Source organism: Pistacia vera, unplaced genomic scaffold (assembly GCF_008641045.1).
Source record: "Pistacia vera cultivar Batoury unplaced genomic scaffold, PisVer_v2 Contig82, whole genome shotgun sequence".
In the NCBI taxonomy this organism is placed as follows: domain Eukaryota; kingdom Viridiplantae; phylum Streptophyta; class Magnoliopsida; order Sapindales; family Anacardiaceae; genus Pistacia; species Pistacia vera.
Window position 1 is genome coordinate 1 of NW_022196690.1, and position 71,468 is coordinate 71,468.

Here is a 71,468-nt window from a genome sequence, read left to right on the forward strand (position 1 = left end):
TATGTGGTTTTATTTTTTGAATTTTTCTTAATGCAATCTACTCATGTTTGTGACTTTTGTTGGAGTGCTACTTTCATAATCACATCAATTATTGGATTCCACCTTGGATCAATTTAAAGATTAACTTTGAAGAATGTTGCTAGTAGGTTCCAAGGGTTTCTTCTATTTTAACCTAAGAAACTGGTTTGTTAATAGTAAGAACTGTGATTTTGTCATGCAATACGTTCTGTGATGCTGGCATTTTTGTCCAACAAGGGCAAATTGAAAGATGAATTGAGAAATATAGTGTTACTTCTAATGTATATAGACATAGTCAAACTTATGAGAGTAGTGATTTTTGTATAGAAGACATAGTCTAATGTAGTGTTACGTTCTGTGATTGTTTAAAAGATCCAGCCGGTCATGCGCCGATATGACGACTCCGGCCACCCTCCGACGGTGGTGGCCGGTTGTCCATATTTAATGGGTGGGTTGGGGATTTTTTTGTTAACTTTTAATGTTTTATTATAGGGATGTTTAGTAAATAAACAAACATAGGGGGGTGTTTAGTAAATAAACAAACATAAGAGGTATTTTTATTTATTTCCAAATCCCACATCGTAATACCCGCCCAATTCAATTTTTTTTTTTTAACTTTTTTCCAAAATTTTTTATAAAAAGTGTGAAAAAGTGAACCAAACGGAGCCTACATTTGCCATATTTCAGAACCAATTTATGATTGTCAACTTTAATGATAAATACAACAATTGATCATTTCAAAATTTTGTCTATTTCTAATAACCAATGAGCTTACCTTTCTATAATAGATCTTTCATTGTTGTTCTGAAGCTTTGAATTTAAATTTCATGGTAGGATGTTCCAGTGCTGAATTTATAATCAGTGATTTGATATTTTCAATTTAGATAACCTTTAACAATTAGAAGTGAGTGCTTTGCACTCTCTGTTATGCCTTCTCCTTTAGATGAAGGGTTAGAGGATGCGGTTGATCAATTATGATTAACTTTCACAAACGTGAGCTGATTGGAATCTACTTGTTATACACACATTGCTTTTTGGATGCAAGAAGTTTTACCTTCTTCCATTGAGGCCTAAGCCAGGTGATGCCAATTCTGCACAATTCTCTAATAAGATGATAATCACTTATAATGAGAGATGAATAACTGACTGTTAGGATCGACAATTTTTGGCTTTGATATTATTTGCTCCAAGAGATGTTTATGGCTTTTAAAATTAGCTGAACTGTTGCTATTTTTGTTTAAAGTATATATATGTTCGTTTGTGCATAATGGGAAATTTTATTTTGTGATAGGTCTGTTGATCATGTTTATAGTCATTCATTGCGGTTGGTTTGCAATTAAATAGACGCATCTCATTAGATTTTGTTATCGTTTAAATGCTAAGTTTTTTTTCCCCTCTCTATATTGGAGTTTAAGTTGTAGAGTGAACCTATAATTTTGAGATACTAAGCTGTGACCATTTCAATTGCTTAATTCTTGTTTGTGCTACCTTTACACTCTTAATTTATTGTGAGCTGTCTTTGGAATAAATCAAACTCTAGCTTGTAAATGAATCTTAAAACATTTTCACATTGGATTGGCATTTAAGTAATGTATTATTGAAATGGCAGGTCACAATTTTCCACTTCTCCCAATAACAGCAAACAAGTAAGAGAGACCATTGAGTGAGTAAGCTCTTACCACTCAAAAGAAACTCTCACTGGTCAGCGACGGAGACAAATGCGACGACAACGATGGATGTTGTAGCCGGCGGTTCAAACTCTCAAATTCGGGATGGGTAATTTGGGTTTTGGGTATGAATTAATTTGGCAGAGAAGATTTAGGTTATTAAGATTGAGATTTGGGAGAGAAGATTTAAGTTATTAAAATTGGGATTAGGGAAAATTACCCACGATTGCAAAATGATCATTAACTTCTAATATATATTATTCTTTAATTGAATATTTAACCAAAAATTATCAAGAAGCCAAACAATCTTTATCTTCCTTAAGTTCATTAATTTGAGCCCAGCACACAAATTAATTCTTATCAATAAACCACTTGGTATTACACAATCCTTATGAATTTACTAATAGCATTACAAATTAGGAAGTAGTTAAAGATGAATAACAATCGAACAAGCGTTAGATTATTTAATTCATTCCATGTTTCTTTTAAACAATCAACAAAAGCTTGGATCACAATTGTTTTTCTTAATTACTACTCTAACTTAATATTATAACAATTACGGATTACAAATTCAGTTTAGGAATTAATCACACAATGAATCAATTAATAGGCCACTTTAATCAATTAAATCATGCAACTATAATAAATAAAACAAAGAAACAGAGATATATGAATAGAAGTATAACTAAGATTAAGAACAAAGTCTCACAATTATGCTAATTGGATTGGAGTTTCCTTGAATCGATCAAACTGAACAAAGTTCGACATGAAGAGATGAAAGGAAAAATAAAATTGCATTTTGTCCTCTGTTTTTAAACCTGGATCGGACAGGCCGGTCCGACCGGGACCTGGCCTTAACTCCGATTTGAGTTAACATAAAAACCGAAAATAACATAAACCTGCTTTGGACTGGTAATAGACCGATAGAATAGTAAAAACCGCCGGTCTAACCAGTTTGGAGTTTTAAATGGTTCACTGTTTTGGAGTTAATTTGATCCCTAATTCCTAAACCAGATTTGCAGTATTGTTTTATTCTCTATTTCATTGAGCCAGCAAGTATTCTTCATTTCATTTCATTTCAATACTATTTTCATCTTTTATTCTTCTTCACTTACTCTAAAATCTATCATGTAAAGAAGAAGAAGTAAGGGGAGGGGAAGGAAGAAGAAAGAGAAGAGGAGACGAAGAAGAATAGAGGAAGGAAGAAGATTAGAGGAAAGAAAAGAGGAGACAAAGAGAAAGAGGAAGGAAGAAAAAAGTTACTGGAAAAAGGGCAAATGGATAGAAGAAAGAAGAAAGTGACGGGGAGAAAGAGACAAACATGAGAAAGATGAAAGTGATGGGGAGAGAGGAAATAAAAGAAAGATGAAAATGATGGGGAGAGAGGAAAAATAATTAATAATAAAAGTTACAAGGTATTTCAAATATACAGGGACTCGTGTAAATTTTAAGAGTAAATTTGTGGGTTTTTAAACTTATAAAGACTGAAAAAATTATTTAGAGATCTATATGTTGAATACTGGTCAGAACGATCGGTCTAACTGATTGAACCGATCAACCTAGAAACTGACCTCTTGATCGGATCAAAGAATGGTTCGGTTTTTAAAACAATGATTCTGTCTCCAACCCCCAAAACCCTAGCAGCCTAAAAATTCTATTTGTATATGTCTAAGAAACATATAAAAGCTTCCCTTTAAAAGCCAACTCTTAAAATTAAGGCAAATAACTAAATTCTTTTAGAAAAACACTTCTTTCTCTCTCTTCAAACCTGCCCTTAATTTGTGCAAGTGAAATTCCAGCTCATACACACGAATTTCCAGCCCTCCAGACTTGTATTGAACTCTCTCTTGAAGTTGGACCAAGTCTTTATACAAATCATACAAAAATAATCAAAATCAGCTAAGGATTAAAGCTTTTGTGCTGAAGCCGTAACTTCCAGGCCAGTTTTGTATAGGACAACGAGCTTTCTAAACTTCAGCCCCTTCATAAGAATTGTAGTTCAGGATGTGTACTTGAATTTGGGCTTTTGAATCATCTCATTTGAGTTTCGAAAACTCCAGTGGTCGGACAAATATCCTACTCCAATTAGGATTCGATTTCAGTTTTCAGCTCTGACTTTACACCAACAATTGGAGGCCCAAAAGAAGTCATCTTTGGACGTGCCATCCCAACTTGGAAAGCTTCAGATGTCTACTTTAACTTCATAGATGGTCCAAAAATGAAACTATAACTCCAAGTCCATCAAAAATCTGCAAACAGCCCAAAACATCCAAAAGTAAAAATGCTAGAAACTTCTAATTTTAAGTATGTTTTACTAACTCTTAACCACAAATGTCTTATACATAAAAATCATCACAAATAGGCACCATAAGATATTAAACACTCCAAATAAACTAAATGCAAGGATAATAAAAAGATAAAATTATAAATCTATCAAACAGTCCAGCTAATTTTAAAAGCCATAAACATCGCTTGGAGCAAATAATATCAAAGCCAAAAATTGTCGATCCTAGCAGCCAGTTATTCATCTCTCATTATAAGTGATTATCATCTTATTAGAGAATTGTGCAGAATTGGCGACACCTAGCTTAGGCCTCAATGGAAGAAGATAAAACTTCTTGCATCCAAAAAGCATTGTGGTGTATGACAGGTAGATTGAGAATAACCAATGATGTTCCAATCAGCTCACGTTTGTGAAAGTTAATCATAATTGATCAGCCGCATCCTCTAACCTTCATCTAAAGGAGAAGGCATAACAGAGTAGATTGCATTAAGAAAAATTAAAAAAACCCTTTAAAGTTAATCTTTAAATTGATCCAAGGTGGAATCCAATAATTGATGTGATTATGAAAGTAGCACTCCAACAAAAGTCACAAACATGAGTAGATTGCATTAAGAAAAATTCAAAAAATAAAACCACATACTGTTTTTTTTAACAAAAAGGACTATCTTTAAAATTTTTCTCACCTAATCTTAGGAGAGAATACATGATTAAAGATATAGATAAGAGAAATGAGCTATTAGGCAACAAAACGATAATAAATATAGGCAATCATTGGTACTGCAGTTATACATAACCATCCACCAAAATCCTGCATAAAAAGACAAAGATAGATATAAGCGAAAGCATCCATGGCAGAAAGTTTTACCTGGGATTTTGATGAAGCTTGTTGCACGACCTTCTTAGAACCCTTTGCACCAGCATGATGGGCATCCAGGCCGAAAAGAATGCTATCCAAAGACCATAGTACAAAGGATGAAAGTGCTTAAGGGGATCTAGATGAGTGATGGTCGGCGATTGGTGGGTGATCTTCAATGGGGATGATAGGGGTTTTAGTCAGGGGAGGCCAGTGAAGTGAAAGATACCGTCGGGGTAGATTTTCGATGCTGTAATTGACCAGAATTTGGTTTGAATCTCGCGAACCCTAGATGAGCAGTGATCGATAAGGGTGTTAAAAAAATGCAAAAACCGAACCGAAAAACCGGTGCAGTTACGGTTCGAAAAATTCAAAAAACCAAGTTTTCGGTTCGGGAAAAAATAAAAAACGGTTAACTGAAACCGGTTTTACAAAACAATATATATATATATTATTATATACTATATATATATATATATTATTTATATATTAAAATAAAAAAATAATTTCATTCGGATTTTATTATATCAATTTTTAATGATTGTAGATGTGATCAATGGATATGTATGATGTTTAATTTTTATTTGGATATGATTGTTTATATTTACAATTTAATTTAAGAAAAAATTAAAAAAAAAAAAAGTTATATATAAAAAAAAAAGAAAAACCAGTTTTCCCTTCAAACCGGTTTGAACACCCCTAGCGACCAGCGATTGGTGGGTAATCTTCGGTGGGGATGGCAGGGGTTTTTCTTAGAGGAGGTCGGTGAAGTGAAAGGTGGTGCTGGGGTTGATTTTCGGTGTTAGAGAGGACTGTAATTGGCTTGAATCGCGTGAACTCTAGATGAGTGGTGACTGGTGATTTAGGGGAGAAGAGGATTAGGGAAGCAAAGTTTTGGAAGCCAAAATTTCAGGTGATTGAATTTCTTTTTTTTTTTTTGTTGGAACTATCTAACGTGACAAGTGAGTTGACATCATCACATCGGATGCTAGATCATGTTGTATACTGGTTAGTAAAAACCAATAGTAAGCATATCATTTTTGCTGGGCTAGGAGTGAATTTCGAATCTTTGACGGCAAGTTCAAAACTATTACATTGGATTTTATCCTTATGAAATAATTATTCATGATGACTATATATATAAATTAGGGCTGTAAACGAGCCGAGCTTTTGGCTTATCGAGCCCGGCTCATTTGCAACAGTGTCGAGCTCGAGCCTGACGAGCCTCAAAATTGAGACTCGAACTCGAGCTCGGTCAAGCTCGAGCCGGCTGGCGAGCTCGAGCTCGATAAAGCTCGATCAAATCACCATTTCTAGAAAAATTGCCACAGTTGGGAACAAGAATTCACTCATGCGTTCCTAAAAATCAATTACCACTGAGATTTAGCAATGATTTTAACCATCATCTCAAAGTCGAAGAAGTAAAGTTAAACATGAAAATAAGAATTTAAATGATGATGAAATCTTGAGTTTTCGAGTGCTTACCATGATAAGATTTTACCATATGAATGCTAGTAACACGTATGATGGATATGCATCATATTTTGATGCAAGAGTTTGGACAGAAGATAAATCTGCAACTTCTCCAAAACCGTTGAGTCCGAGTTCATTTGCACGGATCCCTCCAGTGGTAAATACTGACTGGATTCTAGCTGCATTGGCTCCCTTAATATCATGGTGAAGAGAACACCCACGACAACAGAATCAGAAGCATCCACACCAACCATGTTCATTGCTAATTTATATATTATCTGATGAAATATTAGTAAAGCGTAAAAGGAAAGTCAACTGCACGCATAGGATGATATACATCCACAAATATAAAGAACTAGACAATTTTACTAATAAGAACAACAAGAACTAAGAGATCAAGTGACCTTATCAGGCTTAACCATCCATCTCACTTCACCTCCAAGCTTTTCATATTTGGATGCTAAAGTACCTAGGAGGATCGACAAAGTTCACATCTCAAATGGTAAAATGAGGAAAATCAAAACTTTCAATGTGTGTATATAGAGAAACTTCAGATTCTGTGCAACGGGCTAGAAGATGAACAGAATCACCGGCAACAGGTATGAAAATGTCACAATAGAGTCAAAGCTGCCATCACAGGGCCTCCTTTTCCAGTTGCCAAGATCGGAGATGGCAACGGAGATTACCTATTTCAGAGTGTTTGGTTCACGATTTGGGATTTGGGGGTCTTTGTTTGCGATTTTGGATTTAGGGCAACTGGGATTGGGAACTGAAATTGACTTGACATTTTGGTGTATCGTGTTATAAGAATTTGCACTTTGGGGGGGGGGAAACTGTAATTTTTTTAAACTTTTTTCACTGAAAAATATTAGTTTAATACCTAATAGTTTAAAAAAAAATCACCAAAGCACCCTATGTAAGTGTACAGTGCTTACGCGAGCCGGACCAAGCTCACGAGACCACGAGTCGAGCTTCACTGTGTTCGAACTCGACTCGGTTAATAAACCGAGTTCGAGTGGAGTCGACTTGAGCCTTATCGAGCCAAGCTCTAAACGAACTTTTACCGAGTCGCGAGCCAGCTCAGCTCATTTACAGTCCTAAATTATAAATGGCGCATGCCTTCTCCGCATAACTGAACTTCATAAATGTCTGAAGTTGGGGCACAAGCAAACCCAATAATTCTGGCCCAACAGCAATATTGGGCCGACAGGGCTTAAGGGTTTAACATAGTGATAATAATTGGAAATTCTTTTGGTTGGAAATGATAGTTTAATACATGTGTATCATATAACACGAAAGAGGCTAAAGTAAAAACTAAAAATTAAGTGGATAAAACGACGTCACCCTATGTTTTACAAGCAGAATTAGGCAACCGTTTTCATAGGTCTCACACGCAGCGACGTCGTTTACTGAATTCCGTCGGGTGATGTTTATAATCAAAATTATCACCAAAGCGGAACAGGAAATATAGTTGACAAGCATGTCGACCGAATCCCTCATCAACGCCACCTCAACGACAACTACCACTCCACAAGACAAACGACACCGTTCAATTTTCGACCTCTCACCGGACTTCTTCGAATCTTGTCGTTTACTATCTCCCTCTACAACTTTATCATCAGAGTACGAAACCAGCTTCGAGGATTCCTCTTACAAAACCCTTGACGACACCGATGGTTATGTTGAAGAAGACAAAAACTCCAAACAAGGTGTCGGTTTAAACAGATGGACATGTAATACTTGTAAGACGGAGTTCGAGTCTCTTCAGGACCAGCGTCAGCACTTCAAATCCGATGTTCATCGTTTCAATGTAAGAACATTTTCTTGTTTTTATCTCTGTTTTTTATTTCAAATTTCAAGCTAGCTTATTATGAACTCATACGACATTGACGTAGAGATTTGGTTTGATTATATGAATTAATGTGGCCTATCTCTGGCTTTTAAATTTTTTTTCATTGGAGATGATGGATTTACTACAAAGTGTATTTGTGAAACAATTTTGTGCAACTCCATCTATGCATTCCCTATTTGCCAGGAATTATTCTATGTCATGATGGAATTGATTGGATTAGTTGAGTCATAGAATTGTACATTTAAGAACTGAATTATTTTTCTCTCACCTTTAGAGATGATTAGTGGACACATAAGTAAAAAATCTTTGTTATGTACAAAAAAAATATTTTCTTATTTATTTCAGTCTTTGTTTTTCTAATTAATTAGAAGTTTCAATGGGAAAAAAGTTAGAAAATTTGTGATACTAATTCTTTTGCATTATTATAAACTCCAATTATTTCATGTGCCACATGGATATCTCTGTATCTTTCTGTTATATATATATAATTTTACTAAAATATTCATAAAGAAAATAAATGGTTATCTTTGTTGTCTGCTGCAATATGTTCTGCACCTTAATTGATTTTATGCCAATTATAGGTAAAGCTAACCCTTGCTGGTAAGGATATTGTGAAAGAGGAAGATTTTGACGAATTGACATCTGATTCTCTTAAAGACTATGATGTTTCTAGTATATCAGGATCTGAAGATGAAACTGATAAGGTACCCCACCGCAACAATGATGGACATGGGGAATTGGTTGAAAGTGTTTGGAAGAAGTTGTTTATCTATCTTAAGAGCGGAGAGCGAGTTTCCATTTGGAAATGTTTGCTATTGAATGAGTCTGAAAGTGTTTCATATGAGAATGATAAAGCAATTTCTGTCAATAACAATGGGTTCTTGGGAGAGAGTGAAGTGATTGAGAGATTGAAGATTTTGAGTCATGAGCCTAGAGATAATACTCAGTTTAGGGTTGTGTTACTTGCAAGAGGTGGTCATTTTGCTGGCAGCATTTTTGATGGTAACTTGGTTGTGACTCACAAAACATTCCACAGGTTGGTACATATAAGTCTACAGCTTGAGCATTCTATTTCTGCAAGGAAATGACACCCTAGAACATTGATTTAATCATTTTATCTCATTTTTTCTGCTTTAAATTTTATGAGATATGAGGTGTGTTTTTTTTTGGTGCTGTTTTCAGTATGCTTGAATGATTTTTATTGCCATTTAGATACGTTGTGAGGGCCAAGGCTGGTAAGAAACAGTCATCAAAGGATGCAACTGGAAGGGCTGCACATTCAGCTGGAGCTTCTCTTCGACGACATAACGAACTTGCTTTAAAGAAGGTATCAAATTCTATGTAATAGTCATATAACTCTGGTTTTAAGTTTTGCTTATGAAACCACTGATTTTACACCTTCAATGACTCAAATTATGATACACTTTAATTGATTTGCTTTAAGGAAAAATATAGTGTAAGACTTGTGCGATGTATTTTCTCTTGTGCCAAAAAAAGAAAAAAGATGGACCCATATGTCCTGTTAAAATTGATTCTTAAAAGTTACTGAATATATTCTTATTAATATTCTAGGACATTCAAGAACTTCTTACATCTTGGAAGCGTTATTTTGATGCATCCATTTGTGTGTTCGTTTATGCTCCTTCAACAAATCGTCAACTACTTTTTAATGGAGATAAACCATATTTTAGTCATCAGAGGTGTGCTATTCAAAATGTTCCATTGACTGTTCGGAGGCCTACTTTCAAGGAAACACAGCGTATATATAAGCAATTGACACAAGTTGCCTATGAAGTGGATGAAAAGGATATTTCACCATGCACTAATGAGGAATTAAATTTAAGTGCCGACTCCATTAGCAATAGTGTCCCAATCTCCAGCAAAGAGGACTTGGGGGACAACTTAGATTTTAAGAAAACTTCTGAAGCTTTGAGCTGCAAAAAAATTGATGAACAGTGTATGTCAAGTGAGAGTGAAAATGAAGTTATTGGCACATCAACAGCTTTACATGAAGCAGCACAGGCTGGCAACATTCAGAAGGTTTTGGAGCTCCTAGAACAGGGTTTGGATCCTTGCATCAAAGATGAAAGGGGACGCACTCCATATATGCTGGCTGGTGATAAGGAAGTTAGGAATGCTTTTAGACGGTTCATGTCCTCAAACCTTAATAAATGGGATTGGCATGCTGCTAAAGTACCTAGTGCATTGACAAAAGAAATGGAGGAATCTCAAGCTGCTAAACAGGTAATTTTTTATTTCTTCCTCATTATCAAAAGTTTTTCTCACCTGCCTGTGTTCTCGATGCATCTATATGTGTGAGTGGCTGATAGTTTGATTTGGTTGATCTTTCATCAGTTATTCTAAAATGAATAATTGAGATTATTATGTGAAGCAAGGAAATATAAGGCATATTGTTGACTAATCTGAGTTTGCATTTGAGAAGAATCTCTGATGGTTTACCATTTTGTGTGGTTGTTTAGGCAGAGAAAGATGCCAAGCGCAAAGCAAGAGCTAAAGAATTAAAGAAATTACGTAGAGCAAGAGAAAAGAAGGCCCAGGTAAACATTCTACAATCCTAGTTCTGATATTTTGTAATGTCCCTCAACATATGTGCTTTTTTTCTATGCAATGAATTTCTAATTAATTAATTAAGTTTTATATTGTCCATTGTGCATATCTTGCTTTTTGTTTCCTTTACCACTGTTCTGATTTCAACTTTGTACGGGAATACATAGGCTGAGGCTGCCCTGTCGCAAAATGCTCCAGCAGTTGTAGATAACCGCTCAACACCATCTGCAGTTATAAAAGGACAATCTGGTGGATCACGCATCTCTGAAGAGGTTAGATTAATTTTTTTCCCGCGGTGCTGTGATGGCTACAATTTCACATAGTTTGTTGGCTTAATTTTTTATTTTGTTGTATTATTTTAAATGTTGCTGGTTTTTTCTCTCATGTTCTCTCTTTCTATTACACTTGGTCACTATTTTATGTATTTTACATTTATTTATAAAATCCAGGAGGAACTGAAGAGACGACAGGCTGCTGAGAGAGAAAAAAGAGCGGCTGCTGCTGAGAGGAGAATGGCAGCAGCTGCTGCCCTCAGTACTCAAGGCAATAGTCCAACCACCACTGGAGCAAGCCCTTCACAAACCAAAACAGGGTTAGCAACTGACTTTAACTGCTCATGTTGTGGTGCATCATTAGCCGGTAAAGTTCCTTTTCACAGGTATAATTACAAATACTGCAGCTCATCGTGCATGCATGTACACAGAGAGATCCTTGAGGATGGATAATGAAAACAATTTCAGAATTTATTTTGTAATTTTAATATTATTTTTCACTCACGTATCATTGCGTCGCTCATTTATATGACATTTTAGAGCATTTGCTTGCCTTGGCATGATATTCTTGCCACATAATCTTTACATATAAGGATGATGCTTGAGTTTGCCAGGGAACTAAACTTGTTATTCGTCTAGTAAGGTTTTGAAATAGGTTTTGAAATTCCGGTTAATTCTTGTGGAAATCATAAATTGGACTTCCGAAAAATTGTTGCGATTTCGAGAATATGGCGAAGTTGGATTTGTACTAATCTCAAGGTCAGCAGGCATCAGCTCATTAACAAATCACAACGGGCAATGGATTGAGTTTCAAGAGTATATAGGATTCCCCCTTGCCCAGTGAAGAATGTCACTGAGTAAAAATAATGTGTTTCAATCTCATTGGACAATCAAATCGGTTGAAGAATTTTTATGGAAAGTGACTTGTAGTAAAATCCAACTGAAATTCCATTAGCATTTCATTTAACCATGAAAACAAAGTGTCAAAAGGTTTCTTTTTTCCTCTATCGATTACATCACTTGTAGTCATTGAAAGATTAGCGCCATGCCCATTTCCTTTTCTATTTCTATTTCCCTCCGCTGCACACAAAGCAAAATAGTAATTTTGGAACGTACACAGTCCCTATACAAAAATGATATGGCTCCCTTTAGCTCCCTTTTGAAGATTGTACAGAGTCCCTCTACAACCATGAGTCAGATGTGTGGTTAAACTATGAAGTTCTCACTTTAGCGTCCGATTGCAGGTGATCCAATTCCGATACAATAACAAACTCCCCCATCATAAGCGCCCCTTACTGAAGTTGATCCAATTCCAATACAATAACAAAACTACTCCATCATCAGGCCCCTTCCTTTAGTTGATCAAGTCGCCTTTTAGTGTAAAGGCCAATAACAAAAGTGGCAGCCACAGCCAGAGAGAATCCAACAACTTTGAAGATTATATGCCATATTGAATGGGATTCTGGATCTTGTGTTGCGTCTGCAATGGAGCCTATCAAAATCCCACTGCAAAACAAATATGACCAAGCTATATAAAAATCAGGTGCATCATGTTTGAGCCCTGTAAATTGCTTTATTTCATGATATTACTTCCCTATAAACAACAGACTCTCACCAATTAAGAAAAATAAGGCAATATTGAGTTTAGAATGTCCATATAAAAGAGCATATAAAGTATAGCTATACTGAAACTTTAATTCACAAGTGCTATAGAAATTTTGAGAGGAAAAGTCTAACCTGTACAAAGCAATAATTACATCAGGTACTACTACGCCCACCAATGATCCCAAGAAATAAGCACTATAAACAATATCCGTGGCAACAACAGTATAATTAAATATAGGATATGGAAACGGAGAAACTCTGATCAAAGTAACAGCTCGAAATTGATGAATCCAATTTCCTTCCGCAGCCCCTCTTAATATAGACGCTTCCTTTGGATACTTCTTCAGATATTCCTGTTTCAGAAACATAAATTACCAGGAGAGGAAATGAAATAGATACTCAAAATTGTAAACAGCAACTTAGCTTGTACCTACATTAATTCTACTCTGAAAGAGAGACCCAATGAAATAAGGTAACGATACGCCCACTGTAATTCCGGCTATAACCAGAAGAAATCCAATCCCATAACCAAAAGTCATCCCAGCCATCCACATAGACGGTGTAGATGGCAAAAGAACAACCGGGAATATGGCCAATGATGCAACGATCACCGTTGCCAAACTTGGAGGGCTAAATGTTGCCATTTCCCATGTTATGATAGGAACAATCACCTGCAAAATAAACTGAAAATGAGGAAATTATCAACCATAATTCACAAACTGAGATTAATATGAGTACCTTTTTGGTGAATAATGGTACAACCCATATGATTAAAATTATAATCAAAATCATCAACAACACGCACAATGCTATCCACTTCACAAATCGTTTCCATGATTTAGGCACAGATTCTCCCGGTTCTCCTTGTCTCGAATTTTCCCCTAATCTCTCGTAATCTCCATTACTTCCCTCCATCGAAGAAATTACAATCTCCTCGTGATTCATATCCTACGTCATCTTTTCACGATATTCTTTTCTATTTTTGAAATGATTTGTGTTTTTTTTTTCAAATTGAAAGAGGTCTCAACCTCGCCTATACTTTTAATGGATGGGAATAAGCGTTATCTTTCTCCCAGGACAACCAATGTAATTCTATGTTTAACCAAATGTGACAGTTCACTCCCCTTCCTTGCGATTCCACGGCAACCAAACAGGTTGAAAAAAAAAAAAAAAACAATTGAAAAATAGCTCTGTCACGAAAGACGTATCAGTCAGCCTGACAGATCTAGGATATCACCGTTAGGATTTTTTTTTTTTCCCTTTGTTCTTTTGAGTTCTATGCCGTTCTGCAGGCGGTGAATACGAGTTCGAATTGCCCGAGTTCCTTATATATTTCAAAGGGTGATGCAAAACGTCATCGTTTAGCAGTTAACTTTTTCAGGTAGATAAAAATTTAGATTCAGAACGCTGTCGTTCCCATGAACCGACTCTAGAAGTAGAAACCCCTTCGTTAATAAATAAAAATTGTATATCAACACGCTTGTCTCTCCTGATTCTGGAGTCTACCAAAATTTTGAGCATCCAGTGGAGTCGCGCAGATGGTGAGTTTTCTTTGCGCAATCTCATCAAATATCTTAAGTTGGTTCTTGCACGCAAACTAATTGGTGTTCTTCTCTTGTAGTCAGTAACCCTACACACAAATCTTGGTGACATCAAGTGCGAGATTGCTTGTGACGAGGTCCCCAAAACGGCAGAGGTCAGTTTCTCTTTGTTTCAATTTCAATAACACAAGGAATTAAGTTTTGCGAGATGACTTGTAATTGTTTCTCATTACGGTTTTAACTTACGTAGTAGCAACTTCTTCTAGTCGCATAGCTTAGGTTTTATTACCAAAAAGACTCGTTTAGAAAGATTGATTGAGAAAATTTTTGAGAGCCGTGTTTTATAATATCATTTGGGAATTGGAATGCTTAAGCGATACAGTAATAAATAACTATTTCTGATCTGTTGTCATTGTAATTTTTCTTTGCCAGATAATATTATTAGTGTCTATTAGGGTTTACTGTTATGGAGCTACTTTAGTGTGCCACAATGAGCATGGCAATGCTATCTGAGTCCTTGTTTTAGCAATTAGCTAATAATATGCTTATTATTATTCTTACTGAGTGTATCTGGTTACAGAATTTTTTGGCACTATGTGCAAGCGGTTACTATGATGGAACAATATTTCACCGGAACATCAAAGGTTTTATGATTCAAGGTGGAGACCCAACAGGAACAGGCAAAGGTGGGACCAGCATATGGGGCAAGAAGTTTAATGATGAGATAAGAGAGTCCCTCAAGGTATATTGTTTCATTTTAGACCCAATTTTTTTTTGCTAATGTTTCACCTCTTTGGCTAATTTGGACCTATAAACATTGTTGAATATGTTATGTTTTTTTATTGTCATTGCACTTCCTGTTTTTCTATTTGTAGTTATTCTCTATTTGTAAATGACTATAATAGCTATGCAGTGCTTTATTGATTGGACCTTATGTTTTGTTCTGTTTTCTCCTCCGTTCTTTTGCTTCTGGTAGATAGCATCTCAAATAGGTCTATCAAGGTCTAACCATATGTGCATAATCATGATTGATTCTTTTGGCTGTAAAAGGTCTCTAATGTCTGTGAATTGTGAGCATGTTTATTGTACCTCATCAATTGCTGTACTGATGCATAAAATTCGTTATATCTGGAATACCACATTGTTGCTAATATTACACATAGTTTACTCATTTTACTTCTTTTTTCCAGCACAATGCAAGGGGGATATTGGGAATGGCCAATAGTGGGCCTAATACTAATGGAAGCCAATTCTTTATAACTTTCGCAAAGCAACCACATCTTAATGGATTATACACTGTGTTTGGCAAAGTGATCCATGGCTTCGAAGTCCTTGATCTCATGGAAAAGGTATGTTGTACTTGAAGGATATAAACTATTTTATAATTCTTTTTTGGGGAAAAAATTGTCTTATTAAGCTACACAGTGATATTTTATAAGCATTGATGGTTTCTGAGTCTGAGGCATCTGATTTTTTCATTATTGTTAACCTTGTCCACTCAATTGTCAAACACATGCCCTTGCTTGAAGTTCATTGTTGAATCCATGTTATTATGATTTATTAATATTCCTCAATCCAACTTTATTGACTGATTTTTGGTCTGCAGACACAAACAGGACCAGGGGATCGACCACTTGCCGAGATAAGACTTAATCGTGTAACTATACATGCTAATCCGCTTGCTGGCTAGACTTGGCACGAGTGCTATTGGTTGTGTTGTATTCGAATGAGGACCCTTTAGTAATGATTTTTTGACTAAAATCGTGCTTATTTACATGGAATTAACATGTAAATTTTGGCATTATAAAATGGTAGGATTGCATCATCTACACGATTAATGATGGGAAATGCTATCAGAATTTTGGTCATGTAAGTCACATGAAAATATGGGTAGTAAGATTTGTGTGCAAAGAGGGTTGTCTCAAGATGTTATTGGTATCAGTCTCTGCTAGATTTTCATTTTTACAGATGACTCTTGTTAAATAAAAAAAAAAAAAAAAAAGGATTTGGAGAGTTGAAGGGTATTTCGATCTTCTTATTTGTTATATCGTTCTTACTTTTTCCTTTTCCTTTTCCTTGTGAATGGTAAACCGGTGGAGTGTCAATCTTGATCTTTTGTGTTGAATTACTAATGAGTGTATTTACAGTGTTTACAGTTCCATCCTTTTAGGGGCAGATATTAGAGTTTGTTCACTGGAAAGAAGGTATCTAAAAGTAATATGGCTTCGTTTGGTTCAAGATTGGGAATACTACTCTTAGTATTCCCAAAAAAGTTAAACAGTAAAATATCCAAAAACTTTCGGCTCCGTTTGGTTCAAAATTTGGGGGTTTTGGGAAAAGTTTTTTGAAAAAAGTTAAAAAAAAGTTGAATTGGGCAGGTATTACGATGTAGGATTTATAAATTAATAAAATACTCTATATGTTTGTTTTTTTACAAAATACCTCCTATAATAAAACATTAAAAGTTAACAAAAATACCCTTAATCCATCCTCAAACACCCCCAGTCGGCCACCACCACCGGAGGTGGCTGGAGTCGCCTTATGGGCGCATGACTGGTTGGATCTTGCCGGTCATGCGCCGATATGGTCTTTTCCGGCCAGATTCACGGTGGATCTGGCCGACAAAGGCCAGATCTACGGCCAGATCTGGCCGTCAATCGCCAGATCTGGTCGTATTTGCTCTCAACGACGGCCAACAAACGGTCGTCGTTGATGGTCAACGACGACCGTTTGTTGGCCGTCGTGACTGACTATTACGGCCAAAGATCTGGCCGCCAACGGCCAGATCTTTGGCCTTAGATCTGGCCTTTTCCGGCCAGATCCATCGTGGATCTGGCCGGAAAAGGCTAGATCGGCTTACTATCGGTCAGATTCAGCTGGTAGTGCGCCATCCTACCAGATTCCGGCCATTTTTCGCGGTGGTGGCCGGAATCTGGTAAATGTGGATTGTTGGGGTGTTTTTGTAATTTTAAAAAAAATATTTAGGGGTATTTAATTAAATTAACAAATTTAAAGGGTTTAAAAAAAATTGAATAATATTGAAAATAGTATTCTCAAAAATGAGAGTTTTTGGGTATTTTACTGTTTAACTTTTTTGGGAATACTAAGAGTAGTATTCTCAATCTTGAACCAAACGAAGCCCTCATTTTTGGGAATACTATTTTCAATATTATTCAATTTTTTTAAACCCTCTAAATTTGTTAATTTAATTAAATACCCCTAAATATTTTTTTTAAAATTACAAAAACACCCCAACAATCCACATTTACCAGATTCCGGCCACCACCGTCGAAAAATGGCTGGAATCTGGTAGGATGGCGCACTACCGGCTGAATCTGGCCGGTAGTGCGCCGATCTAGCTTTTTCTGGCCAGATCCACAGTGGATTTGGCCGGAAAAGGCCAGATCTAAGGCCAAAGATCTGGCCGTTGACGGCCAGATCTTTGGTCGTAACAGTCGGTCACGACGGCCAACAAACGGCCGTCGTTGACCATCAACGACGACCGTTTGTTGGCCGTCGTTGAGAGCAAATACAGCCAGATCTGGCCGGAAAAGGCCATATCGGCGCATGAGTGGCAAGATCCAGCCGGTCATGCTCCCATAAGGCGACTCCGGCCACCTCTGGTGGTGGTGGCCGACTGGGGGTGTTTGAGGGTGGGTTAGGGGTATTTTTGTTAACTTTTAATGTTTTATTATAGGGGGTATTTTGTAAAAAAATAAACATATGGGGTATTTTAATAATTTATAAATCCTACATCGTAATACCCGTCCAATTCAACTTTTTTTTAACTTTTTTCAAAAAACTTTTCTCAAAACCCCCAAATTTTGAACCAATCGGAGCCAATATCTTTTTGTGGCCGAGTACCATCGTGTACAGTACTCATCATCTATTAATTTTTTCTTTTGTGCACTCCAAATTTTTCAAGATACGTATTTGCACCCATGCAGACTGGCAGTCTGTGTACTGTGTTTAAAGAGAGATGGTGATGGACTTTCTATTTTTGAATTACTAAATTAACCCTTAAAAAGGGTACGATCTTCTATAATCATTTTGTATTTTTCTTAAAATATTGAAATGATTGATCAACAGAAAATAAAAGTAAAAGAATAATGTTAGTTTTACAAAGACACATATAAAGTTAATCCTCATCCTTGATTTTCATGATTTCTCTCTTTCTCTTTTTCCGTTTTTTCTTTGTTTTTTTTCTTCTAAATGATATCACTTTGTAACCTTCTTTGTATGAGTCTTTGTAAGGATAATATTTTTCAAAAGTAAAAAGACGTTTTTTATTTGTCTGTCTAAAATGATAATTTAAAAATTTAATTTAAAATCACTTTGATAATAAAATATAATCAAATTAACTCTTAATTTCAATGTCAAATAATAAAAATAGAGAATTGGGTGCATAAATGAACATAACCTACACATTTTGAAAAACCTTTAAAAAGGATCCAAGCTTTCAAAAAAAAGGTAAAACAAAACCTTGGTATCTCCCTTATTTTATCTACCTTTCTTTTTTTATTTTTCTGATTTTTATTGATTTTTGTTAAAGGGCAAATTGGTCATGAGGGTAGCCAAATCAGTCCATCTTTATGGATTAACGGCAAAAGGAACGGCAGGAAGTGTGTAATTTGAAAATAGTGAGGTCATACTTTATTTTCTGATAACGGCTACTTTTTTAATTTTTAAAATAATGGCTACTTTTTTAATTTTCAAGCACGTGCCTGAACGATGTCGTTTTAACTCAGTATTATCTCATCAAAAACGCGTCCTTCACTTTTATATAAACAGACTCGCGGCTCCTTCTGCTCCCGCCTATTTAGTTTCAAAATTTAGGAGAATTTTCTTTGGTCTTGGCAAGCACAGGTCAGTGTCTCTCTTCTATCTCTTAATGAAAACCTAATAACAAGTTTTCATGTTGGATATTTGTATCATGTCACAAGTTTCCAGATACTTTGTCTTTCCAATTAAACAAATTTCAACTTGCCCTAGATGGAGAAAAATATGATGGATACAGTTAGTTTTTTTATGGTAAAAAGTTTAGAAAACCGTTAATGCAATTAGGTTTTTAACATTATTTTTTGAAAAGAAATACTTCTTACTTGGTGCAAAATTTAGTAACAAATAAGTATTTTTAATTTCATTTTTTTGTGCCTCATCTTTCCCAAATAAGGTACCTGTCAATAGGGTTAATTCTGTTTTATTAATTAGGGTTTAGGCTTGCTTGTTGTGCTCTCTTCGTGTTCACAAAAAATAAATGAAATGTTGAAGAGGTCAAGAACCTGTTTTCTCTTATAACGATTTGTTCCTATAATTTATGTGATAATCAAGCGGTTACCTTTCTATTGATTGCCATATTGTACATGAATCTTTGTTTTTAAACTTGTTTTCTCATATTCTATCAAGGACAGAGAAAGATACATTTTACTGACAGTTTTCACACTAGCGTGAGGAGATGTTGTGGAGTGTGAGTAGTCTAATTTAAATTCTTCATCATTTCTTTTTAAATGTACCACTTCAGCATTTGATAGCATGAAAGAGAGGACCAAATCTGGCACCACCCCGTATTGAATAGTCTTCTTGGGAATCAAGAAGCCTTAAGGGGATATAGACCCAGGAGGTATAATCAGAATAGCAGACCTCTTATTTGACAGAGTTGCCAAGATCTGGGCGTGCAACAGTGCTGCTTTAGTTCACGGAAAAATACATCTTCAAGACAATGATGAAGTTGCTACACTAGGTTTACAATATTTTGATGCTCGGATGGCAGAAAGTCATTTTTGTCATTCAGGCATCAAGGGAGATGATTTCAGATGGTGTTCCTGATTGAAGAAGCAGATTGGTGGTGCTATGGGTAATGATTTTGATGAAGGGAGATGAAAGCAAGGCTTAACTTTCAACTTGAAAACTCTGTTGTGAAGTGCTAGTGACATTGCCAAGAAAAGCAATAATGTCTTTTAGTGTCATTTAATGCGACAGGGCTCAGCAGGTTTTGCTATTTCATTTTGGTTGCATCCTTGTGCATGAGATCTTAAACGGCCATTATATATTTTAGAGACGAGAGGAAAAAAAACTTAAACATTAGATTAAAAAATTGAGCAAAGAGCTTGACACCGAAGGTATTTTTTTTTACAACATGATACTTAACTATTTTTAATTTCTTAGAAAATTATAAGTCGTTCAGTGTTAATATGTTAGGTCATGTTGCCTCTGTATGATGCTCTCATCTTAAAAAACCATATTGTTAATATTGATGTGGTTGCTATAGAAGTTTCTGTATTTCAATCTTTAATTTTTGCTGGTTATGTATGCAGCGTTTGAGGGCATGAAAAAGACGACCGAATCTGGCACCACTCCGTATTGAATAGTCTTCTTGGGAATCAAGAAGCCTTGGAGGGGATATAGACCCTGGAGGCATAATCAGAATAGCAGACCTCTTATTTGAAGAGTTGCCAAGATCTAGGCTTGCAGCACAACTACTTTAGTTCACAGAAAAATACAATCTTCAAGACAATGATGAAGATGCTAACACTAGGTCTACATATTTTGATGCTCGGATGGCAGAAATTCATTTTTGTCATCTTCAAGATTTTCTCCCACGAGATGGAATCTTAAGGGCTCCGTTTGGTTCACAATTTTGTGTTTTTGGGAAAAGTTTTTTGAAAAAAGTTAAAAAAAAAGTTGAATTGGGCGGGTATTACGATGTAGGATTTACAAATGGATAAAATACCCCCTATGTTTGTTTTTTTACAAAACACCCCTTATAAGAAAATATTAAAAGTTAACAAAAATACCCCCAATCCACCCTCAAATACGGACAGCCGGCCACCACCGCCGGAGAGTGGCTGGAGTCGCCGTAACAAAAACATTAAAAATATTTAGGGGTATTTAATTGAATTAACAAATTTAGGGGGCTTAAAAAATGTTGAATAAAGTTGAATAATATTGTGAGTTTTTGGGTATTTTACTGTTTAACTTTTTTGGGAATACTAAAAGTAGTATTCCCAAAATCCAACCAAACAAAGCCAAGAATCTCGCATCAGAGGAAATGATTTGAGATGGTGTTCTTGATTGAAAAAGCAGATTGGTGGTGCTATGGGTAATGATTTTGATGAAGGGAGATGAAAGCAGGGCTTAACATTAAACTCAGACACAGAGGTTTGCATAGCGTTCATGATATCTGTAATATTTTATCATTGCTGATAAGCTGTAGGTGTGATTTTGTTCTAGCATTGTGTCAGGTTGATTATGTTAATTAATTTGTTTATTTTTCTTGTTTTTCCAACAAAATGCAAGGGTGTACTGGCAGTGGTCAATAGTGGGTCTATTTCAAATGGAAGCCAATTTTTTAACCTATGTAAAACAACTGCATCTTATTTGATGGGATTATACTTAACCCAATACAGAAGGTTTTGTGTTTTATGGCACTGACCCAACTTGGGGTTGCAGGGATGGAACCAACAGATGAGGCATGAAATTCAATGCTTGGAAAAGAGTTATGCTTCAGTAAGTACATTTAAGTCTAGGTCCTTCTATGATATGTGGTATAAGTGTATCAATGAATGTGTTGAATGCATGTATCATGGGGTGATACTGAAATTGCTTCTTTTGTCTTCAGTAAAGTGAAGCTAATAGGGTTCTTTTAATTGGGTATTTTGTCTAGAATTGTTTATCTTAATCACATGTTCCATTGGTGAATTTGACAATGTCTGATATTGTCTGTGTTATTGGCATTAATCTTGACCATTGTGAATATTTCCATTAATACTTTTATCTGTATTTTATTTATGTTATATTAACTGGAAAGTGAGGCAACAGCCATATGGTTTTAAAAAAATGATTTTTGAGACTTAAGCATCTTTATACATGCAAACATTTAGGTTACCGTCAGATTTCTCTTTTATTGTTGATGACATTAATGTTCACCTTCAAGTTTTTTCCTTCACTTGGAAGCTTTTGGGTTTACTTGATTTAGCACCCACTTTAAATCAAGTGCAGGCTTTTCTTTGTTTTCCTCTTCAAGAATTTAGGCTTTGTCCAAGATTGAAGTATGCCCCTACTTATTGCTCTGACATTATCCCATGAGTGCATTGGGTGTTCATTTACATATTTGATTGTGTAGAGATTTCAAATATTTTATTTCTGAATATGTTTGTAATTATTATATTGCAATTGCTGATGGATGAAACTGTATACTTCAATATCCCATTGAACATATGGTGCCACCCAGGGAAACACAGTTACAAGCAGTTTATGCCACAACTACAGAGATTTCAGCTTTGTTTGCAAAGCAGCAAGTAATACAACTAAAGGAAATGCATAGGACTCTGGAATTTGAGGAAAATTATGATAATGTATCTACTGATATTGACCTCAGTGTAACTAATAGTAACATTAATAGATCAACCGATCGTTTTTTGTTATTATTATTGATTTAATGTTATCTAATCCCTTTGTGTTAACATATAATGGTAATTAATCTGCAAGAAAGTGTGCTTGTGTATGGTGTGCTGTCCCTGTCGCCTGTTGAAGGCTTGTGAATAGAACCCCCATGCATGGGTGATCCTATGTTTCTCTTATGTGCAGGACCCTACAGGTTTCTTGGTATGTATCATAGTGCAAGGGACACATACGGTGATCAAGGGTGTGGTGCGATACTCGCATGGCTTTGGCAGGTTGTCCCTCGGTTTTAATGTTCTCTTTGCGTCCCGCGGTGTTGGGGCGGCCTTGCTTGATGTTTGATCCTATGTTTCTCTTGTGCACAGCGCCCTACAGGTTTCCTGGTATGTATCGTAGTGCAAGAGATGCATATCTTGGGCGTGGTGCGATGCTTGCATGGCTTAGGCAGGTTGTCCCTCAGTTTTAATGTTCTCTTTGTGTCTCGCGGTGCTAGAACGGCCTTGCCCGATGCTTCTGCATGCTTGATGGTTATAGCCATTAGGGTGTGGTTCGTTTGACATGGCTAATTCCAAGTGAACGCAACAGACATATGAGTGGTGTTTTGATGACGTGGGTTGGCAAGCTCTGTGCCGTTGCATCGAACTGTCGACTGTCCATCGTCCTCAGTCTTTCCCTGAACACAATTATTGCTTTGCGGGTGCTCTCGATATTCTGTGTTGCTTACCTACGAAAAATAATTCGATCATATCATTGCCTCTTTCTCTCGATGCCCTCTGTTTGAGAAAAAATATTCTCAAATGGTACCTTGATCAACCGATAGACTTGTGGCACATTTCAGATGTTAAGTAAAAGGCAGATGAGGAGAGTATCAACCTAACACAAACATGCAGATATGAATTGAAGCAATTAAAATAAAGAAGAGGTAAAGAACACTTTCTGATGATCGACATTAAGTTGTTACAATAATCTCTTTTATAATCGTTGTGAATAGCAAATTATGATCAACATTGAGCCACCCTTTTATATATTTTGCATGAACCTTGAGTTCCAGATTTGCTTTTTTATTTATTTATTTTTTTTTATTTTATGGAGTCAAGTGCAAAGAAGTACATTGATGATGTTTTATTATCAATTTTTCCTTATGCCAAAATATTTTGTCTAGTCTTCTATGAGTAGTTCGACTTTAAAATGTTCACTGGTGCTTCATTTGTTCATTGATTCTTCTAAAAAACTCATCATGAATCAGCAAAGCGATTACTTAGGTTCTTCAAAACAAAGAATGTTAAGCATTCTCCAAAATGATCATAGCATTTCCTTTGTCTTATCCACTGTCTAGGTGATTTTTTTTCTGAAATGATTGATGTTTTGGGAGCCTTATACAGTCTTGCTTGTTAACAGGATTTGCTAATTGTGAATTATTTTAGATTTCATAGAAGTCAAACCGGTCAAATGTTAGTTTTAACAGCAAAAGTAATAGAAAGAGAGGTAATTACATACTTCTGAAAATTGTGAGGTCCTGTTATTTTGTATTTTCAGATAGTTCTCTTTCTTTTCAAATATAAAATTGCATTTATATTTGAATAATGGGAAGTCCACATAACGGTAACTTTTCATTATTTGTCATTGACCGCTATCCTTACTAACCGACTTGAAAAAACGCGGCTTCACCTCTATTTAAACAGAGCATAGGTCCAATAGCTCCCGCTAATTTTCTTTTTCAAAATTTAGGCGAGTTTTCTTTGATCTTGCAAATCTGCCAGGTGAGTGTCTCTTGTCTTTCTTTTGTTAGACCCTAATAGCAAGTTTTCATATCCATTCTTCGTTGTATGATATAGATTTGTGTTGTTGTGTCTTTTCAACTAACCAAATTTGGTCTTGCCCAAAGTAAAGAAAATGTACATGCTGGTTCACGACAAAAAAGCGTCCAAAACTATTAATGCAACCTATTTTGTTAAAATCAAGGAGCCTTGGAGGGGATATAGACCGCGAAGTTACATGATTTTCTTATAATTAGGGTTTAGGCTTGCTTGTTATGCTCTCTTTGTATTTAGTTACATGATTTTTTGGAATTATGTACGAGTGGTTTTTGTGATGGGATTATATTTGGGGTACAAAAGCTTTTATAATTCAAAGTGGAGCACCACTACGTGCTGTATAAGGTGGGATTGGCAAGTTGCTCTCTTTGGATTTAATTACATGATTTTTTGGAATTATGTGCGAGTGGATTTTGTGATGGGATCATATTTCGAATACAAAAGCTTTTATGATTCAAAGTGAGGCACTGCTGCATGCTATAGAAGGTGGGATTGGCAAATTGCTCTCTTTGTATTTAGTTACATGATTGGGGTTATATTTCATATACAAAAGCTTTTATGATTCAAAGTGGAGAGCCACTATGTGCTATAGAAGGTGGGATTGGTAAGTTGCTCTCTCTGTATTTAGTTACATGATTTTTTGGCATTATTTGCAAATGGTTTTTCTGGTGGGATCATATTTCGGATAAAAAAGCTTTTATAATTCAAAGTGGAGCGCCACTATGTGTTATAGAAGGTATGATTGGCAAATTGCTCTTTTTGTATTTAGTTTTATGATTTTTTAGCATTATGTGCGAGTGATTTTTGTGATGGGATCATATTTCAAATACAAAAGCTTTTATGATTTAAAGTGGAGCACCACTGCGTGTTATAAAAGGTGGGATTGGTTCCTTTCAATCATTTACACAAAAAAAAAAAAAAAAAAAAAAAAAAAAAAAATTGTTGAAGAGGTTTTCTTTGTTAACGATTTGTTCCTATAATTTTTTGTGATAACCAAGCGGTTACCTTTCTATTGATTACCATTTTGTGCATGAATCTTTGGTTTTAAACTTGCTTTCTCATATTCTGTTAAGGATAGAGAAAGATCATGGATAACATTTTACTGACAATTTTCACACTAGCGTTCAATGTTAATATGTTAGGTCATGTTGCCTCTGTCTGATGCCCTCATTTTCAAAAACCATATTGTTGATATTGATGTGGTTGCTACAAAAGTTTATGTATTTCAATCTTTAATTCTTGAAGGTTATGTTTGCAGCATTTGAGGGCATGAAAGAGACAACCGAATTTGGCACCACTCTATATTGAGGGAATCAAGAAGCCTTGGAGGGGATAAAGACCCTGAAGGTATAATCAAAATAGCAAACCTCTTATTTGACAAAGTTGCCAAGATTTGGGCGTGCAACAGTGCTGCTTTAGTTCACGGAAAAATACAATCTTCAAGACAATGATGAAGTTGCTACACTAGGTCTACAATATTTTGATGCTTGGATGGCAGAAAGTCATTTTTGTCATTCAGGAATCAGGGGAGATGATTTGAGATGGTGTTCCTGATTGAAGAAGCAGATTGGTGGTGCTATGGGTAATGATTTTGATGAAGGGAGATGAAAGCAGGGCTTAACTTTCAACTTAGAGACAAAACTTTGCATAGCGTTCATGATAATAATCTGCAATATTTTATCATTGCTGATAAGTTGTAGGTGTGATTTTGTTCTAGCATTGTGTCAGGTTGATTATATTAATTACTTTGTTTATTTCTTTTGTTTTTCCGGCAGAATGCAAGGGTGTACTGGCAGTGGTCAATAGTGGGTTTATTTCAAATGGAAGCCAATTTTTAAACCTGTGCAAAGCAGTTGCATCTTATTTGATGGGATTATACTTAACCCAATACAGAAGGTTTTGTGTTTTATGGTAGTGACCCAATCTGGAGTCGCAGGGATAGAAACAACATATGAGGCATGAAATTCAATGCTTGGAAAAGAGTTATGCTTCAGTAAGTACATATAAGTCTAGATCCTTCTATGAGATGTGGTATAAGTGTATCAATGAATGTGTTAAATGCATGTATCATGGGGTGATATTGAAACTGCTTCTTTTGTCTTCAGTAAAGTGAAGCTAATATGGTTCTTTCAATTAGGTATTTTGTCTAGAATTTCAATATTAATCACATGCTCCATTGGTGAATTTGACAATGTCTGATATTGTTGTGTTATTGGCATTAATCTTGACCATTGTGAATTTTTTTCATTAATACTTTCATCTGTATTTTATTTATGTTATATTAATTGGAAAGTGAGGCCAGGGCTGTATGGTTTAAAAACTTAAGCATCTTTATACATGCAAACATTCTAGGTTACCGTCAGATTTCTCTTTGATTGTTGATGACATTAATGTTCACCTTCAAGTTTTTTCCTTTGCTTGGGAAGCTTTTGGGTTTACTTGATTTAGCACCCATTTTAAATCAAGTGCAGGTTTTTCTTTGTTTTCCTTTTCAGGAATTTAGGCTTTGTCCAAGATCGAAGTATGCCTCTACTTGTTGCTCTGACATTAGCCCATGAGTGCATTAGGTGTTCATTTACATATTTGATTGTATATAGATTTCAAATATTTTATTTCTGAGTATGTTTGTAATTATTAAATTGCAATTGCTGATGGATGAAACTGTATACTTCAATATTCCTTTAAACATATGTTTGCCACCCAGGGAAACACAATTACAAGCAGTTTATGCCACAACTACAGAGATTTCAGCTTTGTTTGCAAAGCAGCAAGTAATACAACTAAAGGAAGTGTATAGGACTTTGGAATTTGAGGAAAATTATGGTAATGTATCAGCTGATAGTGACCTCAGAGTAACTAATAGTAACATTAATAGATCAATCGATCTTTTTTGTTATTATTATTGAATTTAATGTTATCTAATCCCTTTACGTTAACATATAATGGTAATTAATCTGCAAGAAAGTGTGCTTGTGTATGGTTTGACGCCCCTGTTGCTTGTTGCCTGTTGAAGGCTTGTGGACAGAACCCTCATGCATGGGTGATCTTGAGTTTCTCTTGTGCATAGTGCCTTGCAGGTTTCCTGGTATGTATCATAGTTCACGAGATGCATACGTTGATCCCGGGCATGGTGCAATGTCCGTATGGCTTAGGTAGGTTGTCCCTCTGATTTAATGTTCTCTTCCTGTCCTGCGGTGTTGGGGCGGTCTTGCCCGATGCATCTGCATGCTTGATGGTTATTGTCGTCGGCATGTGGTTCGTTTGGCATGGTTGCTTCCAAGTGAACGTAACAAGCGTGTGAGTGGTGTTTTGATGGTATGGGTTGGCAAGCTCCATGCTGGTGCATCGAATTGTCGACTGCCCATCATCCTACCTCTTACCCCAAGCACAATTATTGCCTCGTGAGTGCTCTCGATATTCTGTGTTGCTTACCTACGGAAAAGAATTCGATTGTATCGTTGCCTTTTACACCCGATGCCCTCTTTACTATGGAGTGATGTTGAAATTGCTTCATTTATCTCAATAAAGTGAAGTCTAATATGGTTGTTTTAATTGGGTATTTTGTCTAGAATTTTGATATTAATCACATGCTCCATTGGTGAATTTGACAATGTTTGGTATTGTTTGTGTTATTGGCATTAAGTGCAAGTGGTTTTTGTGATGGTATCATATTTTGGATACAAAAAGTTTTCAAATTCAAAGTGGAGCATCACTGCGTGCTATAGAAGGTGGAATTGACAAATTACTCTTTTTGTATTTAGTTACATGATTTTTTGGCATTATGTGCAAGTGAGTTTTCTGATGGGATCATATTTCGGATACAAAAGCTTGTATGATTCAAAGTAGAGCACTATTGCATGCTATAAAAGGTGGGATTGACAAATTGCTCTCTTTGTATTTAGTTACATGATTTTTTGGCATTATGTGAGAGTGGTTTTTGTGTTGGAATCATATTTCAGATACAAAAGCTTTTATGATTCAATATGGAGCGCCACTGCGTGCTATCAAAGGTGGGATTGGCAAATTGTTTCTTTGTATTTAGTTACATGATTTTTTAGCATTATGTACGAGTGGTTTTTGTGATGGGATCATAATTTGGATAAGAAAGCTTTTATGATTCAAAATGGAGCGCCACTGCGTGCTATAGAAGGTGGGATTGGCAAATTGTTCTCTTTGTATTTAGTTACATGATTTTTTGGCATTCTGTGCGAGTGATTTTTATGATGGGATCATATTTCCGATACAAAAGCTTTTATGATTCAAAGTGGAGTGCCATTGCGTGCTATTGAAGGTGAGATTGGCAAATTGCTCTATTTATATTTAGTTACATAATTTTTTGGCATTACGTGCGAGTGGTTTTTGTGATGGGATTATATTTTGGATACAAAGCTTTTATGATTCAAAGTGGAGCACCATTGCATGCTATTAAAGGTGGGATTGGCAAATTGCTCTCTTTGTATTTAGTTACATGATTTTTTGGCATTATGTGCAAGTGATTTTTATGATGAGATCATATTTCCGATACAAAAGCTTTTATGATTCAAAGTGGAGCACCACTGCATGCTATAAAAGGTGGGATTGGCAAATTGCTCTCTTTGTATTTAGTAACATGATTTTTGGCATTATGTGCAAGCAGTTTTCATCATGGGATCATATTTCACATACAAAAGCTTTTATGATTCAAAGTGGAGCACCATTGCTTGCTATAGAAGATGGGATTGGCAAATTGCTCTCTTTGTATTTAGTTACGTGATTTTTTGGCATTATGTGAGAGTGATTTTTGTGTTGGGATCATATTTCAAATACAAAAGCTTTTATGATTCAATGTGGAGCGCCACTGTGTGTTATAGAAGGTGGGATTGGCAAATTGCTCTCTTTGTATTTAGTTACATGATTTTTTAGTATTATGTCCTAGTGGTTTTTGTGATGGGATCATAATTTGGATACGAAAGCTTTTATGATTCAAAATGGAGCGCCATTGTGTGCTATAGAAGGTAGTAGGGGTGTTCGGTTCCAGGTACCCTGCATTTTTTGAAGGAACCAGAACCGACGGTTCCTTGAAATTTGGAACTATAATCCGAACCGACGGTTTCGGTTCCTAGGTACCCAAATCCAGAACCTGTAACAACGGTTTCGGTTCTGGTTCCGGTTCTAGGTACCCTGTAAAATTTCATGATCCCCCAAAAGTTTTTAAAATGGCAAAAAAACCCTTAAAAACTTACAAATACCTCCCCACCTGGCACTTGTTAACAAAAATAAAATTGCAAATTATAAATTCAAAATTCAAAATTACAAACTCCATTACTTTGTAAAGGTAGATTCTCAAAAGTCAAACCAACTTACTTTAAATGTTATGAAATATAAATATAAATATATTCACATTACTTTTTCTACAAAAGTTTTTATTAACCCCCCTAATATTTAATTTTATTTTATATTAGTTTCGGTTTCGGTTTCGGTTCCGGTTTCTAACTATAGGAACTAGAATCGGAACCGCACAGTAACGGTTCTAAAAATTTGGAACCGGAACCTACCCATTGACGATTGGTTCTGAGTAGGAACTGGAACCAAACCTAGGGTACCCGTCGGTTCTGGTTCCAACCGGTTCTTTTGAACACCCCTAGAAGGTAGGATTGGCAAATTGCTCTCTTTGTATTTAGTTACATGATTTTTTGGCATTATGTGCAAGTGATTTTTATGATGGGATCATATTTCCAATACAAAAGCTCTTATGATTCAAAGTGGAGTGCCACTGCGTGCTATTGAAGGTGAGATTGAAAAATTACTCTCCTTGTATTTAATTACATGATTTTTTGGTATTATGTGCGAGTGACTTTTGTGATGGTATCATATTTTGGATACAAAAGCTTTTATGATTCAAAGTGGATTGTGTGCTATTAAAGGAGGGATTGGAAAATTGCTCTTTTTGTATTTAGTTACATGATTTTTTGGCATTATGTGCGAGTGATTTTTATGATGGGATCACATTTCTGATACAAAAGTGTTTATGATTCAAAGTGGAGTGCCACTGCATGCTATTGAAGGTGAGACTGGCAAATTGCTCTCTTTTTATTTAATTACATGATTTTTTGGCATTATGTGCGAGTGATTTTTGTGATGGGATCATATTTCGGATACAAAAACTTTTATGATTCAAAGCAGAGCACCACTGTGTGCTATAGAAGGTTGTATTGGCAAATGGCACGCCACATGATGGGATAAGGTTCCAATAATTCATTTACAAAAAGAAAAAAAAAAATGTTAAAGAGGTCAAGTACCTGTTTTCTCTGTTAACGATTTATTCCTATAATTTTTGTGATAATCAAACGGTTACCTTTCTATTGATTGCCATATTGTGCATGAATCTTTGGTTTTAAACTTGCTTTCTCATATTCTGTTAAGGACAGAGAAAGATTATGGACAACATTTTTACTAACTATTTTTCACACTAGCGTGAGGAGATGTTATGGAGGATGTGAGCAGTTTAGTTTTTTTTTTTTTTTTTTTTTTTCTTATACTCTCTACTGAAGAAGCAAAAACAACTATTAGAATTGATTTTATATACACATGCGGTAGAAAAGTTGTTCTAGAATAATTTATGTCGCACTCTCACTTATCTTGGGGTTTGACTAATTATTCTGGCTCCATTTGGTACATATATTGGGAAAGAGTAATACTAGCCTTACAAAGAGGCATACAAAGATTCATATAAACTAGTTAAACAAAAAAATTGTGTTTGTTTCACTTATTCTCGAAATATTATTTAATTTCTTTTAAACTCCCTAAATTTGTTAATTTAACTAAACAACCTCAATTTTTTTTTTTAAAAAATTGACAAAAACACCACAACAACCCACATTTACCAGATTCTAGCCACCATTATCTAAAGCTAGCCAGAATCTGGTGTTATGGGGGTACTGCGCCGATCTAGCCTTTTTCGGTCAGATCCACGCTGACCAGATCTACGACCAAAGATCTGGCTGTCAACGGCCAGATCTTTGGCCATTAACAGTCGTCAACGATGGCCAAGATATGGCCAATGATAGCCGCATATTTGGCTATCATTAACGACCAAATGCGACCAAATATGGCCGTCAATGGCCAGATCTACGGCTAGATCTGGCCTTTTCCAGCCAGATCCACGGTGGATCTGGCCGGAGAAGGTCATATCGGCGCACGACTGGTAAGATCCAACTGGTCATAGGCCGATATGGCGACTCCAGCTACCCTCTGGCGGTGGTGGCCAACTGTTTGTATTTAATGAGTGAGTTTGGGTGTTTTTGTTAACTTTGAATAATTTAGTAAATAAACAAACATAGGGGGTATTTTGTTAATTTTCAAATTCTACGTCATAATACCCACCAAATATAACTTTTTACAAAATATTATTCTAAAAACTATCAGAATAATGAACCAAACGGACCTTCTATATCGCCTACTAGCCATGGGGTTTTAGAATGATTAATGTTTTTGATGCCTATTACAACTTTATTTGTCAACTGGATTTTTAGCACCTCAAATTCACTGTTTATTACACCTGCTTTCTGTCTAAAATGTAAAGTTTTTAGCTTGATTCCTTGGTATGTCACAGGACAAGACGAAGGAAAACTTGATTATCTTTAATGATCAAATTTACCAACTTGAAAACTCAGTTTGTGAAGTGCTTCTGATATTGCCAAGAAAATAATGTCAGGTTTTGCTATTTCATTTTGGTTGCATCCTTGTGCACATAGATCTTAAACGGCCATCATATGCTTTAGAGCCGAGAGGGAAAAAAAAAACTTATACATTAGATTAAAAAATTGAGCAAAGAGCTTGACATTGAAAATATAAAAATAGTTATTTAATGTTTAGGCAGGCTATCCTCGGTTTTAATGTTCTCTTCGCATCCTGTGGTGCTGGGGTAGCCTTACTCAATGCTTCTGCATGTTTGATGGTTATTATTGTTTGTGTGGTTCGTTTGGCATGGTTGCTTCCAAGTGAACGCAACGAGCGTGTGAGTGGTGTTTGATGGCGTGGGTTGATAGGGTTAGTGTTGGTGCATCAAACTGTTGACTATCCATCATCCTCAGTCTTTCCCTGAGCACAATTATTGTCTCATGGGTGCTCTTAGTATCCTATGTTGCTTACCTATGGAAATGAATTCGATTGTATCATTACCCCTTTCTATCTGGTGCTCTCTTGTTAAGAAACATTATTCTCAAATCGTACTTTAATCAACTGATAGGCTTGTGGCACATTTCATATGTTAAGTAAAAGGGAGATGAGGAAAGTATCAGCCTAACACAAACATGATATAGAAGATCTTTATAAGAAACTTAGTGCTTCCATGCTGTTATGAATCGAAGCAATTAAAATAACGAAGAGGTAAAGAACACTTTCTAATGTCATAATCTCTTTTATAATAGCTGTGAAATAGCAAATTATGATCAAGATTGAGCCAACCTTTTATATATTTTGCATGAATCTTGAGTTCCAGATTTGCTTTCTTTTATAAAGTCAAATGCAAAGAAGTACATTGATGATGTTTTAGATCAATTTTTCCTTATGCCAAAGTCTTCTACGAGTAGTTGGATTTTAAAATGTTCACTAGTGCTTCATTTGTTCATTGATTCTTCTATAAAACTCATCATGAATCAACAAAGCAATTAGTTAGGTTCTTCAAAACAAAGAGCGTGATGCATTCCTCGAAATTATTATAGCATTTCCTTTTGAAATGATTGATCTTTTGGAAGCCTTATATAGTCTTGCTTGTTAACAGGATTTGCTAATTGTGAATTATTTTAGATTTCTTATGAATTCCTTGCTAGGGACAGTTTCATTTTACTGATTATGCCAATGTGCAGATCTACTTAGCTGGCATTGCTAGCTGGAATACTTGGCTTTGTCGTTTTGGTGCACTTAACATTGCTCTCATACCTTTCAGTTCAATAGTATAAAACTATAAGGGACGTTTGGTTCAAAAAATGTTGGATTATTGGAAAGTTAGATTACCTTGAAGATTATTGTAAATCTTTAGGAAAATATGTTTAGTTAATTGGTGGGTATGTTATATTAATATGTTTGGTTGGGAGGAATAAGTTGGTGGGTATGTTATTTAAATTACTGAATTGTCCTCTAACTAAATATTATTATTATATTATTTTTTAATATTGATTATTATTTGGATTATTATAACCTCCCTACATTTAAAAACTTAGCAAAAACAACCCCATAATAAAAGTTTGGAAAATCAACAAAGCACCCACACCAACCCAGCCATTGCCAACAACCACCGCAAGCCACTAATAGTGGGCAACCTAACAGCGCACAGAAGGCAGGAAATAGCATTCGTGCGCTGTATGGCCATTTCTGGCTAGAGATTTGGCCGAAAATGGCTAGATGTGACAGATTTGGCCGTTGACAACTAGATTGATGACGGATTTGGCCGGAAATGGCCATATCGAAGCACGGTGGCCATTTTCGGCCTTCTGTACACCGTTCCAACGGCGGCAGCGGCTGGCCGCAGCTGGTTGCCGGCGGCAGCAGGTGGGTGGGGGTGGTGGCTTGGGTGGGCTGCAATTTGTTTTGAATTTAAAGATACTTTTGTCCAAAAAAATTAATTAATTAGGGTGAAATAGTAAAACCCATATTCATGTAAATAAGTTTAAAAATAAGGGCATTATTGTCTTAAAATTTTATTAATAAAGGATCGAATTGTAACAAAAAAAGATAATCCTGGTAATCTTAGAATACCTAAGAAAATAGAGGTAATCAAATTATCTCAAATTTTACCAATAGTAATCACTATTAGTATTTAAATATTATTGATTTGGTTGTCAAGTAATATAAGATGACTTAACCCCAGTAATCTCACTCTCACATAACCCCCAACCAAACGCCCCCTTAAATGTATAGTGATTCTTGTTGTGTACCTCCGTTCAGTATGTCTTTTACTTTTCCTTTGCTGCGTTCAGTATGCTTATCAGAGCATCCACATAATTGACAAGGTACTGAAAAGATTCAGTATGGAAGAATCCAAGAAGGGATTTCTTCCGATGTCACATGGTCTTTATCTTTCTAAGGAATTGTGTCCTAAAGCACAAGATGAGAGAGATAGGATGAAGAGGATCCCATATGCATCAGCAATTGGACCCATCATGTATGCCATGCTATGTACTCAGATTGATGTCTCATGTGCTTTGAGTACTTGTAGTAGATATCCATCGGATCCAGGTGAGCGTCACTGGATGACTGTCAAGAATATTCTTAAGTACCTAAAGAGGACTAAGGATATGTTCTTGGTTTATGGAGGGGAAGATGAGATCACTGTAAAAGGATACAGTGATGCTAGTTTCCAAACGGACAAAGAGGATTTTCGATCGCAATCAAGGTTTGTATTTTGTCTCAATGGGGGTGCAGTGAGTTGGAAGAACTCCAAGCAAAGTACCATAGCGGACTCTACAATGGAGGCTGAGTATATTGCATTGTCAGATGCGGCCAAGGAGGCAGTCTGGATTAAGAAGTTCATTACTAAACTTGGTGTGGTTCCTACAATTGTTGATCCTATAGACATCTATTGTAACAACAATAGAGCAATTGCTCAAGCCAGGGAACCACGGTCTCATCCGAAGTCCAGACATATCAAGTGTTTCAAATCTTGATCGTGAGAACCCTATGAGCACATATGGTGGCCATTCTAAAAACGTCCGTAGCGCCAGTATTATTTTGAAGAAAGGGCACAGATAATACGGTAAGTCTATCATAGTGTTGAATGACCCTATCAAAAGGCAATGACTGATCCACTTGTCAAGGTTGTTTGGTGATAACCTGGTGCAAAACATGGGTGTTTGCTGTAGGCGGATATACCGCAGCAAGTTCACTGGACTGACCCACCAGAGGATTCCATATGGATGGTAACCCCAGTGTCTATGGAACAAATCCTCTAACGAATAGTGGTGCATGTGATCCTTAGACTTGGGATCACTGGAGTGCTTTGTGTATCGATTGGTGCAGTTTGACACTAGCCTAACGCAGTTCTATTCAGAGTTGTCAATACGGTGGTGATTGGCTACATCAAGGAGTGTATGGTGGATTGATAGAGGATTCATCACTCCCGAGTACGAGAGAAGTTATCTCACCGCACAATTCAGTATATGGCAATGACACTAAAACTGTGGCCACAGTGGGATTGAGTTGTTGCTCTATCCGGTTTATAATACAGGTCATTAGTCCAGAAACTGAATACATAATATTGAGAGTAATCGGAGGTTGACACTATTTCTATGCCTTCGTCTCGTCGAGATAACGTATGATGAAAGGATCGAATTGTACGGTAACCACATCTTTGACAGGTAGCCACTTTGCTGAATCCGAATCTATCGGGTGGCCATGATGCCTTGCTAGGGGCCAATCTTGGTCTGTGTATTAGTGAGATGATTAATTGGTGTTAATCATGATACTATACACTACCGGTATGATGAGGAGCCTATGGGTCACNAGTTGGCTAAACCATTGACAGCTCTTACCAAACAGAAGACTCCTTTTGTATGGTCAGAAGCTTGTGAGGGATGTTTTCAAGAGTTGAAGAAGAGGTTAACATCAGCTCCAGTGTTAGTGTTACCACAGGAGGGTGTAGATTATGACATTTATACGGATGCCTCTTTGCAAGGACTTGGTGTTGTGTTAATGCAGTTAGGTAGAGTGATAGCATATGCCTCTCGGCAGCTGAAAGAGTATGAGATGAGATACCCTACGCATGACTTGGAGTTGGCAGCCGTGGTCTTTGCATTAAAGATTTGGAGGCATGACCTTTATGGGGCCAAGAGTAACATTTACATTGATCATAAGAGTTTAAAGTATTTCTTTACTCAAAAGGAGCTGAATATGAGACAGAGAAGGTGGTTAGAGCTGGCTAAGGATTATGAATGTGAGATCAAATATCAATCGGGGAAAGCCAACGTAGTAGCCGATGCCTTGAGTAGAAAAGCTTATTTGTCCCGGCTCACTAGGCAGAAAGAGTTGATAGAAGAGTTTTGTAGAGAGCAGATCGAAGTGATTCCGGGAAGGATTGCCAGGTTAGAGATTCAGTCTACTTTATTGGCGGAAGTTAGAGAACAACAAGTGGCTGATGAGTGGTGTCAGAAAATAGTGCAGCAAGTGCTTAAGGGCAAGACAGTGGAATTCCACGTAGTTAATGGTGTCCTCTATTTTCGGAATTGGTTGTGCATTCCTCCGAATGATGAGGTGAAAAAGAGATTCTTTTAGAGGCTCATGACACACTGTACACTGCTCATCTTGGAGCAACCAAGATGTACCAAGATGTAAAGAAAGGCTATTGGTGGCCAGGTATGAAGAGAGAGATAGCAGAGTTTGTAGCTAAATGTTTGACATGTCAACAGGTGAAAGTAGAACACCAAAGGCCGTCAGGGTTGCTTCAGCCACTTAGTATTCCGAAATGGAAATGGGAGAGTATTTCAATGGATTTCATCACAAGTCTCGTTAAGGTACAGAGAGGTTATAATGCTATATGGGTGATTGTGGATAGATTAACTAAGTCCGCCCATTTTCTTCCAATAAAGAAAAGTACCACCTCAGATCAGTTGGCTCAAATTTATGTGAAAGAGATAGTCAAGTTGCATGGTGTACCCAAGATAATAGTGTCAGACAGGGATTCCAGATTTTTCTCAGCTTTCTGGGTGAGTTTACAGAGGAATTTGGGTACTCGTTTGGCATTCAGTACTGCCTATCATCCTCTGACGGATGGCCAAATAGAGAGAACAAATCAGGTGCTTGAGGATATGCTGAGAGCTTGCTGTATGGATTATAGAATGTCCTGGCATGAAATGTTACCATTGGTGGAGTTTGCCTACAACAATAGTTATCAGTCTACAATTAAGACAGTGCCTTACGAGGCTTTGTATGGTAGATGATGCAGGTCTCCATTACATTGGGATGAGATTGGTGAAAAAGATGAGTTGAGTACCGCTCTTGGGCCAAAGATGACTCAGAAGATGATAGAGGATGTAAGATTAATCAGGAACAGAATGAAACAAGCCCAAGATCGACAGAAAAGTTATGCCGATTTAAAGAGGAAAGAAGTGGAGTTCCAAGTGGGTGATAAGGTATTTTTGAAAGGTTCCCCGTACAAGCGAGTGATGCGCTTCGGGAACAAAGGAAAGTTAGCACCGAGATTCATAGGTCCATTTGAAATATTGCAACGAATGGGTAAAGTTGCCTACAGACTGGCACTTCCACCTAGTATGGACAAGGTGCATGATGTGTTCCATGTCTCAATGCTACGAAAGTATTTAAGTGATCCCTCCTATATCCTGAGCATAAAGGACGTTGAGTTAGTAGAGAACCTTGTGTATGAGGAACGTCCAGTGTAGATTCTAGATCGAAGGATTAAAGAACTCCGAAACAAGACTATTCTGCTGGGGAAGATCCTTTGGAGGAATCACAAGGTAGAAGAACCGACATGGGAGGTAGAACAAGACATGCAGATTCGCTTCCCGAAGTTATTCATGTGAATTTTGGGGACGAAATTCTTTTAAGGGGGGGGGGGGGGGAGAATTGTAACGCCCCGCTTGAGGTACGTACTTAAGATTTGCTGTATCACTTAAAAGTTCATTGATTCAGTTTCAATTGAGTTTGTATGCTGTATTGGTTAAGTGTTTGCCTTGGTTTTGGTTGAGATTTGGTGAATTTTGAAAATCTAATCTTCGCTGGGGCGAAGGAGAATCTTCGCCGCGGCGTGCTGCACCCACGGGTAGGTTCTGCCGTGTTTCGCCGGGGCGATGGAATGTTCTTCGCCGCAGCGAAGAGCCTAACAAAAAGTTTCTTGAGTTTTCTAGAGAATTCTTCCTTTGGGGCATAATGACCATTCTACCCCTAATTAGTAGGAATAGTGGGGAGTAAAATGTAAGGAAATTAAGTNGGTTTACACCCTTACTCAACACTTGTAAATTTTCTCCGGTATCGTCCTAGAGGTCCTCGACAATAAAAATCATGGAATTGTGAAAAACTTCTAAGTCCAAGAGAGGACAAGGGTCTTTGGCTGATTTTGCCCATCATGGGGGTGCTTGGTTGGCTGATTTTGCTGCCCATCTGCCAAGGCATGGGCAGGCAGCCCCTCGGTTGTGTGGCTGCTTATGGGAAAACTGCCCACGGCATGGGCAGTCAACCCTTGTTGCCTGCGGGAGGGAGGGAGCTTGGCTAATTTCGCCAAGGAATGGGCAGGTGTAATGCTTTCTTTCTAGCTAGTATACTCGTAAAATAATCAATAAAACTCATTAAAATATATATATGAAAATACATATATAAACGAGTAACAAAGTATGGGCCTATATTTAATTTTTCTTTATATACAAATATTTACAAAATATAGTCAAAATAACAACTTGACAGTGTAGCCCAACCCTTCCATTGCGTGACGTTCTGAGTGACCGCAACTCACCTATTACTTGCAAAAACATTGAAAACAATGGAGTGAGCACTAATTACTTAGTAAGTAAACCCGCTATGCCACACTTCTCTCTCCGTTGCTCAAATCTTGAATTTTCCTATTGTTCTTCATTCTTTTCTAGTATCACTGACGTGCAAGGAAAATTAATAAAATTGTACATCGTCAAGCACATAAGAAATTCTAAATAATGCAAGTAGCATAATACATATGCAGAATAATAAACTTTTTCTGAGAAATGAAATTTCTTTTCTTTTTTGTTTTTTGTCTCTTATTCTGTTTCTCTTTCTTTTCCTTTCTATTTTCTGTTTTCTGTTTCTTATTCTGTTTCTGTTTCTTTTCTTTATTCTATTTTGGTTTGTCGATCAGTCTAGGCTGAGGCATGGATTTGGAACTTTGGCCGTGTGAGTGTATTCTGTAATTCTTTCTGGGTATAGTCCTCATCAACATGCACTGCTGATGGACTGTACTAATTGTTAGAGTAGATGCCCTAGAGCCAATCAATTATTGTAGAATTGACTCTTTGTAATAATGTTCATTAATCAATAAAAGGCATTTTATTCTATATCACGTAAATCATTATTATTGCAATATGTATTGATATATGTCCTTAGAATGGTAGAACCGTGACGAGGGTATCGAGTGTTTCAAATCTTGATAGTGAGAACCCTATGAGCACATATGGTGGCCATTCTAGAAACGTCCGTAGCCCCAGTATTATTCTGAAGTAAGGGCACAGATAATACGGTAAGGCTATCATAGTGTTGAACGACCCTGTCGAAAGGCAGTGACTGATCTCACTTGTCAAGGTTGTTTGGTGACAACCTGGTGCAACACATGGGTGNCACCCATGTGTTGCACCAGGTTGTCACCAAACAACCTTGACAAGTGAGATCAGTCACTGCCTTTCGACAGGGTCGTTCAACACTATGATAGCCTTACCGTATTATCTGTGCCCTTACTTCAGAATAATATTGGGGCTACGGACGTTTCTAGAATGGCCACCATATGTGCTCATAGGGTTCTCACTATCAAGATTTGAAACACTTGATACCCTCGTCATGGTTCTACCATTCTAAGGACATATATCAAAACATATTGCAATAATAATGATTTACGCGATATAGAATAAAATGCCTTTTATTCATTAATGAACATTATTACAAAGAGTCAATTCTACAATAATTGATTGGCTCTAGGGCATCTACTCTAACAATTTATCTCTCCTATCGAGTTTATGAAAAAATATCTTCTCCCTACTAAAATTTAAAGAATCTATTGGATTTGAATAAAAATTTCATTCTTTATACTTAAAAATAAATGAAGATGCTCTTTAAAATAAAGAGCACCATTGGAGATGCTCTTAGGTTGATGCGGGCTTTGCCTATTGCTCTATTGATTCATGATAACTCGACGGATCGCACGGCCATCGTGCCGGCGACGCATCATTCAAATTTCTGCCCTATCAACTTTCGATGATAGGATAGAGGCCTACTGTAAGACCCTTAAGGATGCCAAGGGCATGGGCTGGCGTGTGGCTTTCATCCTTGGCCACAGCCTTCCCAAGACAATACACGGATGTATGCTAAACAAGGATGAGAGAGATCAGGTATAAAGTGCTTGAGCGTCAGGACGCCAAGTACTCACTGATGAGATGGCTAGCGGGTGTGGGCACTTGCAAGTTGGAACATGTGCGGGTAGGCATGTGTTAACATGGGTGTGGGGCGCCTATGGGCAGGCTAAGCAGAGGCACATGAGCTGGGACATGTGTAAACATGCAAGACAAACAACAAGTGGCTGAGTACATGCATGAGGCAGAGAGCAATGTGCATGGGGTGTATGTGGTTGTGCACTAGATGATGGAATGATCAGACAAGGCTACATAGTTGCTGGACAAGGGGTTGTGGGACGGTTATATTTGTCTAGATAGACTTGTATGTAAGCCAACTGCTATGTAACCGCTAGCTAGGGTTGTAACTACTATTGTAACCTTTGTAACTGCTATGCCAACATGTATATAAGGCAATCAGGTTGTAAATTCGTGAAAGAGTGAGAGAGGGCAAGAGATATATGTGTGTGTATACCTTGTTGTAACTTGGGTGCTGAATCTATGATTGGGATCAGATTGTAAACAGTGGGAAACACTGTGTGGGTGCTTAAGTTTCCTTGTATTTAGAATATATAATATAAGGTTGGGTTTTCTAGTATATTCTATGCATTATACTATCATTAGCCTCTCTTGTGTATTGTGTGTGCGATTTTGTAACAGGGATATGCACACTTGGGGAAGGCTGACAAGTGTTTGGTGCGCTTGTGCCATGCAGTGCCTAGAAGGGAGTTTAGGCCTTGTGACAGTGGCATCGGAGCCCAATTGTAACTAGGTTAGTTCTTATATCTTCCTTATTGTTGTTTCATGCCAACAAGGGTTGAGATGGATGCTTTAAGGGAAAGAGTGACTCGGTTAGAGGAGATGCTGGGTGAAATTCAAGATGGCCAGACTATGACCACCAATAAGAGACTTGATTAGATTGATAAGAGTTTTGAAATTTTCCATAAGCAATTTATGGAAATGGTAGACCTGACTAATAAGAGATTGGAGGCCCTAGAGAATGACAATGCCTTGCTGAAGCATGCCCTCCCTCGTAGTCTTGATGGGGGAAGTACTGCCAAGATAAGAGTACTCGAACCAAAGGCTTTTAAGGGTACTAGAAACGCCTAGGAGTTGGAAAATTTCTTGTGGGATATGGAGCAGTATTTTGAGGCCGCAAAAGTCCCTAATGGGGAGAAGGTCTCGATAACGAGTATGTATTTGGCTAGTGATGCTAAATTGTGGTGGCGCACAAGATGGTAGATGATGTGAGTGTGGGTAGACCCAAGGTTGATACTTGGGAGAAACTTAAGAAAGAATTGAAGGATCAATTCTTGCCAGGAAATATATCATGGAATGTTAGGGACCGGATGAAAAAGCTCCAGCAAAAGGGTAATGTGAGGGAGTATGTAAAGGAGTTTAGTTCCTTGTTGTTAGACATTCAAAATATGCCCAAAGAGGACAAGTTGTTCAACTTTATGTCAGGTTTGCAAGGCTGGGCGCAAGTTGAATTGTGAAGGCAAAAAGTTTAGGATTTGCTTAGTGCTATTGCTGCGGCGGATGGGTTGGTAGACTTCAAAAGTAGCAAGGAGAGAGAGCAAGTTGTTGCAGCAAAAGCAAAGAAGAAGGAACACTAGGAAATCAAGGGAAGCAAGAAGAAGAACTTCCACTTGTAGAAGAGAAATTCTACTGGCGAAAAGGGGAAGACAATTGTTGGCAATAATTTCTCCAAGGAAAACAAAGAGAGTAAAATGATGTCTAGTTGTTTCATTTGTGGAGGACCACATAGGGCAAGGGATTGCCCAAAGAGAGAAAAGCTTAATGCTTTGATTGGTGAAGAGGGAGAGTCTAGTGGTGAGCAAGTCACTATGAATCTGATGCAATTGATGAATGCTATAAGGGCAGAAACAGATTCAAAGAAGAACAAGGGTGATACTTACCTTGGAGTAGTGAGCAAGGGTGCCGCTCAAAATGCTCTACTGTTTGTTGATTTGAAAGTGAGGGATAGTTAAATTAAAGCCTTACTGGATACGGGAGCAACTCATAACTTTGTGGCAGATAGGGTTGTTTCAAAGTTGGGGCTAGCACTTTCCAAGAGTCCTACAACGGTAAAGGCTGTGAACTCTAGTGCACGTGGGGTGATTGGAATAGCTTACAACGTGCAAGTTTGTATGGGCTATTGGACGGGTAAGATCAACTTGACTACTGTTCCTTTAGATGATTTTGATATTATTTTGGGGATAGAGTTCTTTAAGGCAGTAAAGGTGTCAATGATACCTTACTTGAGTGGCATGATGATAAATCTTGAATCAAGTCCTTGTTTTGTATCTTACTATTCATCGGGGGTGAGTAGCAAACCAGGATAGGTTAAGCTTACTACTATCTCAACCACGACAATGAAGCGTGGGCTAAGAAAAGGGCAGGAAACGTATTTGGCAGCAATGATAGAGATAAAGCCTGATAGGAAGGTTGACGTGCCAGATGCTATGGCAGAGTTATTACATGGTTTTGTTGATGTTATGCCACGGGAGTTGCCCAAAGAATTTCCTCTAAGATGAGCAATTGATCACAAGATTGAGTTGGAACCAAGGGCATTTCCACCTGCTCGTCCACCATATAGAATATCTCCCATAGAGTTGAAAGAACTCCGAAAATAGCTTGATGAATTACTTGATGCAAGTGTAGAGAGACCTTCAAAGGCTCCCTATGGTGCTCCGTATTGTTTAAGAAAAAGCAAGATGGTTCCCTTCGGATGTGTGTAGACTATAGGGCGTTGAACAAGGTTACAGTTCGGAACAAGTATCATGTTCCCCTTGTTCAAGATCTCCTCGACAGGTTGAGTGGGGCTTCGGTTTTCACTAAATTGGACTTGCGTCGGGATATTGGCAAGTCAGAATTGCTGCGGGAGATGAGCCTAAGACCACTTGTGTGACCAGGTATGGTTTTCATGAATTTTTAGTCATGCCGTTTGGCTTGACAAATGCACCGGCTACATTTTGCAATTTGATGAATGATGTACTATATGAATTCTTAGATGAATTTGTGGTGGTATACTTGAATGATATTGTGATCTATAGTCGAAATTTGGATGAGCATTTAATTCATTTGAGAAGGGTACAAATGCGGTTGAGAGAACATCAACTATATGTAAAGATGGAAAAGTGTGAGTTTGCTAAATAGGAAATAATGTTCTTGGGGCACTTGGTGAGTAAGGGCCAAGTGAGGATGGATCCAAAGAAGGTGCAGGCAATTATGAAATGGTCAACTCCTACAAAAGTTCCTGAGCTGAGATATTTCTTGGGTTTGGCAAACTATTACCGTAAGTTTATTGCGGGGTACTCAAAGAAGGCAACACCGTTGACAGACTTGCTGAAAAAGGGGCAGCAGTGGGGGTGGATAGAATCATGTTCCAAGGCTTTCGAAAAGTTGAGGGAAGCCATTACCTCAGAATCGGTGTTGAGATTGCCAAATTTTGAGTTACCTTTCAAAGTGGATACAGATGCCTCGGAGAAAGCCATTGGTGGGGTGTTGGTACAGGAGGGACATCCCATAGCTTTTAAGAGCTGAAAGTTAAATGGGGCAGAGTAGCGGTATTCTGTACATGAGAAAGAAATGGTGGTTGTTGTGCATTGTCTGCAGGTGTGGAGAGTGTACTTGTTGGGCACGAAATTTGTAGTGTTGACAGACAATGTGACCAATACTTTCTTCAAGACACAAAAGAAGTTGTCTCCAAAACAGGCCCGATAGCAAGAACTTTTGGCTGAGTATGATTTTGCATGGCAACACAAGCCGGGAAGGCACAGTCAAGTTGTTGATGCTTTGAGCAGGAAACAGGTGGTTGCTGCTCTATATGTAATAACTCGGGTGGAATCTGACATGTTGGATAGGTTGCGAGTGGCTGCCAATCAGGATGCTGAGTATAGGGACTTGGTGACACAAGTTCATGATGGTACTATACGGCGTTATTGGTTAGAGGATGGGTTTTGGATTACTCTTTTCAATATGATGGGAATCGAACTGAAGTTTTCTACAGCCAATCACCCATAGACAGATGGTTAGACTGAACGGGTGAATGCATTGCTGGAGGAGTATCTTCGACATTATGTTACTGCTAGTGAGCAAAATTGGCTAGAGTTGTTGGATTCTGCATAGTTTTGCTACAATCTGCACAAATCATCTTCAACAGAGCTAAGTCCTTTTGAGTTGGTGTTGGGGCAACAAGCTTTGACCCCAATAGAGATTACTAGACAGCCAACAAAGGGGAAATTTCATGCTGCTGATAAGGTGACTAGGGACAGGCAAGAGATTATTGACCAAGCTCAAGATAGCTTACGAAAGGCAAGTAAAAGGATGAAAAAGTATGCTGATGCTAAGAGGAGATCGTTAGAGTTTGATGTGGGTGACTAGGTGCTACTCAAGCTCACTCCTCAGATTTGGAAGAAGATCAATAGCAAACAGGTGCATAGGGCATTGGTTCCAAAGTATGATGGACCATTTGAGGTTGTAAGCAAAGTGGGTGCTGGTGCTTATAGGTTGAAACTACCTGAACGGATTAAGGTACATCCCACATTCCATGTGAGCTTCTTGAAACCATTCCATGTGGACAAAGAGGACTCTTCAAGGACCCAAGCTAAGAGAGCTCCTCCCATGATCAGAAAACAGTTTGATGATGAGATTGAGAAGATTTTAGATCATCGGAGGATGGGACAACATAAGAAGAATCGTCGAATTGAGTATTTGGTGAAGTGGAAAAAGGGGAAAGAAAGTGAGGTTTCGTGGGAAAGAGATATAGATTTGTGGCAGTTTGAGAACATTGTACAGGAGTACATTTCCACTATTCCGACGAGGACGTCGGACTCTTCTGGTGGAGGTGATTTGTAAGACCCTTAAGGATGCCAAGGGCATGGGCAGGCGTGTGGCTTTCATCCTTGGCCACAGCCTTGCCAAGACAATACACGAGTGTATGCTAAACAAGGATGGGCGAGATCAGGTATGGAGTGGTTGAGCGTCGGGACGCCAAGTACTCACTGATGAGATGGCTCGCGGGTGTGGGCACTTGCAAGCTGGAACATGTGTGAGTAGGCATGTGTTAACATGGGTGTGGGGCGCCCATGGGCAGGCTAAGCAGAGGCACACGAGCTGGGACGTGTGCAAACATGCAAGACAAACGACAAGTGGCTGAGTACATGCATGAAGCAGAGAGCAATGTGTGTAGGGTGCATGTAGTCGTGCACTAGATGATGGGATGATCAGATAAGGCTGCATAGTTGCTGGACAAAGGGCTGTGGGACGGTTATATTTGTCTAGATAGACTTGTATGTAAGCCAACTGCTATGTAGCTGCTAGATAGGGTTGTAACTACTGTTGTAACCTCTATAACTGCTATGCCAACATGTATATTAGGCAAGCAGGTTGTAAATTCATGAGAGAGTGAGAGAGGGCAAGGGATACATGTGTGTGTATACCTTGTTGTAACTTGGGTGCTAAATCTGTGATTGGGATCAGATTGTAAATAGTGGGAAACACTGTGTGGGTGCTTAAGTTTCCTTGTATTCGGAATATATAATATAAGGTTGGGTTTTCCCGTATATTCTATGCATTATACTTTCATTAGCCTCTCTTGTGTATTGTTAGTGCGATTTTGTAACAGGGATACACACACTTGGGGAAGGCTGACAAGTGTTTGGTGCGCTTGTGCTATGCAATACCTAGAAGGGAGTTTAGGCCCTGTGACACCTACCATGGTGGTGACGGGTGATGGAAAATTAGGGTTCGATTCCGGAGAGGGAGCCTGAGAAACGGCTACCACATCCAAGGAAGGCAGCAAGCGCGCAAATTATCCAATCTTGACACAAGAATGTAGCTCAAATGGTAGAGCCTAAGCTTTTAGGTGAAATGAAACCTTAACATGGTATCAGACAATATTAGAGGAGGAGGACATGAAATCTCATCAAGAAGATGATCATCGAGTTCATGTGAGCCAACTGCGAACAGAACCTAAGAGCTCCAAAATCTATAATTGTTTTCTTGTAAGCTTCAGACTAATTAATGACTTGCAAGCTAGAAGCTAGAGCGGAGGTGGAACCATTTGAAGATTCTCTTAACATCTCCTCTATGCTGTTAAGCGTTTGAGAAGAACTGGAAACATTCTCCGTTGACATAAGTTTGGGCTCCAATACCATATGAATGTGTAAAGTAACGACAGAAAGAGAGAAATTTCCAGAAAAATATTCAGTTAAAATGAAATAACAAACCCCTTTTACTCAAGATTTTTCTGGAAATTTCTCTCTCTTTCTTTCGTCACTTTACACATTCATACACAAAACATATAATTTTTTTTTTTTTATTATTTTTTTTTTCTCTACATTTTCATTCCTTATACATCACAATGTTTAGTATTTGTCATAAGATATCAATAACAAACATATTTTTATTGTTTTTATTTTAGATAATGACAATGAGCCCATTTTCAGAATTTTAAAGTACAAAATTAAATTAATTACTCTTAAATTTATTTTTGAAAACAAAAATATTAAAAACTTAAATGAATTCTACCCAAATGTATATGTATATATATATATTTCTCATGCGTAGTTCCGACCTCAATTAAATTATATTGGGTCTGCCAAACCCACTTACCAGATTTCTCTTTATTCTTGTACTATATACACCAAACAATAAATTAGGTAATATTTCAGTTATTTCCTCTTGATATATCCCAAAGGAAAGTCAACAAATACATGTACAAACATTAAGTTCAAGATTTGTCTTTGTCAATTTTTAATTTGTCTGGAAGTTAGGAATTGCTATATATTCATATTAGTGAAAATCTTCTTTGCTGGCTTGAGATAGATGTCAATGCTTGCTTCTAATTTCATCACTTAATTCTATATTATATTTAAGACTTAAAAAGAAATATTTTTATGATAATATATTATAAACTGCCGCTCTTGAATTTGAGATAGTTATTCTCATATTCTTAAGTATGGAAACGTGCACTTTAAATAGCTGGAAAAACGTTTTCAAAATGCAAAATTGAAGTTGCACTTGCGGGATTAGTGGATGACTCCCTCCACTTCCAATCCAGTGCGTAACTGGCCCGCGTAGGGGATGGGGCAACCATTACCCACTGGGTACAGTTCACCCCTGAAATCGGGTTGTAAGGGTGGGATTCGTGGACTCATCCTTAAAACCAGTTTGTAAGGAGAGGGAGTCCAAAGGTTGANAAACAAAATCTAGTGATCATGTTGTGTAGTTGCATTCTCCTGTCTATGGACTCTTTAACCCTCGAGAGCAAGCAAAAGCGAGCTCACATTATGACCCCAGGTTAGACGAGATTACCGAGTTTAAGCATATCAATAAATGAGGAAAAGAAACTTACTAGGATTCCCTTTGTAATGGCAAGCAAAATGGGAAAGCCTGGCTTGAAAATCGAGCATCCTCGACATCTAAATTGTAGTTTGGAGAAGGTCCTCAGTGACAGACTAAGCCCAAGTACCCTAAAAAGGGGCTTTGGAGAGGGTGAGAGCCCCATCACGACCAGACCTTATCATATCACGAGGAGCTATCTGTGAGTCAGGTTGTTTGGGAATGCAGCCCAAATTAAGCAGTAAATTTTGCCAATGCTAAATAAGGGCAAGAGACCAATAGCAAAACAATACCGTGAGGAAAGATGAAAAGGACTTTGAAATTGTTGGGATGGAAGCGAATAGGAGCTAGCGATGCACCTCATTTGGATATGGAACGGTGACAAGTCGGTTCGCTGATCGACTCGGGGCGTAGACTAATGCAAATTACGACGAGGACCCAAGCCCAAGCCGATGATACACCTGCGAAGACATTGTCCTCGCAATTGTGGTTGGCAACGCACACTACAAGGCGTGCTATGGCATATGCGCGCTCCTAGCGGTGACCTGCGAGCTCCCCATTCGGCCTATCTTGAAACATGAACCAAGGAGTCTAACATGTGCGCAAGTCAACGGGCCAGTAAACCCATAAGGCGCAAAGAAGTTGATTGGCGAGATCACTCACGGGTTGCACCACGGACCAATCTTGATCTTCTGTGAAGGGTTCAAGTGTGAGCATGTCTGTCGGGACCCAAAAGATGGTGAACTATGCCTGACATGCAAATCGTTTGTCTAACTTGGGTATAGGGGCGAAAGACTAATCAAATCGTCCAATAGTTGGTTATCTCCAAAGTTTCTCTCATGAAAGCTAGAGCTCGTGGGCGAGTTTTATTGGGTAAAACCAATTATTAGAGGCATCGAGGGTGCAATGTCCTTGACCTCTTCTCAAACTTTAAATAGGTAGGACGATTGGCTACTTCGTTGAGCCGGGCCACAGAATCGAGAGCTCTAAGTATGCCATTTTTTATAAGCTGGACTAGCGATGCGAGATGAATTGGAAGTCGGGTTACGGTGCCCAACTACATGTTAACCTAGAACCCACAAAGGGTGTTGGTCGATTAAGACAGCAGGACGGTGGTCATGGAAGTCGAAATCCGCTAAGGAGTGTGTAACAACTCACCTGCCGAATCAACTAGCCCCGAAAATGGATGGCGCTGAAGCGCGCGACCTATACCCGGCCGTCGGGGCAAGTGCCAGGCCCCGATGAGTAGGAGGGCATGATGGTCGCTGTAAAACCCAGGGCGTAAGCCTAGGCGAAGCAGCCATCGGTGCAGATCTTGGAGGTAATAGCAAATATTCAAATGAGAACTTTGAAGGTCAAAGAGAGGAAAAGTTCCATGTGAACGACACTTGCACATGGGTTAGTCGATCCTAAGAGACGAGGGGAAGCCCGTCCGATAGCGCCTAGAGCATGAGCTTCTAAAAGGAATCAGGATAAAATTCCAAAATCAGGACGTAGCGGCTGACGACAAAATGTATATTACTCAATAGACCAAGAGATAAGAATAAAAAATGAATTTTAAGGTTTTTTATTTTTAAATGAGAGTCTTACGAAGGTAAATTAATAATGAAAATTTAGAAATAAGTTAATTATAGATCTTGAAATCCATCAATACAAATCTTTCATTATAAATTAAAATAAGGAGCTAATCTTGTAATCATGGAATTAGAATCAATTATCAAGGTATTTTTAAATACTCGGGTGGCAAATTAAAACATATTATTTCCTAACATAAATTATATAAGTCATAAGTTAAGATCTATAAGCCAAAAGTTAAAACATATTTTCAATTGTTATATCAATTATTAGATTCTAAACATGTTCTCTATTATTATATATAATATTTAGACAAGTCATAGCCCAAATAAATAAATAAACACACACACACACACAATAATGTTCTAATTTTGTGGATGATTATTGATAAGATTCCGTATATAAGAACATATATTTAATTTTTTAAAGAAATGATATTATGTTATTGTGATTCAATTTATATATTTATATAATTACGTAATATATATGTAAATATTAATATATATGTTATACATATATATAATTACCTAATATATCTATAAATGTTAATATATATGTTATATATATTCTTGCGAATAAAAAATTTGGGCCCAAAAATAAATAGAGTAAAAATAAAACCATAATCATACAAATCTTTCATAGTTAATAGAGTGTAAAAATACATTGCAATGTTTTTAAAAGAAAAAGTTACCAAAAAAATAATGAATTAACTATGAAATAATAAAAATCCCTGAGTTCCCCACGGGCCAAGTTTGGGAATTCCCCTAAGCCCTCGTTCAAGGAACGGGCCAAGTTCGGGGAATCCCCTTGGGCCTTGGGATTGGGCCCCGAGATAGGGGTCCTCGGCCCCAACCCGGCCCGTGCCCATCCCTATGCTAACCCTGTTAAATTAATTTGGTAATTTATATGTATTTTTATAATTTTACGAAAAAAAATAAATTTTATATGTATTTTTATAATTTACGAAAAAATTAATTTTTATATTTATAATTTACGAAAAAATTAATTTTAATAATAAATAGTATAATACTTATAAGAATTTATAAAGTTCATTCTATGCCTTGAATTAAAACATTTATAATATAAAATATTAGAAAACCCAAATTCCAACTAAATCAAAACTCATTCTATAACTAATGTCCCGAATAGTAGTAGGTGGCTTGATGTTTTAGCACTTTTAAGGGTTATGGTTTAGGGTTTGTTATAGATTTGGGCCTTGCCCATGGTCTAAGCTGCAGCACCGCGACCCTGTGAGATGCCTACGCTGCAATCTCAACTTTTGATTCGGTTGCTTAAGTTTTTATCTATTTGACTTGGGTGATAAATGCAAAAACTAAAGACAATTATAATTATTTGATATTTGATGTAAAAAATAGTGTAATTTTAAATGGCCATTGATCATACCCCGATTTGTTTAAGGAAAAGAGAGTTTGACTAAACTAACCCTATATGTGACCTGAAATCTCATTCAATTCTCTTAATGAATAAATGAGGAAGTTTTGACGCATCGCGCTTCTGCATAAACAAACCAAACTAACATTCAGCATCATCATCATCATCATTGTAAATATTAATAAGGAATGTACTCTAAACACCTCCGATGTATACTCCATTTAAAGAAAGATGAAGGGGAAAAGAGAGAAAAATAGTCTAGGGATTTTATGGAAAAGGTGTAAGGTCAAAAATACCCTTCTTTAGAATTGAAAATATCAAGTTTACTTGCTTTAAGTTAATTTTTATAATAATACTACACTTATAATCTTTTCTCACAAATTTTCTCTCATAACCTTGACATGACAGTTTATAATTGATCAGCTTGTAATAGGTCTCACTTGGGTCCCATCTGATAAATTATTACTGATCAATTGCGAGCTGTCACATCAAAATTGTGAAAAAAATTTTGTGAAAAAAATTATGAGTGTAGTATTACTCTAACTTTTAACGGGAAAATTTTCAGCAGAATAAGGTTGAGGTCTAATTTTTTATTTCCCATATGAATAGCGGTTTGCTTCTACCTGATGTTCTACACGGTTTTGTTTGGTAAATATTCCGTGTTTTTATTTTATTTAAGAAAGTTAGGGTTTATTTGGTTTGTGATTTGAAAATAATTTTTAAAAATTAATAATATATTTTAAAAATATAAAATTTTACCTCAATATTTTTAATATATTAAAACGTATTAATATAATATTTAAAATTAAAAAATGTAAAACTAAAAAAGAAAATATTTTTTTTCAAATTTTAGACTAAGTTTTTCAAAATACACTTCCCAAGTAGAAATTCCATGTTTTGTAATTTGTAAACATGAGCCGAAAATTAATTAGAAAATAAAATAAAACAAGGGAAAATAGAGCGACTAGTACAAGAGTGAAAACCTTCTCATTGTCGCCCATTAGCCTCCGTTAGCAAAATCTTAAGTTTTTATCACTACCACCCAAAAATCTCCACAATCTAACGATGTTCCGGCAAGCCTCACGCCTCTTGGCTCGAACCACCACATTGACCAGGTCGCGAGCCTTCTCCTCCGAAGTCCCTGCCACCCCCACCGCCGACTCCACCTTCATCGACTCATGGAAAAAGGTCATACCAAACATGGAACCACCTAGCACCCCAACGTCTTTCATGGTCACTCGCCCACAAACTCCCACCTCCATCCCTTCTAAGCTCACTGTCAACTTCGTTCTTCCCTACGCATCTGAGCTTTCCAACAAGGAGGTTCGCTTTGGTTTTTATTTTATTTTTATTGTTTTTTGATTGAATTTTTTTTGTGATTGTACGATTAATTTTGCTATTTAGTTTTTCTTTTGGGTTGTTGGCATCTGGGTTTTGCTGGGATCTGATTGTTGTGTGGTAAATGATTTTGGGTGATTGGAATATTTGTTTTGTGTTTTCACACTTGGGTTAGGTTAAATTGATGATAATAAAACTAAACTGATTATATATATTTTTTTTTTTTTCTTATTCTGGGTTTGTTGGATTTGGAGATCAGGAGATTAATTGGACAGTATATGATGTGCTCTTGGTTTTCTGGTTTTAAGTTAACTGAACGAATTAATCATTTCCCAATTGTTGTGACGGGCAACAGACTTGTTTGGTTCTTTTCTTGTTAATTTTGGGTGATAGGATTTTGTAGTTATGTACATTTGGCTTGATTATTGTCTTTTGCATGTTCGACTTTTTTAAAAGGAAGGGAATGAGATATCAGTAAAGGAGAGAAGAAGAGGTGTTCTATTGTTTGGAATGAGAAAAGGAGAGTTATATTATTAGGAGTTGTTTCTGTCTTCTTTCTGATTTTATCAATCACAAATGCTACTTGTATAGTTCATTACTTTGATCACTTCAGCAGAGAATAGTGAATCAAGGTGAGAAAGTCAATCATTTGCTAATGTTCTTTGCCTGAGCTTGTGGAGTGGAAGAATAGGAGAGAAAAGATGGTGCTCAGTCACGCCCTCATATAATTTGCTTGTGTGGTGGATGTTATGCTCAATTGTTGTAGTGAGACCTTCAAAGTTGTAGGAGCAAATTTCAATGACCCAAGATGGTGTATATTCATGTCTCACACCCTCGTTCCTTTCATTTATATATGAATTTGGTTTGATTTGGTGTGTTTTCTGCTGATGATTGATGCAGTTCTTGGTTGGAATTTGGAACCAACTGTCGGGGATCCATTCCCAATAATTTATCAAAACCAAAACCAAGTTGCCATCCTAATTTTAACCTGTCAACACTTGGGTTTAGATTACCCATTTCTGCATTTAAATTATTTTCACTTCTGTGGGATGATATTATCTTTGTTTCTCAATGATGTTAAGCAGTAGTTTTTACCATCTTCTAACAGTAATATTTCACTTCTGTGAGATAATATTAACCTTATTTCTCAATGATCTTAAGCAGTAGTGTGGGAAACAATTGTTTGGATGTAATGAGATGGTTACTTTATCCAGTACATTTGTTATTGTCAAGAGGTATTTACATACGCAACTGTATTTGATGTTGTCAAGATTGAATTTTGAGGAATATGCAGGAAAAGATCACATTGATGCTATGAGATGGTTACTTGTTTTCTGTTATTATCAACTATTGTGTTGTGTGTCTGGGCTGATTTTTAGGTTTTTATCTTGTTGTAGTGTGGGAACTTTAAGCGGAGGAATATGAGTACTCTAAATCATTAGCAAATATGTTTGTTAGCTGATCCTATTTAGGGATCCTTTTTGCAGATCCTATTCTGCGGTCTGCTCTTGTAAATCCTGTTGCTTTATTATCATTAGTTATGTTTTCTACTTTGGTCTTTTGCAGGTTGACATGGTCATTATTCCAGCAACAACAGGTCAAATGGGTGTTTTGCCGGGCCATGTACCCACAATTGCAGAACTAAAGCCTGGGGTCTTATCTGTTCATGAAGGGAATGAGACTAAGAAATATTTTCTTAGCAGTGGGTTTGCATTTATCCATGCAAATTCAGTTGCTGATATAATTGTGGTTGAGGCTGTGCAAGTTGACCACATTGACCCAAGCTTGGTCCAGAAGGGGCTTGCAGAATTCACCCAGAAGCTGAGTTCTGCTACCACTGACTTGGAGAAAGCAGAAGCCCAGATAGGCGTTGATGTACACAGTGCACTCAACTCTGCTCTCACGGGCTAAATGATTTTCTTCTGCCTCCAGGTTCTCATTATGGTTCCTCTTCTGAGCTTCATTGACTGTTCGGTCTTCCATCAATGTAATCAGCAGGCCACTTAGATTTGTCAAGATATTATTACCGTGATCCTCAGAAGGTTAAAATAAATTTAAGAAACAAGAATCTCAATCTTGCTCTATGTTTCTTTTTAATCAAAAAAAGATCTTGCTCTTTGCCCTCGGTTTTGAATTTATTATGTTTGAGATTGTTTGACATGTTATACTGAAGTGGAATTGCTTCGGATTATTATTCTTTAGACTGGAATAAATTAATGTGATGTTTGGGTCCAAAATGATAAGCCTGTTTTCACAGGTTTTGAAGGAACATATTTGCTGTACCGATCAAAGGCTTGCAGTAACTGCTGCAAATTTGAATACTAAAGGCCGCGTGTGTGTGAAAAACAATCATATTAACTTTTTAAAATTCCGAATTGAAACAATTTAGAACTGGAGGTTTGGCAAAAGTTAAACCTGCTCCCAGGTTTAAAAAGTGACACTTTGGATCAATACTTTTCAACATATTGTTATTTACGCCTTTCTTTGGTATTTAGTAATACGGTGGGGGGTGGAGTTGGCAACAGTGTTTTAAAACTCAGCCCGGCCCGATTGGTTGAACCGGTTCAACCAGGACTCGAGGCCTTCATTGGGTTGGGTTACAAATTTTCTGATTTATTGAAACACCTCGAAATTAGAACATCAATCCTGAACAATTGAAGGCTGGAATATTAGGGTTTTCGAAGAAGAATGACCAGTGAGTGCAATGGTGGTGACAACAGTGATTTTTCATAAATGAATCAACCGAAAATTGCAAAACAATATTGTTGGAAAAAGCCCATTGTTGCCAGTGATTGGGGAGGCGAACGGGAGAGGAGTGAGATGAGTTTTGGTCAGGAGGTTGAAGGAAGTGTTTTCGTGGTGATGGGAAGTGTTGTCATCGTCGAAAACAGTACCTATTTGTCAACATCAACAATGATGTTTGGAGTGTTTTTGTAAGATTTCAAACCTATAAAGACTTACATGTAATTTTTAAAGGTATTTTTATTAGATTTCAAACTTTTGGGCACTAGTTTAACCAGTCGGTCAACCCAGGACTCGGCCATTTTATCGGGTTTCACCCCGGGTTGGGTTTTAAAACACTAGTTGGCAACTCATGTCCTATGCCAATAAAAAATGTAATAAATTACAATGAGATACATAAAACAAACCCATGTCTTCAACCCTACAAGCTACCAACAAGAAATTTGTCAGTATAGCCTCTTATTTTTTCTAATTTCTATCAAGATTTTTTTTAAAAGATGGAAATAATTATAAAATTATATGAATTTGATTTTTATATCTTTAAGAGTTTAGTATTAAACAATGTTTTAAAACCCGGCGCGGCCGATGTAACCGATTCAACCGGGACCTAGACTTCAACGGACCGGGTTTATATTTTTCTTATTCACCCAAAACCCTAAGATTTGAAAGGATGATCGGCGAACAATTGACGGTCAGGATGTTGGGGCTTTTGAAGAGAAAGTGTCGTTGAATGCAATAGTGGTGACAGAGTTGATATCCGATGAGTAAATTGACCGAAAATCGAACAAAACTAGTAGCAGCAACAACCGGCTTTTGCCAACGATTGGCGAGACTAACAGGGGTGAGGTGAGGTGGGTTTTGGTCAAGAGAAAGAGGGGAGTAATTTCTGGGTGATGGGGAGGGTTGTTGACAGCGTCGATGAGATCTAACCGAAATTGAACCTATTTCGACCAGATCTTGGGTATATTGTAAGCGGAATGGGCTCAAGGGACGATTGGGATTACATCTGGGGTGTTGCCGCGCCAACCAATCACCGGCCGATTTATATTTGGAGTGTGTTTGCTAAATTTCAAACCTATAGAGACTTCACTGTAATTTTTAGGGGTGTATTTATTGAATTTTAAAAGTTTTTGTCAACCGTTTAACTACTGGTCCTAGGACCCGACAACTTTGCCGCGTTTCACCGCGGGTTGGGTTTTAAAACATTAGTATCAAATAACACACTAATATGAGTAGTCTAATTCTCATTTTACTATATCCTGTATCTGCCACCACAGTTCCATTAATACTTAAAAGTTTTTATTTTGGAAACAGAACATTGATCCTTCTATATCTTCAATTTAAGAGAATATCAAACCAATAAGGAAAGCCTCATGGTTCAAGACACAATTAACTGCACGTGTGTAAACCTTTCCTCCATTAAATAATGATTTTTACTGAACAGAAAATTAATTTATATTTACACACGAAATTAATAAATAAAAATCCGGAAGTAAGCACATGTATAATGTATTTCTTCCGTAAATACAGCTTGATTGGAAGGGAAAAAATAAAAATAAAAAAATTGGCAAGTATTTCCAACAGAAACTTGGAGGACATGTATCACCCACCTTAGCAGCTACTAGTTGAGCCATTTTTGCTGGATTATAATCAGATGAGCTTAACAATTTCTTTCATCTCCAATCACTGAAAGGCAACCGATAAATACTCTACCAGTATGTCCAAAAGAAGTGGTGACATACAAAACAATCAAATCACCAGAAGGGTGTAAATAGATGAACTCCCTTGACAGTCTGTCATAACTTTGAGCTTACTCTCCAAGGGCAACCACCTTCAAAAGCCTGCTCTAAAACATCTTCCATTCGCTTTGCCGGAAGAAGCTGTTAATATGAAAAAAAAAAAAAAAAAAAAAAAACATCTGTGGTTGAGTGATACTCCTGACATGTAAAAAAACAATCATAAATTGAACATCGGACGCTATACATATAGCCCATGCATACAAGACAACTCCAGAGCAAGCAGTCCTTCCAAGTAGGAGTTATGTTGGAACTAAAAAAAATTTAAATTCGCATTTCACCCGAATTTGTATGTCATCATATTCCATTTTATCATGGTTTGGAGAAAGAATGGTCATAATCAACTGCATAGATTTCCTTTTCTGGTTCCTAGAAAACAGAAATTAACATGCAGAACTAGAGCAAAACATTGGGAAGAGCCCATGACATAAGTTCAGATTCATTGCTGCATATTATATATAGGCTGATGACATAAAATAATTGGATATTGCAGTCCCAGAACAGCAGAACGGATTGAATTTTAGTTCATTTGCACAAAAAAAAAAAAAAAAGCAATAATTTACCACCAATAAAATCAAAGTTACCTCCAGACTGGCAAGCACAGCTGCTGGCACTTCAGCTAAGTCCTTCATATTTCTCTCAGGCAGAATAACTCTCTTGATACCATAACGATGAGCAGCCAATACCTGTACACAAAAGATTTAAGAAAACAGTTTTAAAAATAGAATAATCAAATTATTGCTACTTTATCTTAATATAAACTGCAATCTTCTGCTGCTTAATTCCAGGGCAAAGACCTGGTCGTTCTCAATCAGAACAGTAAAATCGATATTTATAAATATCTAATATATATCATGGACATGGCATAAAACCATAACATCAATTATGATCATACAATTACCTAAGCAGACCAAAAGCAATGATAGCAAATGCCACGAAAATCAGACGTGCACATATGGATCATATAATTGCCCAAGCTTATTGATGCAGAACCAAGGGGCTTTAATGACTTGTGCTGTATTTTTGTTAGGATCATGAGTTTTGATATTTACTTTTATCATCTGAAAAACCTGATGTTGCGTTGATATCTTAACCGATATGATTATCTTTAGTAGGATTATCTTTTTGAATAATACTCAGCCTTAGATTTCTTTTGTGCCATTATAAATAGGCTGCGATTTACTTTATTTTAATGGACTACTAGAAAAAAAAAAAAAATTAGCATATCTATGCATTCAAGATTGTACTATTCTTTAGCTTTTTTAACATAAAAGTGTATCGAAATAAACTAACCTTTTGTTTTCTAGTAGTCTTATTATGACATCCCTATTTTGTTAATTGAATATGAATTAAAACTATTGAATTTTGGTCTTGGTTATCACTCTCTCTCTCTCTCTGTTCTCCCCTCCCTCTTCTCATTTCCATTCTTCTTAATTCTTTTTTTGTTCTTCTCCTTCCAAATCTCTATTCTTTCTCTTCTATTCTTATTTTTTTCTATCTCTTTCTCTCTTATTTTATTTCTCTTTAATTCTATCTCTTATCTCTATCTTTTCTTCTTTTCTCTCTATTTCTCTCTATTATCTGCATCTAGCTTCCCTTTCTCTTATACTACAAGCCTTAAATATCTCAATCATACATCACTTGTACTACAAGCCATGATGGCAAAATGACTGCTAAGCCAAACATGCACATGTAAGAAGACTCCATAGACAATCCCTGCACAGCTCATCCTATAAACAAAGGAGCCATAAGACTCAACATCAAATTTTGATTTCAAAGAATCATAAACAATTTTCTCACACAATTTCAAATCTGAAAGAAAATACAAACTACTTAAAGATGTTACAAACCTATATAATCTCATTAATTCTACTCCCCCATTGCTTCCCTGGATGGTTGTGATGAAAATAAAAGATACTACCCAAAGAATGTGAAAAAAATGCTGTGCATCCCTGTACTGTAAAAAGTCGTTCATAACATGGACGACACAACGTATAGAATGACCAATACCAATGTCCAACACAAACATGATAACTCACACATGGCACATGAATATATAAAACTTATATCGATATTGTGGAGTCAATCTGTCAACCATCCTTATAAGTCAAGGCACTGAAAATCAACTACAATGAAAATCTCTCATTCGGTAGCCTCTATTATACATCCAAATGGATACCAGATTATGCAGTAAACAAAATTTTAAAAGTTGGTTTCCTTTGTATAAAAATTCCAAGTAATAGATTTGCACGTCTAAAAGTTATATAGATGAAGATAACAATGACAATGAACCACATCATAGCCGAATTATTTTCTTCTTCAAATCAATAAAATCAACTTACGAAGTGGAAAAACATACCTTATCCTTGACACCACCAACAGGTAGCACAAGACCCCTCAAAGTCATCTCCCCAGTCATTGCCGTATCTGCTCTTACTCTTTTATGACTAAACAGTGAAACCAGAGCTGTTACCAGAGTCACACCAGCAGAGGGCCCATCTTTGGGTACAGCTCCAGCAGGAAAATGTATATGAATATCCCGCCCATCAAGGAGATTAATTTCCTCCTTGGCCACCAGCTGAAGATTTGTTGCCCTAGCTCTCACCTATAAATTAAAGGCAAAGGCACCATAAGAAATGGTTATATCATGACAAAGAGGTGAAACCTAAAATTTAGTTAGTCTAGAAAAATATATTACCCATGTCAGAGCTAGTTGTGCCGACTCTTTGATTACATCACCAAGCTGTCCAGTAAGATGTAAATCACCCTTTCCCGCCATTGCAGTAGCCTCCACAAACTGGACCTCTCCACCAAAAGTTGTCCAGACTAGCCCAACAGATACTCCAGGAGCTGCAACTCGTTCTGCAGTTTCTCTATCATCAAACCTTGGAGGCTGCATACAGTACAACAATAAAAGTCCTCAGAGCCATTAAGCATTATGAAAAACTTAATCTACAACTAAAAATGAGAAAACCAAGGCATTGTGTTTGTATAAAGCATGTTTACTTCAGAAGCAAATTATATATGAGGAGCTTGTGCTTATAAAGCAGCTTTCTAGATACTTCACATACATGACAAGTAAGAAATTAGATGATCTGCCAACGGTGCATTTAATAGTTTTTTTAGACAATTCTTATAAAAAATATAGTCCTTTGAAACCCTAAAATGTAAGTGCTTCATGATGCACTCCTATCAACAGTGACTTAATCCACCCATACAAATTCTAATTGCCGAGCAGATAAGAAAAACATCCTAAATCAAACAAAGCTGCAGTAAAAATAAAGCACGCCAGGTCAAAAACTAAGCACACTGAGAGGAAATTCAAAAGAAATATTGAAGAATTATTACCCCGAGTACTTTTTCTAGCATAGCCTCATCCACAACCAAAGGTGAGGCAATCCTGAATGTGTTGGATATTTCATGATTGTTTACACCCATTGGAATGACTTCCATCTCTACTTCAGCTCCATCAGCAAGCCTATTGTCCAACAATGCCGTAGTAAGCTGGTGCACATCCTTACTCACTGGAACAGCTTTTTCATTCTCTGCAACTCTAACTGCCGCTGCACGAGCCAAGGCAGCCAAGTTCCTCTCCAGATTCCGGACACCAGCCTCCCTAGTGTACCTCTGAATCACAAGTTTAACCATAGCCTACCACAAACAAAAAAAGCACTAAGAACACAGATTCCTGTAAAACTGATGCTTAACCATTTCCAATTAGTGATCCCTGGACAACGAAAGATACTGATAGGATACAGAAGTCATCAAAACTGGAAATTGAACACAAGGGAGATATTCAATCCTAGGGCAAGGCATAAAACAACTTTTTCACAGATCAGACACATGGCACTATACTGAACTATCGACCAACAGTTTCCAACAAACTGTTATGAAGTACATACCAGAATTCTCTCTTTTATTAAAAAAAAAAAAAAAAAAAAAAAAAAAAAAAAAAAAAAATTATACTTCCAAGAGGAAATTTTTAATGAAGGCGAAGTTGAGTGTAAGTACTTCAACAAAATGACTAACAAAACAAACTATTCTTTACTGTATCACTTTTAGTTATGACAAACCAAGCCTGCTTCTTCTACTCTTTGAAATGCAGCAAAGATAAGTTTATGAATATTTTTTGATCACTCAATACCAATTCTAAAGTCAGTGAAATCTTCTTTGCAATAAATTTACCACCTCAGGAATCTGGAGGAATGCAGAGCTCAACCCATGCTGCTCCAGCACCCTTGGAATCAAATGTCGCATGGCAATACTAAGTTTTTCTTCAGGTGTATATCCAGGCAGTTCAATGACTTCCATCCTGTCCAACAGCGGAGGAGGAATGGGCTGTGCCCTATTTGCAGTTGCCACAAAAATTACCTTTGAAAGGTCAAATGGAACATTCAAATAGCTAAAGATCCTTCAGTTAAGGAATAGCTCTAGCTATACTTCCAATCACAAAATTGTCAGATTGATGGGAGTTAATAATTTACATGAACACCAAATGAGTAACCTAGTCATAAAAGGACACCATGCAGATTATACATATATACCATCTCAGAAGTTCGACCATTGTCCAATAAACAAATTCATCCCAAAAGTATGCATGTTTTATAACATCTAAAGATGTTAAAACAGGGTAACAATAGGTAAGTGACATACAAAATACTCATTTTATCCAAAACCAATAATTACTGAAAGAAATCCCACAGAAAAAGGATACTGATCATTGAATGTTTTATTCTGTTCGGGGTCAAGAACCTCCAGCAGAGCAGAAGCAGGATCCCCACGTACATCAGAACCAGTTTTATCAATCTCATCCAGCAGCATGACTGGATTGCAGACGCCTACTCTCTGAAAACAAAATGCATATGAACACTTCAGTCTTCTCACCCCTCAAAATACACACACAGGAATGAGACAGACAGAGTGAGAGAGTCAAAGAAGAGATTTGAGTTACACCAAAATATTATCATCCCACAATTAAAGAACCATTGTATAAAGGAATCCTGTCAGCTAGACCCATATCTTGTCTAATCACCCACATTAACGCATCAGGATCAACACCAATACCCCCACAAAGGTAATTAAGTAATAATTTTAGTTCTTTTAAGCTGAGATAGTGACACAAAAACAATTGGCAAATTTAGAAAACTGAGCAACTATCAAACCCAGACAAAGACTTTCGCATACACTATCTAATTCATTCCGACTTAAGCCACCATGAGGTAACAAACGGTACCGCTATTTACAAGCATAATATTGTAAACGTTTAACACAGGTGTTCACATCCAATACACACTAGTGAGCTATTAGCAATCCATATACCAGTCTTACGGCTATATATACATGTCTCTGTGTGTGTGTGAGTGCACTTGTTTGCATGCACTTGAAGTTGTCAAAAATAGTAGATCAAACACATATTTCTTTTTTATGAAGGTTCTGTAATCATTTGCATCTCCAACATTAGACAGATTATTCAATGGACAAGAATGAATCCAGATTGGGACCTCTTCAGTCTAGACTATGCACAGCTTTATGTGTTTTAATATTTCTGTGCGATTTCAGATTCGAGAACAAGATTTAGACAGAAATATGATTTTTTTCTTGTACATCTAACCCAACAACTTATAAGAAGCTAGTATACAACATATTTTACCTTCAATCCATCAATCAGACGCCCTGGCATGCTTCCAATGTACGTCCTCCTGTGCCCTCTTATATCAGCTTCATCCTTCACGCCACCAAGAGATATGCGTACAAATTTTCTGCCCAAAGCTGAAGCAATTGATGATGCCAAAGATGTTTTCCCAACACCTGGTGGGCCAACAAAACACAAAACTGGCCCTCTTGCATCCGGTTTAAGCTGCATTGTAAATAATTAATCCAAATTAAGACCAGTTTGAAAACCAAAATCATGAAAGACATTTATACCAACAAGAACTAGATAAATGGACAACCTTGCGCACAGCCAGATATTCTATAATCCGCTGCTTTACCCTGGTTAAACCGTAATGATCACTGTCAAGACGTTCTTTTGCAGCTTTTAGGTCCAATTCAAGTTCTTCACTGGCCTTCTGCCATGGCAAATCAGCAAGAAGTTCCAGGTATACTCGTGAACTATTATATCCGGGTTGCTGTGGTTGCAATTTCTTAAGCCGCCTGAATTTGATAAAAGAAAAAAAAAAATAACAGGAAAAATGAGTTGGAAGTTTGCCGCCACAGTTACAGAATATATTGAACAAGAATCATGCACTTAATCAAAGCAATAGGACAAAGAGATCCAAAGTTGAACTTTGACAAAGAACAAGGAGGCAAAATTTTCTCAAAGACAATGTTTTCACCATAAGGCCCAAGGTATTGTTGATGAAGTTTAGATATTTCACAGCTCAATCTCTTTTTCGTAGCATTTAATGACATTTTCCATCAAAAATATCATATTTAGCAGCAACCAGCAACTAATTTTTTTTTCCAAATATCCACTTCATGCTGTTTGGTATTACTAAAATGATCCACCCATGTATGATTGTTAGTATTTATCACTATCCTCCCAAAGATATCATACCTTAACTCCCTCTGTACATGCTTCCAGACATTTGAAGGCATTCCTGCACTTTGCATCTTTCTTTCCAAAGCAACCAAATCATCCTCATCATCATCATTATCACCAAGCTCCTCTTTAATGGCCCTCATCTGGACAGATTTTTTTAGTAGGCCAAAAGAGGATTACTTTGACAGATAAAGGTAAGAAAGACAAGATAACAATTCACCTGAACTACCCATAGCCAGATAACCAACATTCATGATTTATATACAATAAGATAGACTTGAGCAGTATGCAATTCTGAAGAAAAAATATATTTATTCAATTTTGATTAGCTCAAGAAGGATCCCCAAATGAATCATAAAATGAACTTTTTGACCCAATCATGGCAATGACAACTCAAATAACAAGATGTAAGTGTAAAGCACAAAAATACCAATAAATAAATTCTATCAATAGGACTCAAAAAGTCAACCATTCAATTTCCACTAATTAAGAGAGGAAAAAAAATACTCATCATGGATAAATGCTGAAATGTCTAACAAGTATAGGGCAAAAAGGTCCGGTTGAAAGAACAGAAATTTAAAGACAAAACTATGCTCATTTTGTTTGCTTAATGCTAGTTGATGTTTCACAAACTCAATATTAAAAGGCAGTGACCAATTTTTCAAAATTTGAAATCAAGTGGCCTTTCATTAACATTTTAATTCAGAAAAGCAGAAAAAGGAATTTTGGTTAGATTATTTCAAGAGGAACTTGTAGGAGTGTTCATAAATCTTCAATAAATTCTATAGTCTCTTATTCCAAAAAAGAAAAAAAAAATATGGTGCTACCTGCTACCTCCAACTTCCAAGAATTTAATTTCATTTCAATGCCCTTTTGACACTCACTTATCTTAATATTTAATCTCATACTATAAGCTTTTATTACCAAAAGATTAATTCTCTAATGATAGTTTGCAGCCTAGACGCCCTAAAAAAATCAGCCTATATATGATAAGCAATTAAGCCTTCTTCACAAGCCTAGCTGCTGTACTTTAAGTCCCACAAAAAATGCTGAAATAAAAGAAATTCCCTCTGTGACTTTGAAAATAAACAACCCATCTCTTTACACATCAGTAACAACCAGAGTTAAACTTTCCAATATCCATGGCTGAGGTGGAAATGCTAACCTGCTGGCGTAAAAGAAACTCTTTCTGTGATTTTGACAACTGTCCCTCAACCTTTTGCGTGATCTTCTCAGCTACACGTATTGACTGTCAAAATTTTAACATTAAGATGAGTACACAAAGGCAAGATCAATTGATTGGATTTAAATCAACAGTGAATCTATAAATTACCTGTAAATGCCTGTCAACTAACTCAGTAGCTTTTGAAAGCCTCACTTTGAGGTCAACTGAATCCAACATCAATAGCTGCTCTTCAAAGCTTATCTCAAAGCTAGCAACAAAAATATCGGCCAATTTGTGAATTGGAACTGTTTCCAAAAGAACTTTTGTTCTCCCACTAGTTTTTTGTTTCTGTGAACAGAAGTGAAAACTTAAGATCTTGATTGAGAGAGAACATGATAATAGCTAGCTCTAAAAGACAGCTGTACATTTTATGTTTACATAACCCCATGGGATATTCTTCAACTAATCTTAGCTCATCATACTGTCCCTAGCTATCTAACCAATGATGCACTTAGAAAGCTTCCATCTCCTCCAACCATAGGCACTAAACCTCATGACCCCAAAAAGAACTAAAAAACAAAATGTTCTAAGGTTAAATTCTTTTTTTTTTCTTATTTAAGAAACAAAAAATCTATAATTAAATTACTTTCAAGTACCATTATAGAATATATATACATGTATGGGCTGTTATCTTAGATCTTTTTTATGCTCTCCAATGAGGAAGTTGTTCCATGATATCTTTTATTTTCTTGGTAACAGGTTTTTAAACCAGAGAATACTCCATTTGCTGGGAATCAACCTCCATCTTTACAAACCCGGGCCTCAATCAAACAAGACAGCGCACTAAATAGAAGTATAAACACCATCCTGAATAAATGAGTGAAGTCCCACTTCTTAAAGGTGCACAAACAATAATGGTTGGCAACACAATCATTGAAATTCAAGAGAAGTGAACAAGCCTATAAGAAATTTGATACTATTACTAATTCCAGTAATCAGAACATATAAAAAGAGAAGACTGTATTAGTAGCAGCCTTAGATGCTTAAGCAATTAAAGAAAATAAAAGACTAACACATATATTAAACACAGATTACAGCCTACCAAAAAAATAAATCCCTAATCTGCAAGTAGCAGCTTTGAAAAGGTAACAAATGTGGAAAATTTGGTCTTGGACAATATCAGACGAGGAAAAGAAATAATGATGTTATGGAAATGTTGCACCCTGGTTTTCCGTAACCCAAACGGACACTTGTGAGTGTATTCATCCAACCTATGAAGATTTAAAGATTAGAATATAGTGAAACAAGTCTCACCTGCTCGAGAACTGAAATAAGCTCCATGGCAGTTGCTTTGAACTGACGAGACAAAGCCATGAAATCTGGATCTTGCTCTACTTGCTCCATCTCTAATTAAGATTTAAAAGCAAAAGCTACTTAGCATATTCAAATATGAGGATAAAGAGCTCGTCAGTTATCTTCAGATCAAAAATTTAAGAAAAAAGACAGCTGCATCAGCAATAGTCCACAGAATAAACTGTCAAATAAGATACGTTTCATGATGTATATTTCTAAGCACTGAAAAATTGCAAAGAACACATAGGGTTCCCTCCTAAAGCTTTGCTGACAACATATTCCAAACATACAAGATTCTTCCCATAAAACCAACATTACATACACATAATTTTCATCTTTGATTACACAAGACTCCTAGAGCTGAAAGATATCTTTTTTCTTAAGGAAAACATTTTAATTATACTATTTACTAGTGTTAAGTTTTTTTTTTATCTTTCTTATTTAATAAGATTATTTTTACTTAAGTTTAGTTTTCTTATGTTACTTGTTTGAGTAGAAGTTATGATACATATTTAAGTAGGAATACTTTCTTCATTGCCACTTTTGGGGTTGTGCTTTTCTGTAAGCAGAGCATATCTCTCTCTTTTCTCTACTGAACTCCCCCCCTCTGCTTTCTTCTCTAGTTTATATTCTCTCCGTATTTCTAATTTTTATTCTTTCTTCTTCCTTTATTCTCTGCTTAATTTCCTACATCAATCCTGTTACTCAATATTTCATGTTAGGATCTCCAATAACCAAGTTGGCAAGAGGTCATAATCAGGGCTAGAACTATATCACATGGAACAATATCAGACAGACTGACAGGTTCGAATATAGAGATGCTGCAGAGACAACCCTCATCAGAATGCAACTATGATCACAATTTGCCATTGGAACACTATAATTTCTTGATAAAGCTGGGAAAAGAAATTAACAGAGCCATGTAAAAGTTTAAATGATCAATTTTAAATCAATTATAAATCCCCTAACCAACCATATCCAATGCACGATATTCAAAACAAAAGAATGCAACCGGGAGCTTACCTATCTTTGTCATCTCAAGCGCAGATATACGAGCAGTATAATATGTTCCTCTTGTGCTAAGTTCCTGGACACTGAACCGGCACAAGCCTTCAAGCACAACAATGTATGTCACCCTCCCACTTGGTTTCTCCACTCCTCTTGAAAGATGTAAGGCACGAGCTGCGACTCCCCTGAACAAGAGAAAACCATATATAGTCCAGCAAAGTGAATCTAATACTATCTTCTAAAAAGACCCAAAGAAAATGAAAACATAAAATAGGTCACTGGAACAGAAATCAATTACAAAAGCAGTAGCAGTCCTAAAATTGTTATTATAAAACTATAATCGAAACATTCTCCAAAATACAACATAACTTGTGCTCACTCAAAATATACCTATTGTGCCAATGAATAACTTCGTGCTGATTTTTCCCGTCAACCTTGTGACCATCTGATGCGCCAACTTGAATCTTCGGCACTCTATCTCCAGAATCACTTGCAACTCCTACAAAATTAGGCAACTAAATATTTGTCCCCTTTCATTCCGGGATTCCATCAAATACGCACAACGCAAGCTAAATCACCTTGAGATAGTGTTGGGCCCACTGCAGTAGGTTCGGCAGCATCTCGGACTGGCAGTATACCAATCAACCCCTTCTCTTCTCTCTGCCAAAGTTCTTGCTCCACTAATTTCACACTACATTATCCGACAGATTATTTTCCTCAATTTCAAATTTAGAAACATGAATTATGATCAATCAGACAAAAGTAGACCAGCATACCACCAAGATTAATTTCTAAACATATAACTAATAAGAGAAATGCAAATTAGCTCACGAAGCCATCAAAACGAATATAATACACGAATTCACGTCAAAAAAAAGATAATCAACAGAGCAAAAAACTGTAAAACCAAACAAAAAAATGAAAGTCAAACAAACAAATGAGCGGAGAAGAAGATGAACAAAACCTGCTGGGTGAAGTGCAACGAATCCGAATAATGGCGCCAGGTAAGAGGACTTTGTTCCTAAATGGAAGGATTCCAAGCCGACTCGGTAACTCAATCGATTCCGCCATGTTTTGGGGTCGTCACGGGAAAGGTATGTTTATGTTACTGAGAGAGAATTTGAGTGAGTTAATAAATAAGAAGAAGAAGAAGAAGAGAAGGGATAAACAAAACAAAAAGAAGAAGAAGAAGAGTCAGAGATGGAGAACGGGGGATGCACACATGGCTTGTTAGTTGGTTGGTGAATTTGGTTTGGTTTGGTTTGGTTTGGATTGGGTCAGTGCCAAATCAAAACGGTGACGGCTTTCTCTCTCTATTTCATTACTTTTATCTCTCTCTACCCCTGGCTGAATCGTTTTGTTACTACATCAAACTCTGAAAAATGTTTAGTATCACGCAAGTCCTTGTGAATTCATATATTTACAATAAACCCCTTGTGTGTAAAAAGAATAGTGAAAGCGGGTAAAAATTAAACTTGTCTTTTTGTACAAACAAATAGTGTTTAGATTAGAATAAAAGGGTGTAAATTAAGGGAGACGCGTGAAGAAAAGAAGTACAAAAAAATTATCAATCAGAGGAAACAAACAAAAATTACATTATATAAGTATTTACGGAGTCTATAGTCAGAAGATTCCATAAATTAAATTAAATTTAAAACTTATGTGCTTGTTTGAGATTGAAGTATAGTTATCACTAAAGGCATACCACTATCCAATTATTGACAAAGACTAAAAATAGTAAAACCAAACATCTGCATCTTTAAATTGACCAGATTTTATTAACTTTTTCAATGATTGATTCAAAATAATCAATTAAGATATTTGAAAAGTAATTAATATCTACTATAAAAATCAACACATGGAATTCAAACCATTCATTAATGAAAAGACACCCACTTGGTGATTTAGCAATAATTAAATTATAAAATAAATAGCCATCATGGAAGACCATCAAATCAGAGGATGTGTATGAAATTTTGTTTCTATTATAAAATGTTACCACACTGTAGTTCATATTTGGAAACCCGTACTTTAACGATAAATACACCTGAAGTTAGTGAATATTAATTATTCAATTATATTTTATGTATATCATAAATTCCCCTCTTTCTCACGAAACTACCATTTGGATTCCAATCTTGCATTTGTTTATTATCAAATCTGACCAATATCACTATTCAAGAAAAGAAATATCATTAGGAACAGTAAAATGGGGTTATTTTAAGAATATAAAAGTAAATCATTAGCTCCTGCCCCTAATATGAAGACAACATCTCCTTTTCAGCAATTGTGAGCCGTCAGATCACCGGATAATGCGGGCGATTACGCGTGCACTTGTTAGACGGTGCAACGTCGGCTGCAAGTGAACGAGTGTACAAGCCTAAGCCGACCGAGTTTGGGCAATAAGTGGGATAATAACAATTTCACCCCTAAGATTTCATCTAAGCTTTGGTCTAAAAAAAGTTAAGTTAAATATAAGGGATAAAATTGTATTTTTGGCGCTTTTTAGTTTGGCGTGGAGTGGGACCATTTAAGTTAAATGAGACGTGGCAGATGGCGATAGGGATAGGGACAGATCCAGTTACAATGGCCATAGAAAGAGGATATAAACACACTTCACAAGTGGGATTATGATTTAATGGTATTAAAGACTTTGGATTTTTATGCCAAATTTTAAACGTGATAATACTTTTTAATTTGTGTGGAGGAGGAAAGCGTTCTATGGTCTATGTGATGTCACCGTACTATTCATTGCTTTTGTCACCTTTGGATTTGTACATTTATTAAAATTAAAATAAATTGTTTGATTTACATTTGATACTACATTATAACTTAAATTGATGATAGTAATTTTATAATCATTTATTTTTTATAATTTATTTTACAATGCCGACATGAAAAAAGTTAAGTTGATGGAACCCTTAGATTCAATTTTCCAAATCTAAAAATTCTTATCCTTAAACATATTAATAAAATATTTAATTTCTCATTTTTAATTAAAAATTTCTTATATATGTAATATTAAGGATTGTTCATAATTCAATTTGAATTTGGTTATTCGTCAACCAGACAACCAGTGGCCATGTGCTTGGTAATTTATCAACAATGTCTTAAAAACAATTATCTACGGAGGCAATAACAATTTCAACAATTGTATTCCCTTAAAGTCCAACATAATCTGATACTGACAAACCAACCCAATTGTCATAAATTTTATACAAAAAAATTAAGAAAAGATAAAGGAAACCAATTTAAACTCTACTTGATATGTGTCTACATTTTCTCTCCACCCTCTACTTCTCTCTCTTTATTCTAAATTCTACACCATTTTTTCAACTATATACATCAACAATGGAGGAGTGGTGCTAGTGAACAAAATCACATATGATGAAATTTAAGATGAAGACATTAGTGTCTTTGTCTAACACATGGTGTCAAGGCCATGTAGCTTGGCCAAATGACAAGTCGACATGTCAATCACAAACTAATTGGGCAAGGTTCATACAATCAACCAATGATAATCATTGTTAACAAGTATACTACCAAATAACTTTTTCTTTTTTAATTGGTATCTATAATTGATTTTGTATACATTCATTAATCATTGTTAACAAAATGATGAAATTTATGGAGAATTAATTTGTCTGACATATGTAAGTGATTTTGATTATTTGTTATAGTTTAATTAACAAGCGGTAAATGAAAATAATTTACAAAGACTATTTGTTTTTTTTTTGTTCCAATTTTGTTAAGATATTAAATTGAAATTAAAGCACATAATTGTAGCTAACGGTTAATTAACTTAACGTGGCTTAGAAGTTTGGATCATTTTGTTAGTATAAGATTACGTTGGGTCAAACAAACATAAAGGATGAAATTGAGATTCCCCATTTTTGAGTTAGAAAGAGAAGCACTCAAATCGAAGTGCGTCAACGAACAACTCTACTAAAAATAATTAGGTGTACTGTGCGACAGACAAGTCTGAACAAGTACTATATAATATCTTCATTCTCAGCCACTCCGTATTCTTTATAGAAGTGGTTTTGAGAGTATTAACTTTTTTTCAAAATAAATGACATTTTTTTTTTACCCAAACCTTCGTTCTCCGTCCTGCCCCTTATCTCCTCTCTCTGACTTTTTCTCTACCCTATCCCATACTCCTTTCTCTCTTTATGTATCTCTTCCCCTCATCTCTCCCCTTTTACAATTTATTTCTCTTTATTTTAATATTTCACACGAGTGTAAAAACTTAAAACGACAATTATATGGAAACAGAAGGAGTATATTATATTGCACATTTTGAAAAATAATAATAATGCCCATATTTGCATCAATGCATAGAGATTCACCTAAAATATCTTGGTTCAATGATATTTATTTTGAGTGAATGCTTTTTCCCACCCAAAGTTGTCTTAATTATTTTTCCCTTCATAAACTTTGAAAAAACATTTTTCCATCTATCATTAAATTTATGAGCGATGATATACTTACAACTGAATCATATAAAAAACAAAAAAAGATAGAGTAGTCATTTTATATAAATTTTGTGCAATTTTTTTCTGTTTGTATGTTTCAGTTGTAAGCAAAATATAATTGTAAATTCATACATTCATTTTAACAACAAAATGACATTTTTATCAGTAACTATAATATATATTATAGGGTTAACATTACTTACACCCTTAAATTACAAACAGATAACAATTACATTCACCAACTTAGAAATTAGTCATTCAAACCTCTAGCTTCTATATCTATAATCACAAAACAAAATTTTATTAAAATTGTATATATTTTATGAAATTATATAAA

General features: G+C 36.5%; 5 protein-coding genes across 6 annotated transcripts; 3 read left to right on the forward strand and 2 right to left on the reverse strand.

Moving 5' to 3' along the window:
* The first annotated feature begins 7,683 nt into the window (after positions 1–7,683).
* LOC116117613 (ankyrin repeat and zinc finger domain-containing protein 1-like) lies at positions 7,684–11,600 on the forward strand. Its single transcript, XM_031403634.1, has 7 exons — positions 7,684–8,105; positions 8,729–9,183; positions 9,360–9,474; positions 9,720–10,391; positions 10,628–10,705; positions 10,883–10,987; positions 11,165–11,600. The coding sequence occupies exons 1-7, from the start codon at positions 7,776–7,778 to the stop codon at positions 11,438–11,440; spliced, it is 2,031 nt and encodes a 676-aa protein (XP_031259494.1). The 5' UTR covers positions 7,684–7,775; the 3' UTR covers positions 11,441–11,600.
* Positions 11,601–11,897: 297 nt separating this feature from the next.
* LOC116117659 lies at positions 11,898–13,757 on the reverse strand. The gene is made up of 4 exons (XM_031403681.1): positions 13,331–13,757; positions 13,027–13,263; positions 12,725–12,945; positions 11,898–12,493 (listed from the first exon to the last, which is right to left on the reverse strand). Exons 1-4 carry the CDS (start codon positions 13,535–13,537, stop codon positions 12,328–12,330), a joined length of 831 nt encoding a protein of 276 aa, XP_031259541.1. The 5' UTR covers positions 13,538–13,757; the 3' UTR covers positions 11,898–12,327.
* Positions 13,758–13,998: 241 nt separating this feature from the next.
* LOC116117630 (peptidyl-prolyl cis-trans isomerase CYP18-1) lies at positions 13,999–16,220 on the forward strand. Its single transcript, XM_031403653.1, has 5 exons — positions 13,999–14,133; positions 14,214–14,288; positions 14,714–14,875; positions 15,324–15,482; positions 15,740–16,220. The coding sequence occupies exons 1-5, from the start codon at positions 14,131–14,133 to the stop codon at positions 15,821–15,823; spliced, it is 483 nt and encodes a 160-aa protein (XP_031259513.1). The 5' UTR covers positions 13,999–14,130; the 3' UTR covers positions 15,824–16,220.
* Positions 16,221–51,668: 35,448 nt separating this feature from the next.
* On the forward strand, positions 51,669–54,185 carry LOC116117660 (ATP synthase subunit delta', mitochondrial). The gene is made up of 2 exons (XM_031403682.1): positions 51,669–52,036; positions 53,618–54,185. Exons 1-2 carry the CDS (start codon positions 51,779–51,781, stop codon positions 53,960–53,962), a joined length of 603 nt encoding a protein of 200 aa, XP_031259542.1. The 5' UTR covers positions 51,669–51,778; the 3' UTR covers positions 53,963–54,185.
* Positions 54,186–56,203: 2,018 nt separating this feature from the next.
* Positions 56,204–68,023, reverse strand: LOC116117603 (lon protease homolog 2, peroxisomal). 2 transcript variants are annotated; one of them, XR_004125992.1, is made up of 18 exons: positions 67,621–68,023; positions 67,235–67,347; positions 67,047–67,155; positions 66,672–66,841; positions 65,610–65,701; positions 64,464–64,643; positions 64,296–64,379; positions 63,146–63,273; positions 62,541–62,742; positions 62,240–62,446; positions 61,304–61,434; positions 60,778–60,991; positions 59,938–60,240; positions 59,288–59,482; positions 58,949–59,194; positions 57,174–57,275; positions 56,508–56,673; positions 56,204–56,477 (listed from the first exon to the last, which is right to left on the reverse strand). XR_004125992.1 is itself a non-coding variant. In XM_031403624.1 (17 exons), exons 1-17 carry the CDS (start codon positions 67,725–67,727, stop codon positions 56,590–56,592), a joined length of 2,667 nt encoding a protein of 888 aa, XP_031259484.1. In that variant the 5' UTR covers positions 67,728–68,023; the 3' UTR covers positions 56,204–56,589. The 2 variants fall into 2 exon arrangements, 1 of the variants encoding a protein (XP_031259484.1); XM_031403624.1 differs by having other exon boundaries at positions 56,204–56,673.
* Positions 68,024–71,468: the final 3,445 nt, after the last annotated feature.

Excerpts from the sequence above, each read along its gene's own strand:
- LOC116117630 (XM_031403653.1), top strand. Across the intron at positions 14,289-14,713 it reads AGGTCCCCAAAACGGCAGAG|AATTTTTTGGCACTATGTGC; the intron begins GTCAGTTTCTCT and ends ATCTGGTTACAG. Across the intron at positions 14,876-15,323 it reads AGATAAGAGAGTCCCTCAAG|CACAATGCAAGGGGGATATT; the intron begins GTATATTGTTTC and ends TCTTTTTTCCAG.
- LOC116117613 (XM_031403634.1), top strand. The coding sequence starts at position 7,776 with ATGTCGACCGAATCCCTCATCAACGCCACCTCAACGACAACTACCACT. Across the intron at positions 10,706-10,882 it reads CAAGAGAAAAGAAGGCCCAG|GCTGAGGCTGCCCTGTCGCA; the intron begins GTAAACATTCTA and ends GGGAATACATAG. Across the intron at positions 10,988-11,164 it reads GATCACGCATCTCTGAAGAG|GAGGAACTGAAGAGACGACA; the intron begins GTTAGATTAATT and ends TATAAAATCCAG.
- LOC116117660 (XM_031403682.1), top strand. The coding sequence starts at position 51,779 with ATGTTCCGGCAAGCCTCACGCCTCTTGGCTCGAACCACCACATTGACC. Across the intron at positions 52,037-53,617 it reads CTGAGCTTTCCAACAAGGAG|GTTGACATGGTCATTATTCC; the intron begins GTTCGCTTTGGT and ends GGTCTTTTGCAG.
- LOC116117659 (XM_031403681.1), bottom strand. The coding sequence starts at position 13,537 with ATGAATCACGAGGAGATTGTAATTTCTTCGATGGAGGGAAGTAATGGA. Across the intron at positions 13,264-13,330 it reads TACCATTATTCACCAAAAAG|GTGATTGTTCCTATCATAAC; the intron begins GTACTCATATTA and ends TTTATTTTGCAG. Across the intron at positions 12,946-13,026 it reads TCTTTCAGAGTAGAATTAAT|GAATATCTGAAGAAGTATCC; the intron begins GTAGGTACAAGC and ends TTTCTGAAACAG.
- LOC116117603 (XM_031403624.1), bottom strand. The coding sequence starts at position 67,727 with ATGGCGGAATCGATTGAGTTACCGAGTCGGCTTGGAATCCTTCCATTT. Across the intron at positions 61,435-62,239 it reads GTCTGATTGATGGATTGAAG|AGAGTAGGCGTCTGCAATCC; the intron begins GTAAAATATGTT and ends TTTTGTTTTCAG. Across the intron at positions 56,674-57,173 it reads CTGTGCTTGCCAGTCTGGAG|CTTCTTCCGGCAAAGCGAAT; the intron begins GTAACTTTGATT and ends TCATATTAACAG.